General features: G+C 38.3%; 3 protein-coding genes and 1 long non-coding RNA gene across 4 annotated transcripts in view; all 4 read left to right on the top strand.

Moving 5' to 3' along the window:
* Positions 1-520, top strand: part of LOC115438942 (muscle M-line assembly protein unc-89-like) — a 1,528-nt gene extending 1,008 nt beyond the window's left edge. Inside the window, exon 2 of the mRNA XM_030162835.1 lies at positions 1-520. This exon is cut by the window's left edge and continues 222 nt beyond it. Coding sequence (XP_030018695.1) covers positions 1-520 — 520 coding nt within the window.
* Positions 521-630: 110 nt separating this feature from the next.
* Positions 631-9,645, top strand: LOC115438941 (RNA-binding protein 20-like). Its single transcript, XM_030162834.1, has 8 exons — positions 631-1,270; positions 1,373-1,422; positions 3,322-3,439; positions 3,986-4,099; positions 5,750-6,040; positions 6,669-6,797; positions 7,107-7,228; positions 8,834-9,645. The coding sequence occupies exons 1-8, from the start codon at positions 631-633 to the stop codon at positions 8,912-8,914; spliced, it is 1,545 nt and encodes a 514-aa protein (XP_030018694.1). The 3' UTR covers positions 8,915-9,645.
* A 6,245-nt stretch (positions 9,646-15,890) lies between these two features.
* LOC115438509 (circularly permutated Ras protein 1-like) lies at positions 15,891-70,045 on the top strand. Its single transcript, XM_030162162.1, has 19 exons — positions 15,891-15,983; positions 33,509-33,557; positions 34,948-35,010; positions 37,703-37,789; positions 37,878-37,964; positions 38,562-38,647; positions 40,393-40,590; positions 46,781-46,825; positions 47,809-47,898; positions 50,529-50,680; positions 50,764-50,845; positions 52,926-53,056; positions 57,305-57,389; positions 57,484-57,590; positions 57,667-57,779; positions 59,392-59,503; positions 64,258-64,398; positions 65,505-65,598; positions 69,259-70,045. The coding sequence occupies exons 1-19, from the start codon at positions 15,894-15,896 to the stop codon at positions 69,382-69,384; spliced, it is 1,938 nt and encodes a 645-aa protein (XP_030018022.1). The 5' UTR covers positions 15,891-15,893; the 3' UTR covers positions 69,385-70,045.
* On the top strand, positions 26,640-28,012 carry LOC115438526 (uncharacterized). Its single transcript, XR_003938093.1, has 3 exons — positions 26,640-26,813; positions 27,662-27,791; positions 27,891-28,012. It is a non-coding gene; the product is annotated as an uncharacterized LOC115438526 (long non-coding RNA).
* Positions 70,046-72,089: the final 2,044 nt, after the last annotated feature.

Raw genomic sequence — 72,089 nt, 5'->3', positions numbered from 1 at the left:
CTCAGTTGAAGACAAGACAGCAAGTGATGAACCGAGTATCACAACCAGGTCCGCCAGAAAACGACCGAGAGCAGCAAAGAGAGACACGACGAGTGACAGAGCCAAAATGTCTCAAATGGAGGACATGCCAACTAAAAGGATGCGCACTCCGGCCAGAGAATCACAGGAAAGGAAAATGGAAAAAGCATCAAAGACAGACGACAAAGACGGCACACCAACGGACAGTGACAAAGAGGTGACTGAGGAGGAGACGACCTATCAGATACTGGACTCTTTGGAAGACGAAGAGGTTGAGCGTGATCCGCCAGTCATTGAAGTAAAAGCAAAAAGAGGGCGGCCAAAGAAGCAGGTCAAAGCAACCAAGAAAGGCGGCAAAACTCAAAAGAGCAAACAGGTAGAAGAAGAGGCTGCATATCGGATTTTGGATTCTTTAGAGGAAGAGAAAGTTGACAGTATGTCCTCAACAAACCAAACTGAACAGAAACAGATCAAAACCCTTCCCAATGAGAAGACCAACTAGTTAAATCCGTAACACCTGTAACGGGATCACCTAAAAAAGAGGAGGAGGAGGAAGAAGATCCTGTGTATGAGATAGTAGATTCTTTGGAAGATGATCAAAGTCAGGAGGAGATGGCAATTTTAGAGGAAAAAACACACAACAAAGATGAAAGCCCTTCAAAAGGTGAAGCTTTACCTGCTCAGGGAGACTTCCCAACATGTAGCAGCACTGAGTCTGAAATGGTAGACGTCCAAGAAAAGAGCCAAACAGTTGATGTTTTAGAGGAGGTAAAGGATGGAACTGGTGTTGGAGAAGAGTCTAAAACAAAGGAGAGCTCCCCCAAAATAGACGAAGACAAAGAGGACACCCAGTCCCAGAGCGATGTCCCAACACTTGAATACAAGACGGAGCAAAAGAAAGACAACACAGCTGCACTGAGCACTCTGACGAGCACAGGTGAAGTGAGGGAGGAGCAGGAGGAGGGTGACCCTGACAACACGACCAAGGAGGAAGAGCTGAGGACAAGGCAGGTGACTGGAAAGGACAAACATCTCAGCAGAGAGCCTGTAGACAGGAGGACGAAGGAGAGGGAGGACAGGAGGAGCAGGGAAAAGGAGGAGGATACGAGCCGGAGCAGCGGAAGAGGAGCAACAAGGAGGACCAAGGAGCGAGGTAGAGACGAGGAGGAAAAGGTGAAGGTAGACGCCAAGGAACTGGTGACGGTGGATGAGGTGGGAGCAGATGAGGCTGGAGCCGAGGCAGAGCAGGAGGGTCAGGAGTGGGAGGGGGAGATGCAGACTCTGGTCACTCTGGATGAGATAGTGGAGGAAGAGGAGGAGGAAGAGGAGGGCAGGCAGAGCCCAGTGCACTGAGACACACTACCAACCCAGGACGAAGAATCAACAGACTCTTTAAACCCAGAGGTAAAAGTTAAACTGAGACAGAACTGGCCAAATGATCAGACCACAGTCCACCCTTTGAAAGGACAAAAGAGCACAGACTAACAACAGCCAGTGGACGTGTTTATCTGCATCATGAAACCAGCAACAGAACACATTACACACAACACTGTCTCCAATATCGATCAATCATATTTTATTTATACAGGGTGTATCAAAAAGAAACTATACATTTTGAAAAATTACCCCCAGTTCCGCATTTGATAATTTTTGGAAATTTCTTTTCCAGACGTCTGTAGGTAGGGGATTGGTGGGTATTTGTCCAAATTTACAGACCCAGGTTTTCATGCATGAGTGAGCAGGGGACAGTTGTGCAATCCAAGTTAAAACTGGTTTGCACGAAGTAGCAGTGGGATTTAAATCCAATCAAGGTCATGGGAGGGGCCAATGGGCATCCATCTTGTTTTCCACAAAATTGCCAGGTTCAAGCTAGGGATGTATCCATCCATCCATTATCTGCCGCTTATCCGGGGCCGGGTCGCGGGGGCAACAGTCTAAGCAGGGATGCCCAGACTTCCCTATCCCCAGACACCTCCTCCAGCTCTTCCGGGGGGACCCCAAGGCGTTCCCAGGCCAACCGAGAGACAGTCTCTCCAACGTGACCTAGGTCTTCCCTGAGGTCTCCTCCCGGTGGGACATTTCCGAAACACCTCCCCAGGGAGGCGTCCAGAAGGCATCCGAAACAGATACCCGAGCCACCTCAGCTGGCCCCTCTCGATGGAGGAGCAGCGGCTCTACTCTGAGCTCCTCCCTGGTGACTGAGCTCCTCACCCTATCCCTAAGGGTGTGCCCAGCCACCCGATGGAGGAAACTCATGTCAACCACTTGTATCCGGGATCTTGTCCTTTCGGTCATGACCCAAAGCTCACGACCATAGGGGAGGATAGGAACATAGACTGACCGGTAAATCGAGAGCTTCGCCTCTCGGCTCTGCTCCTCCTTTACCAAACCGACCGATACAGCGACTGCATCAGTGCGAGGGATGTAATGATGTGAAAATTTCATATCACAGTTATTGTGACCAAAATGATCACGGTTATCATATTATCACGGTATCGTTCAAATGTGGTCAAAATGTTCAAAAGTACTTACACACAACCTGAAATAATTTAACAAAGTTGTATTTTGAAAAAAAAAAAAAAGAAACGGAAAAAAACAAATAAAATAATAGCCACAATGTACTTTCTGGTGGCAGAAACATTAAAATATTAACATGTAAACATCAAACATCAAATGTGCATTGAAGATGGCACCCTATTGCCGTTGTTTGACCATTTTCCATATCAAGTTTAAGTTGAAAATGCTGTAATTTTACTGCGTTTTATCGTTACACCGGTAATCATTACATCCCTCGTTACAGCATTAACACTTTGGACACCATGTCAATTTTTTTATCCATGGCAGCTGTTCCTGCCTTTCAAAATGAGTTCAACTTGTTTAGGCCTGATAATGTCACTGAGGACAGGCCTTGTTAGCGTTAGGGTTAGGGTCCTGGTCCTCCTAAGGCCAGTTTTAATTTGGATTGCGCAGTTGTCCCCTGCTCACTCATGCATGAAAACCTGGGTCTGTAAATTTGGACAAATACCCACCGATCCCCTACCTACCGATGTCCAGAAAAGAAAATTCCAAAAATTATCACATGCGGAACTGGGGGTAATTTTCTCCTATCTTTTCTCAAATAGGCTCAATTTTTAGCTTAAGAACTCTGTTTTATGGAACTGTTTACAAAATTTCAGTATCAGAAGTTCCGATCCTACTGATCAATATACTTTGGGAGGCAAGGGATAAAAAAAAATAATGAAATAAAAGTATAATGTAAAAATAATGAAAATGAAAATCCCACAGTTTTCTGTTGTTTTTTAGACTTTGGTGACTTTAGATGAAGCAGGTGATGATGATGAGGAGGAGACGACGAAGGCTTCAGAGGAGCTGCAAGCAGAACAATCCTCCACACGTGTCAAACACAAATCTGAGGAAACAGGTTTGTGATCTGTCAGTTTTCCACTTCCATAGTCCGTACACGTTCATGTAAACCCTGAATGTTTCTGACATCATGCACTGACCCACATGTCCAGTCTGTAAACCAGGCCTGTTGAACTCAGTTGACCTGCAGTGGGCCCAACCATTCAAATAACACCATAAACCTGTAAATAATGACCCCCCAATTTTTTTTTCTTTGTTTATTACAATAAAAAACATTCAGTTATGAAAATATTTACATTTACAAACTATCCAAACAAAAAAGGTGTAAATAACCTGAAAAACCTAAAATGTCTTGTGCAATTTTAACAATATTGTGCCTCAGCTTATCATTGATAAATGTACATTACACACAATGTTACAAACATTTGACAACAGGTAAAATATTATTCAAAATTTTAACATATGGAATTTGGAACTGAATTATAAACAGTTTCTACAATATTTAGTGTCAGCTTATTATATCCATTAGTCGAATGTCACTGTCAGACTGATGAAAGATGATTTAACATGTGCTTTTTTTCTGAATGTGGTTTTGTTTTTTTAGAAGAGACTGTGAATTTTGTGACAGTAGATGAAGTGGGAGAGGGTGAAGATGGAAAGGAAGAAGCCACACCCAGGAGAAGAGGCCGAGGCAGGAAGAGGTCCAGACAGGCTCCTGGTGAGATGCACCAGCTCTGACTTATGCTCTTAGGGCTGCACGATTAATCAATTTTAAATCGAAATCAGATTTTTTAATTAGGATGATTTTTAAAAAAAAGGGAAATTGTCAAATTGATTTCATCTCTCTTGTGCCTCTGGACTACACGCCCACGGGCTACCCTAGGCTCTTCCTCCTGTCTGTGACAGCGGTCTTTCACAGAAGTCTGTGTAATGACCGGACTTTAAATCTGTTCATGAGCCCGCAGTAGTGTTACCAATGTAAGCCGTGGTTTCACGCACGGATCCTGCAATTGAAATATAACTGCATAGGGATCACTCATCTTACGTTGTCCTGGATCCGTACTGTACTGTCTTCTTCCGATCTGGGTCGCAGGGTCAGCAGCCTCAACAGAGGAGCCCAGACAGCCCTCTGCCCACACACATCCACCAGCTCCGGGGATAGAATCCCTCCACCGTGTCCTGGGTCGGTCTCTTCCACACACGGATCCCCCAGTTTAAATAGAACCGCATGGGAATCACTCATATTATGTGGTCCACACATGCACGAATGATGCCTGTCACTGACTTACATTGGTATCACTTCTGTGGGCCCAGATACCCCAAAAAAGGAAAAAAAAAAATCTGTAATTAATTTATTTCTCTTACTTTTCATTCACAAATATAAGTTCTGTAAAACAAAACAAATATTTATTTTTGAAAGATGTTGAACTTTATTTAAAGCTGTTAGATAAATCTGGAGACAAAAAGGCTGTAAAAAACCATCAGTATTTGCTCTGATTTGGACATTGTATTGTAGTGTATTCACCCTGGCAAACTTAAGTTATTTTCTTTTTGTATACATTGTTTGTATACTCTACTTCATTCAATAAAGACATAATGAAAAAAAATACAAAAATAAAACTTTGTGGGCCCATCACGTGATACCATCACAGATTTGAGGTAGGGAGCAGTGGCTTGCATTGCTGGCTGTTAATGAAAATGACATGCTGACTTGTGTTGTCTTCTGTAGTTTTATCCAAGAATAGAAATCGAAAATCGAATTTTTAAAGGAAAAAAAATCGGGATTTTATTTTTTGCCAAAATCATGCAGCCCTAGGCTCCGTTCACACTGCAGGCACATGTGGTCCAAACACGATTATTTATCCATAATGACCTGTATCTGATCTGTTACAGTTTGAACAGCACTAATCTGACCCAGACCACTTTCATATGTGGTCCTAAATCTGACCCAGACCACTTTCATATGTGGTCCTAAATCTGACCCAGACCACTTTCATATGTGGTCGTAAATCTGACCCAGACCACTTTCATATGTGGTCCTAAATCTGACCCAGACCACTTTCATATGTGGTCCTAAATCTGACCCAGACCACTTTCATATGTGGTCCTAAATTTGATACGTATCTTATATTTTTCAATGTGACTTCAGTCTGAACATCCGTTCAGACTCAAAACTGATAGAAGTCGCATTTAATGTGGAATATGAACCAACACACAAAAAAAATCAGATTTCACCCAAAAATCCAAATTGTGCATTCGACCTGCTGTGTGAACAAAGCCTTAGTCTCCAGCCTCATCTGTAGAAAAGTAGTGGCCGTGAATCTGTGAACTTCATTCCATTTGAACCACTGCTTCTTCTTTACTTCAGTGAGAAAATCCACCAGAGGGAAAAGAGTGTGTAAAGATGTGAAAGAAGAGGAGGAAAAGGGAGGAGCTGACACAGAAGCTCCGCCCCCAGGGTCATCCGACCCACCCCTGTCATCAGACAAAGTTGTGTCCACCTGGGTCCAGTCAGACGTCCTGAAGGCAGATGCTGAAGAACGGAGCAGAGACGACGTCCATGCAGACTCTGCTGGACAGGAACAGGAGGAGGTGCTGGACAGAGGAGTGGAGGAGGGGCCAGAGGAGGTGGAGACATGGGGCGGGGCCCACAGGAAAGGTACAGCATCTTACAATCACAACTCACACCAACCGAACCTTTTATGGGGTTGACATCTGAACGTCCTCCACATATTCACATCCCTGAGAGAAAAAACCTTTTATTGTTGAAGTGAAACTGAAGATAAGGACTTTCAGATGTTCATGTCACATGGTCTGGTTTATATGGGCCTGATTTACTAAAGGTTTGTGTAAAAACATGCACAAACTTGACTGTTCATGCTAAAACAGGTTGAAGTTTATCCACTAACAGTCACACCGAGGGTTGTGTCTCTGAAATGGACAAAATAACTCGTGTATCAGCACACACATAGACATGATGACATCAGCACACGCATTGACAGACATCAGCACATGCATAGACATGATGACATCAGCACACGCATCGACATGACATCAGCACACATAGACATGATGACATCGGCACACACACACATGATGACATCAACTGGATCGATGACAAAATAAGGTACAATACGTGCAAGGGGCGGGGCTTGTTGTGTCTGGAACCACTTACTTAGTTGTGTGTTTTGTGTAGTTTTGTTCTAGTGGGTTCTTTGGGACCTGTTGGAGAACGGTGCTTTTGTCCACAGTGGACTCATTTGACCCCTCTGTCCTGTACTTTATAGTGGACAGTAAAAGGAGGAGGGACCAGCTGGGGCCTGGACCTGGACCTGAAGTGAAGCGATCCCGGTCTCAGTCTCCTTGTGTGTCCTCTGACTTCAAACTGCCTCCATTCACACCCAACACCCCCCTGGGTGAGACACACAAGACAGACACTGAGGGACAGGTCCTTCTGTTTACTGTCTCATCTGTTTGTCCTTCTGTTTACTGTCTCATCTGTTTGTCCTTCTGTTTACTGTCTCATCTGTTTGTCCTTCTGTTTACAGTCTCATCTGTTTGTCCTTCTGTTTACTGTCTCATCTGTTTGTCCTTCTGTTTACTGTCTCATCTGTTTGTCCTTCTGTTTACTGTCTCATCTGTTTGTCCTTCTGTTTACTGTCTCATCTGTTTGTCCTTCTGTTTACAGTCTCACTCATCTGTTTGTCTTCCTTCTCTGTCTTCAGGTGCAGAGTTCGTGGTTCCTAAATCAGGCTTTTACTGTAACCTCTGCTGCCTTTTCTACCAGAGGGAGAGTACAGCCAAAGAGGAGCACTGTAGCAGCCACAGACACTACAGCAACCTACAGGTACACAATAATACACAATAAAACACAACAATACACACTAATACACACTACCCGCAACCTACAGGTACACAATAATACACAACGATACACACTAATACACACTACAGCAACCTACAGTTACACAATAATACACAATAATACACAATAATACACAACGATACACACTAATACACACTACCGCAACCTACAGGTACACAATAATACACAATAATACACAACGATACACACTAATACACACTACCGCAACCTACAGGTACACAATAATACACACTACAGCAACCTACAGGTACACAATAATACACACTACAGACTAACCTACAGGTACACAATAATACACAATAATACACACTACTGCAACCTACAGGTACACTATAACAGACACTAATACACACTACCGCAACCTACAGGTACACAATAATACACACTAATATACACTACTGCAACCTACAGTTACACAATAATACACATTGCAGCAACCTACAGGTACACAATAATACATAATAATACACAACGACACCACTAATACACACTACCGCAACCTACAGGTACACAATAATACACACTACTGCAACCTACAGGTACACAATAATACACACTACAGCAACCTACAGGTACGCAATAATACACACTACCGCAACCTACAGGTACACAATAATACACACTACAGACTAACCTACAGGTACACAATACACACTACAGCAACCTATAGGTACACAATAATACACAATACACACTACCGCAACCTACAGGTACACAATAATACACACTAATATACACTACTGCAACCTACAGTTACACAATAATACACATTGCAGCAACCTACAGGTACACCATAATACACAATAATACATACTACTGTAACCTGCAGGTACACAATAATACACACACTAATACACACTACCACAACCCACAGGTACACACTAATATACACTACTGCAACCTACAGGTACACAATAATACACACTACCGCAACCTACAGGTACACAGTAATACACACTAGTACACTCTACAGCAACCTACAGGTACACATGAATGCACACACATATACACTAAATGTGAAGACACACCAACCTGACTGCCGACCGTCTCCAGTAAAGGTAGTCCAACTGATCAGTCTGCTCTCGTCTCCCTGACACGGTCCAAAAAGTGTGAAGAACACACCAACTCGACTACCCACTCAAACATATGGTCTGTGCTTGCACAAGACGTAAACCCGGAAATGACGGAACATGCCTGTACACAAAAACCCAGAGCTCACTATAGTCGGTCATTGTTGTTTTGGTGTACCGGGTCTGTGTGGCGTCCGTCATAGTGGTCAGTTGACAGCTGCGCTCCTCTGTTCACCTGAGTGTCCAGAACATATGACCTGCAGATCTGAGGATACGACCACAAAGTCCATCATTGACTGGTGACCGAGGATGTCCTGGAGCCACGTTCACCGACGTTATGTTCGAACAGGGTGTTGGTTATGGCCAGACTGGGACTGACTGATTTAATTATTTCCTGTCATGTCCTTCTTCTTGTCTGTTTAATGCTGCTCTTGTGTCTCTGATCGGTGCTAGTAACTGTGCTGCTGCTGAATTTCCTTTTTTTTTTTTTTTCCAGAAATATTACCAGAAACTTCAACAGAAACAATTAGGAGGTTCAACAGGAACAGAAGGCGCCACTGTTTCTGACCTGGACTGAATCAGACACAGACGGTGAAAGTAAAACATGAGCTGCTGTTGGATAAAGCAAAGGCATCAGACCACGCCCTCCAGAACCTTCTGTTATGGAAACCTTGGACATAAAACAGACATAATGCAGCGTTTTCACATGTTTCACTGGATCCACTGCACAGGTGCCTTGTCCTGCTTTCATTTGCACAGACTGTCTCTAAAATGGAAAACACACAGGAGAAGCTGAGGCTGCGGTGGGAAACAGCTTCAACCATGCATACTTATACTATAGTATTACACATCTGCCTTTAGTACTGTCTGTTTAGGCATAGTACTAAAGGCTCACACAAATTAGTATAATCTAACAACAGCGTATTAAAATAAAAACACGTGAATAAAGTTGTAATATTATGAGAATAAAGTCGTAGTTTTAAAGTAAACTCATAATTTAACAAAAAACAATGTCGTACTTTTATGAAATTAAAGTCATAATAATTTCAAAATGAATTTGCAATAGTACGATAAAAGTCATAATTTAAATCGTAAGCCTTAAGTTCAGTCATTTGCTCCAAATCCATTCAGTTCTTACAACGAAACAAACCCAAACGTGTGAACTGTCTTCGAAGTCCGTGGACTAATGCTAATGTGTTGATGGTGAGCGGGGCTAATAGGCTCAGTATTTGGTGGGCGGGGCTAATAGGCTCAGTATTTGGTGGGCGGGGCTAATAGGCTCAGTATTTAGCCTTTGTGCGTAAACCCCAAATGAAAGTACAGTCTACTCTTGTTAAACCACCCGCCGTTATACCGCCATTTCCGCCTATCGCCATCCGCCAGCCCAGTTCCATGCACAAACAACACTTATACCATTGATTTCCCGACCGTTATACCGCCAGCGTGATTGCCATCGAGTACACATAAATTTTAACAATGCACTGAAACAAACCCGCCAGACGCTGATCGCGACAAGCTACGAGTAGGTCTACGGAACGGCCACCGTTCATTTATCGCAGAACACTGGATGTTGGGAAGAGGACGTGGGATTAAGCCAAAGCCTCAAGATGATGGGGTGTCATTTCCCGACACCGTATAATAATGCTTAAAATGTTTCCCCACTTTAAATGATCCCTTACAACATAACAGAATCAAGATTTATTTAGAAACGCAATTAGAACGGGTTAACGGAGGCAGCATAGACATCATATAGTAAAGACATGCACATTATGGACGCAACCCGTTGTAACGCCATTTTCACTATACCGCCAATTTGGCCGTGAACGGAAGTTGGCGGTATAACGAGAGTAGACTGTAGAACCTCACAAAATGTTCCACTTCTATATTATGAGACCAGTGGGTACAACTGAATTCTCGTAAATTAGGATATTTTTCCACCTGTTTTTAAATTACGATGTTATTCTCATAATATTATGGCTTTATTCTGGAAACATGACGATATTATTTTCATAATATTTCGACTTCATTCTCATAAAGTTGACTCTTTGTGTATTCGACTTTATTCTCATAAATTAGGATATTTTTCCATCTGTTTTTAAATTACGATGTTATTCTCATAATATTATGGCTTTATTCTGGAAACATGATGACATTATTCTCATAATATTTCAACTTTATTCTCATAAAGTTATGATATTTTTAGTCTGATGGATTATTGGTATCAGTTGTCATGTGTCGTCCATAAACTTTGACCTTGACTGACCTTGAACGGTCAAAGGGATGTCAGTTAATGTCTTTAAATTCACTGTTGGACTACTATTTTTAAATTACAATGTTATTCTCATAATATTCTGGCTTTATTCTCTAAATATGACAACATTATTGTGATAATCATTATTGTAAAATCGTAAAATGAGTGGTTCTATCTCCGTATTTTCCGACTTCATGCTGGTGTTTGTCTTTGGTACGTGGGCCTGATCCGCCGTCGTACGTGCTGATCATCTTCATCAGACCCACTTGAATCTGAAGGAACTGAGGTTTGTTTCCAGGCGAAGATATGAAGACATTTTTCTGTTGATGTTACTGTGGCAGTTTTTTTTAAATTGTACCAAACTGTGTTCCATTCTAGTGTTTATAAATGAAGCCCATGTATAAAAGTTCCAGTAAAAAGGGTGTGGTCTTCACTGTTTGATGACATCATGTCCTAACTCTGTCTGTCTGTTCTCTTTCTTTTTTTTTTATAAGGGTCCAATATGTTTTGCATGTTGTGAATAATTTTAATAGTTTTATCTTCGTCTTGTAAAGCAGCTTTTATTCATCTCATTTGTATTTAACCCTTAAACATCCAGCGTTACTTTTGTGGCAGTTTCCACATGAATTTTTCTCAATTTATCACTTCTTCAGGGATTTCACCATTTATTGTAATAATATAATTTCTATTTTGTGATTTTTTTTTTTGCGATAATTGGGCATTTTCCTGCATTTAATCCCCTGAATATATATATATATATATATTATATATATACATATATATATATGTTCATAAAAGATCAGCTCCATGGGTTTTTTTGTTTTTTTTTTCTTCAATTTCATTCAGTTTGTGGCTTATTTTGTTCTTGTTGCTTATTTTTTGTCAGTTTTCTTCATTTTAATGATAACTTTGCCCTTTTTTAAAATTTTATTTTATTAATTTCTTTCACTGTTTTTGTTCATTTTTTATTTATTATTTATTTTTTTACTTTATTTTAGTACATTTTTATCTTATTTTTTCACATTATTTATTATTTTGTATTTCAAATAAATTTTTGTTCATTTTATCCTCTGTCATTACTTTTGCAGCAGGTCCCAAATGAATTTTTTTTCTCTATTTCAGTGATTTATGGCCATTTATTCTAATATTATCCTCCGTATTTTGTTTTTCTTCAATATAAAATCAGGTTTTTTCCCCAATTTAATTTACCGTTCATGTAGATGTTCATAAAAGCACAGATTAAAGTTAATTATCAAATATCAGAAACAGCAAAATCAAGAAATAAGTAACTTTTCAGTCCAATCTGTCATTAACTGAACATAAACCCAGTGTGTCCATCCACTGTCATTGATCCAACTTCATGGGTTTGACTGGTGAGTCAATATTAGAGAAGATGATGGTGTTGTAACTACGGAGCCTCTGAATGTCCAAATATGGTCATATCTGATGACCATGAGAAGAAGAACTGTATTTTACACCAATTATTAACATGGATTGATAGGATTCATGGATCAACAGGTAGTAAACAGTGTAGATCAGTAGATGGTTTAGGTTAGAGTAAAAGAAATCCACCAGGTTTTGAAACTCAAAAAGTTTAATTCTCATATATTTCTGATAAAAGTCTGACCAATCATTTTATTTGTTCCGAATGAAATAATTGGCTGAGCCTCCTGTCAATCATCCATAACTGCTGTCCCACATCCGATACCAGTACCTCTGAATCTGAGGTTCCTCTGGTGCTGCTTCTCCTGTCACTGACCACAGTCTACGGTCCAGGATGTGACTGGATTGGACTGAAATGCATATGAAGGGAAAAAACGGATTTATTAACAGGAACAACAACCAAGGGGAACAAACAAGAACCCGACTGCAGCAGTCAGGTCAAGGTTATTATTGTTAACGAAAACTGACGAAATGATTAAAACTAGAATATAAAAAATATTTTTGTTAACTGAAATAAATAAAACTATTATTAAAAGAAAAAAATGATAACTAACTGAAACTGAATTGTGTGTTTACAAAACTAACTTAAACTTTATAAAAATTATGAATAAAATTCCCTTCGTTTTCGTCTTTGTCAACATCAGATTGATACGAAAGCGATTTATTTCGCTCTTGCAATTTTAGCCAGCGGCACCATACACTTCACGGTCCGTCACTTGTGTTCAGTTGTGGTTTCCAGTCGTCTTCTGGTCCCCACTCTACCTGGAAACATGGAGACTAAAGCTGGGAGAAAGCAGAGTCCTGTCTGGGATTTATGTGAATACGACGACAGAGAAGAAGAGAAAAGACACGAAAAAACAAAAACTAATACTAAAACTAAACTAAAATTAAGCATTTAGAAAATAACAAAAACTAATAAAAACTAGCAAATCTGCTCTAAAAACTAATTAAAACTAACTGAATTAGAGGGAAAAAAAGTCAAAACTAACTAAACTAAACTATAATGAATAATCCAAAACTATTAGAACCTTGAGTCAGAGTCTGAATGAATAAAGGATGGAGATAAAAGTCCAGTAGTCTGACGTACTGAACTCCACAGACAGGTCAAAGGTCAGCTTTTATGACCACATGCATGTACTTGGTGTTACACAGTGTAGGATGATAAATGCATGGACTATGAAACCTCAAATGTCCATGGAAAATTGGCGGAGCCCGCGCTCTCACGATACGCGTGCCCATCACCTGGGCACTTCCATCTCCCAGCTGATGAGGTGCAGTGAAGACACTGACCCAGCGCTGCACAGACCACACCCTTAAATACAGGGTCTACTGATGGAACAGGGGACCAGCAGGTGGATGATGTATCTGATCAATGAGGGAGGGGTCCGCAGACACGCTGAAGCCGACCGGACCTCCACCTCCGCTTCCACCGCGTGCATCAGGTGAGAGGAGGGGAGCACCAGAGCTCGGGCGGGGCTTTGGAGGGAGGCGGGTTGTTCATGTTCAAGTTTTCCTAAGTGCTGTGAGAAATGCCACATCGGTAGGTATAGCTTTAAGAAAAAAAAAACAACTTGAATTAAGCAATAACATCTGCCAGTGGAACAAGTGAAGATGATCTTGGTCAGATTTGTTGAAATCAGATTTTCCAGATCTACTGTCTATAAATCAGTTCTTGTATCTCACTGAAAAGTTCCTCTTTAGGTGATTCTGTCTGATTTTAAGTGTGATGAGATATTTGGACTAGAAATGAGACAAATACACTTGGTCAGATTTAGATTTTTTCCAGTGTGTTAATCATTTTCCATATTTAGACTGAAACATAAAAGGTGTCATCGGGTCGAGTGGATACAGATGTTTAGAGGAAAGCAGAGCTACGTCAGGTCCATCAAACAGAACCCCACCTGAACACACCACAACCCCTTATGTACAAACTTCATCTCATTAAGGACTGGCATGATCCACTTTACAGCTGATACAATAAATAGATATGTACATAAAATCCATTACAAATAAATAAGTGGGTTCTTCTCTGAAACTGGTCCTAAAACAGGGCTAAACATTCAAACCAGATGAAGACTAAAGTTATGAAGCAGGTTTGGAAGAACTTTGGGTCTATTTGAAAAAATAAATATTTACTGAGATAAAGAGAAACTATTTTTCAGATAAAACACAATTTTATATTATTTTACATTATATTTAATACAAAAATCCACATGTAACATGGTCAAAAGGACACAAGATTACACACTACAGTTTTTTTTTTTTTTTATGTCTTTCTATTCTGTCATAGGTGCATTTTGGGAATTGAACTAATAATTCAAGGCAGAGTGTTTGACAAAAATGACCACTGTTGAAAAATCACTGGTGATTTATGTGTGTTTAAAGGTTCAGGTTCCACATGTAACACCAGTGGACACGATGGCTTCCACACCAAACCTGGAATGAGACTGAGATTGATGTTTTCATTGAAGTATTTTACAGTCCAACATTTCAAAAACTTAACAACAAACTGCTTTGTTGAGTTGTAAAAATTTCTTTCAATGTTTTTTTTGGCGTAAAAAAAGCCTTCATGAGGTACAACTGGGTACAGTGCTGCTGTTGCATCACAGGAGGGCGTTTTAGCCTCTCATGGTATTGTACAATGGCACCACGGGTACAATGCCGCTAGTATGCAATAATCTAATGAAGCACCAAAAAACAAACAAACAAACAGCTGTTTAATGTGTAAAGAATGTGAATCTACTGCTGGTTAAAGCAGACACACACTATATTTCACAGGTGTCAAACATGTGGCCCGGGGGCCAAAACCGGCCCACCAAAGGATCCGATCCGGCCCATGGGATGAATTAGTGAAATACAAAAATTACACTGAAGATATCAACAATCAAGGATGTTCAAATCATTTTAGGTCGATTCAATTTAAAGTGGATCAGACCAGTAAAATACTGTCATAATAAACTATAAATAATGAAAACCACAAACTTTTTTCTTGGTTTTAGTGTTAAAAAAAAGTTAGATTACACAACAATTGAACAAATATAATAAAAATAAACAAATATGAACAACCTGAAATGTCTTAAGAGAAGTATATGGAATTTGAACAATATTCTGCTTGTCACTAAATATTTTGTTTATTTGTAGATCCGCTGTGATCTGTAAGTTGTGATGTATATGTATAAATGATAAACTAAGACGTAATATTGTTAAAATTGCACTTATTTTTCTTCAGTATTTTCAGGTTGTTCATATTTGTTCATGTTATGTTCAAGTACAGTTCGTTCATTACGGAATTTCACTTTTTTCACTCAAAAACAAAGAACAAACTTTAGAGTTGACACTATTTATCAGTCCTTATGCTGTTATTTATATTATTTTATTGGTCTGGCCCACTTTATGTCATATTAAACTGCATGTAGTCCCTGAAATAAAATTAGCCAGACATCCCGACTGTATTTGGACTGGTTTCTAAAGTGCTCGTCTTTGTGGAACATGTGTTGGAGTTCTGACCTCAGATGGACTTTTTGGATCAACTTGAACACAAACCAGTGACTAGATTTAGTCATTTCTCAGTGACAGTGGAATGGCTGTAATGTCTGGTATGAACATTATGTCAAACCAGTTCCAGTGTTCAGTGTGAACCTGTGCTGACGCTGGTTACAGTAACTTCCATCACTTCCTTCACACGATGAAACCGTCTGGGTTCATGTGGTTTTAGATTCTTTATTTCAGCTTCTGCTTCATTCTTATTAGCTCTCATTTGTCTGTTGTTCACATCTACCAACTTCCTGACACACAAGTCAGACACACGTTATCAGAGACTTTTAGACTTGGAACACGCCTACACACACACACACACACACACATGCACACGCACACACACACACACACTGTAAAGCCTCTGTTCCTTTCCTTTCAGTTTCAGCGTCACCTCCGAACACAGACTTCAACAAAGGTAATTCTTCACTTGTTTTATTGTGTTTCTACTGATTATCTGTTCAAAGCATGAGGCTAAAAACACACATTCAACTGACAGAGCTCAGAAAACTCCATCTAAATTCCTATTTTACAAATAGAAGTTTACAAAAAGTGTCAGATAAAATGGTTGCATATACAGATTAATGAGCACATGTGTGTAATTTTACATCTGTCATGTTTCGACAGCTGAGTTGGACTTTTATCAGGGTTCACTCAGGGTCTTAAAAAGTCTTCAAAGTCTTCAATTTACAAATGTGCTTTTAATCCCTTAAAATGTCTTTAAAAAGTCTTAAATCGGATTTGGTAGGTCTCAGTTCTGTTTCCATAAATGTGTTCTCTCTGTTGTGTTTAAATGTGTTCAACTGTAAAGACACTAACATTAGTCGACTCACTTCCACCCGTTCAAACCCGACTATTTAGACTGAAATAAGTAACCAGTTAACTCTAACTTTGCCCCTGGTGAGAATGACTCTGAACGGTGAGAATCAAGGTGATGGAGGAATTAAAAATGTCACACCTCTTTGCCAGTTTGTCTGCGAAATAGACATTAAATTCTGTTGTAAATGCTCTGAAACAGTCTGAAATGGAACTGTATGTAAACCTGTTTATCTGAACTCCTGCTGACGCTGGTTTTCACTAGAATATTCCGGAGGTTTTACTGTCAAAACCACGGCAGTTACACTGTCCAATGAAAGTCTGGTCTGCTATTGTTTTAGCCATATTTAGGGTATTTGATTAAACTGTGTTATCTTATAATTTAATCATACTTTTAGATGTAAAGCACTTGGGTCTTTGTTATGTTGTTTTAAAGTGTAAAAGAAATAAACTTTGATTGTTACCACTCCCCCCATAGCAGAATCAAAGCTCAAAAAAACTAGAAAAGCACTCAGAGATCGCAGACCTCCGCATAGACAGATCAGTATACTATATATATATAATATATATATATATTATATATATATATATATAATATATTATATATATATTATATAAAAACCAGGTGTTATATCCTATCCATGTTAAACCCCAGTGTTCAGTTGTGTATGTACAGTATGTAAAGCTGAGGAGGACTAGGCCCGGTCCGATTAGTGTCTATTGCACATATATATTCTACCTTTATTGATTGATTGATTGATTGATTGATTTAGCACACAACAACAAATCAAACATTAGGACAAGCAAAGAAACAGATTGTGCAGGTGAGATCAGAACACCCTGTGGGGTTTATAGAACTAATCTGACCTCATTACAGCATTAGCATGAAGAAAGACAATAAAAATAAAACCAGAAAAGCACTCAGAGGGCACAGACCTCCGCCAAGGCAGATCAGTGCCCCCCGATCAAATTTAATCCTTTGTTCCTTGTGCCAGTATCAACATTTCTTGAAATTTTCATCCAAATCCATCCGTAACTTTTTGAGTTATCTTGTGCACAGGCAGACAGACAGAAAACAGACAGACAGACAGACAGAAAAACAGACACAGACAGACGGACAAACAGACAGACAGACAGACAGACAGAAAAACAGACAAACAGACAGACAGACAGACAAAACAGACAGGCAGACAGACAGACAGAAAACAGACAACAGACAGACAGACAAACAGACAGACAGACAGAAAACAGACAACAGACAGACAGACAGAAAAACAGACAAACAGACAGACAGACAGACAGAAAACAGACAGGCAGACAGACGGACAAACAGAAAAACAGACAAACAGACAGACAGACAGAAAACAGACAGGCAGACAGACAGACAAACAGACAGAGACAGACAACAACAGACAGACAGACAGAAAAACAGACAAACAGACAGACAGACAGAAAAACAGACAAACAGACAGACAGACAAGACAGACAGACAGACAGAAACAGACAAACAGACAGACACAGAAAAACACAAACAGACAGACAGACAAACAGACAGACAGACAGACAGACAGACAGAAAAACAGACAGGCAGACAGACAGACAGACAGACAGACAGACAGAAAAACAGACAAACAGACAGACAGACAGACAGAAAAACAGACAAACAGACAGACAGACAGACAGAAAACAGACAGGCAGACAGACAGACAAACAGACAGAAAAACAGACAAACAGACAGACAGACAGACAGAAAAACAGACAGGCAGACAGACAGACAAACAGACAGACAGACAGACAGAAAAAAAGACAGACGGACAAACAGACAGACAGAAAAAAAGACAGATGGACAAACAGACAGGCAGACAGACAGACAGACAGACAGACGAAAAACAGACAGACAGACAGACAAACCAACACCAGCAAAAATAACCTCCTTGGCGGGGTAAAAATATACAAAGAACAAAAATTTAAACCAAGAATAAAGGAAAGACAGTAAGAGCGTGTAAGGGTTAATTCCATTCCATTTTATTTGTACAGCCCTACATCACAACAGCGTCCCCTCGCAGGTCTGTACAGAATCAGCTGAATATGAAAATAAACAACAGTCAAATAAACAGTAGATGAAGGAAATGGACAGATGTTCTGGACGTCCCCCCTCCTTAGAACCTCCTTCTGGACAAAGAAAAACTCCACAAACCCAGTGGAAAAAGAGAAACCTGAGGGACACACACTTTGGACAGATCCAGTCGCATAAAGTGTCAAAGTCATGTTAGTCACATTTTTACGTAATTTTACCTTTTTACACTAAAACAAAGAGAAAATGTGTGGTTTTCATTATTTATAAGTTTTGTTTTGTTTTATTAGTGATACAGTTAACAAGACAGTGGACCGAAAAACAACAACAAATAAATAAACAGAAGAAAATTCAAGCAAATACCAACAACAACAAAATAATGACAAACAATAACAATGAGAACATCATATTACAATGAAAAAGATAATAAACATAAAGAGCAACTAAACGATAGAGACTGATTAGAAGTGGTAGGGAAAAGAGAAGGGGGGAGAGTGAATGAGAGGGAGAAAGAGTGAGAAGAAATAATAATTATTACAATAACAATAATGATAATGACAATACACAGTAATAATACTAATAGTCTCATTAGCTTGTATTATTGTGGTGGTAGAGTCAGCCACAAAAACAGCAAAAATATTTACAATCATTTATATCAGTTACTATCAGTTTGAGTTTATATTCATTAATTTAAATTAATCTGGCTGTGGGGGTGGATTTAGAAGTTATAATGATAGTATTGGAATGGTTCTGATCCACTTCAGATCTTATGGGTCTGAATGTAAGAACCTGAACTCAAATAACTGTTCACATCTTCAGTGTAATATTTACATTTCACACATTCATCCCACGATTTGGACCCTTTGGTGGGCCAGTTTGGACCCATTGATGGGCCGGTTTGGACCCTTTGGTGGGCCAATTTGGACCCTTTGCTGGGCTAGATTTGGACCCTTTGGTGGGCCGGTTTAGACCCTTTGGCGGGCCAGTTTGGACCCGTTGATGGGCCAGTTTGGACCCTTTGGTGGGCCGATTTAGACCCTTTGGCGGGTTAGATTTGGACCCTTTGGTGGATGGGTTTGGACCCTTTGGTGGGCCAGTTTGGACCCTTTGGTGGGCTGGTTCGGACCCTTTGGCGGGGTAGATTTGGACCCTTTGGTGGGCCAGTTTGGACCCTTTGGTGGGCCAGTTTGGACCCTTTGGTTTCCTGGTTTGGACCCTTTGGTAGGCTAGATTTGGACACTTTGTTGGGCCAGTTTAGACCCTTTGGCGGACCAGTTTGGACCCTTTGTTGGGCCGGTTTGGACCCTTTGGTGGGCTAGATTTGGACCCTTTGGTGGGCTGGTTCGGACCCTTTGGCGGGTAGATTTGGACCCTTTGGTGGGCCAGTTTGGACCCTTTGGTTTCCTGGTTTGGACCCTTTGGTGGGCTGGTTTGGACCCTTTGGCTTGCCAGTTTAGACCCTTTGGTGGGCCGGATTTGGTCCCTGAGCCGTATGTTTGCCACCTGTGTGTTACAGGAAACTGTCCACAGAAAACCACTGTTTGATCTAAAATGATTAAATAAATATGTAAAACCACTCATTGAACCAGTGGTTCTGTAAATATCCGAACATACCAACATGCAGGTGTTGAACCAGTCCGTCCAAACCCTTCAGTTATACATACAGTTTCATATATACGCTGAAAGCACAGCCCCGCCCACTGAGCTGGGTTTATTTCATCCTTTTATTGCAGGTTCAAGAGTTTTTCGTCAGTTTTTCCGTTCTGTTTTCAGCTCCCACAGGTTTTTCTGTCAGTTCGACATTTACAGCTGATGTGGACCTGCTCATGTTTGTCACTGCTCTGCTTTTGTGTGAACTTTAATGTGAACTCACTGAGAACAAGAGTCAGACACAGATTAGTTTGACTCCACATGGATAAAAGCACATTTGGAGCATTACACTGTAACAATCAATCAATTCACTACAAAATTATTACAATCAGTCAAAATTGACAATTCATTTACAGTAGGGATGCACCGATACCACTTTTCTCCAGACCGAGTACAAGTACAAGTACTTCCATTTGAGTACTTGCCGATGCCAAGTACTGATACTTGTACTTAATCATCCCATTCCAGTTGTTAGTTCCTTTTGTAAATGTGCTTTATTGTCGTTGTCATTAGTCTGACTGGAACAAAGTGCTGCTACTGACATTTAATGTGTTGGAATGAGAGTTTGTCAATCAATCCACCAGAGGGCGCCACTCTGAATAGCCTACATGCACGCAAGAATGTGACGTCATTTCCGCTGAAATGTCAGGATCCAATCCAACTTTATTTGTAAAGCACTTTAAAACAACTGCAGTGGACCAAAATGCTGTACAGAAGAATAAGGGATGGTTGTATGGAGGGTATGCACATACGTCACTTCCCCCCAAGGCCACGCCCCTCTAAGTCAGACTGAGTAGCAAAAACCAACCTGTTCAACGTGATGGAGTATAGCAGTAAACACAGCGAGACTGGGAAAATGTGGAATATGAACTTAAATGAAGGACAGTTGGACTGGACATGGATCTGTACGAGCTACCAAAGAACAAGTGGTCCATGAACACTGACATGTGGACACAAACGGAGGATCCAGACCTGATCCAGGGGGGAGGGGATCAGCGCTATTTGGACCTGAAACAAATATACATGGTTTCATCAGGACTGACAACCAGGGTCCAAAACTAGGGCCCAGAACCAGCTGATCCAAAGGCTCCAAAACTAGGGCCCAGAACCAGCTGATCCAAAGGCTCCAAAACTAGGGCCCAGAACCAGCTGATCCAAAGGGTCCAGAACTAGGGCCCAGAACCAGCTGATCCAAAGGGTCCAGAACTAGGGCCCAGAACCAGCTGATCCAAAGGCTCCAAAACTAGGGCCCAGAACCAGCTGATCCAAAGGCTCCAAAACTAGGGCCCAGAACCAGCTGATCCAAAGGGTCCAGAACTAGGGCCCAGAACCAGCTGATCCAAAGGGTCCAGAACTAGGGCCCAGAACCAGCTGATCCAAAGGCTCCAAAACTAGGGCCCAGAACCAGCTGATCCAAAGGGTCCAGAACTAGGGCCCAGAACCAGCTGATCCAAAGGTCATTTCCAGTAGACCGTGGACTGACCCCAGTGAATATATGCATGATCTACTGGAACTGAGGAGATTTACTGAGTCTAGTTCAGATCCAGTACTTTATCCAACACCAATACTACTACTGTGGACCAGCAGGGCACCATTGGATTCTGGGAGATTATGATGTTTTTCCCACCTGTTTTTAAATTACGACGATTATCCTTGTAATATTATGGCTTTATTGTGGGAATATGACGACTTTAATCTCATAAACGAATGACATTTTTGTTAAATTACGAGTTTTTTTTTTTAAACTACAACTTTATTCTCATAACATTGTGATTCTTTTTGTATTTGACTTTATTATCATAAAATTACGGGTTTTACATTGATATTTTATGACTTTGTACTCGAAGTGACAAGTGTTTTTCTTTTCTTCTGTGGCCCTAATACTCCATCATACCTTTATTCTCCAGTTTCCCCATATTTGAAAAACTGGGTTAGCCTCAGTTTCAGTTAGTTTACTAATCATGTAGGAGCACAAGGTTCAGAATCACAAAATGAAGACAAAAACCATGAAAGATCTGATCATAAAACCGAGAGCTTTACTAAGAAGTAATGTTAGCCAAAACAATACGTGATTTAAGGTCTGATTTGACCCAAAAATACAGCACAAATTAATGTTAGCTGACACCAAACAGGATCCACAGATCTAGGTTTGGTTTCCTGGATTTGTGGATCCATCTGCTTCTCTTTTCTTCATCTTTCGGTGTCTGTAAAACGATAGCTCCCACTGCTTTTCAAACCTGTTCATACAATCAATCGCACAACAGCTCTTCCCCATTTTTTATTAAATATTGTTCTTAAGTTTAGACCAGGGGTCGGCAACCTGCAGCTCCAGAGCCGCATGCGTCTCTTCATCCTCCCTGTAGTGACTCCTCCTTTTACTGCGGTCAAACCAGCCGCTAGTGTTTTTCTTGTACACTACTCATTCGACCATTACGGTAGATGAGCTGCATCCAAAGACATGCACTGATAGGTTAATTGGTTAATCTAAATTGCCCGTAGATGTGAATGTGAGAGTGATTGTCTCTATATGTCAGCCCTGCGCTGAACTGGCGAAATGTTCAGGGTGCACCCCGCCTTTGCTCCTATGTAGCAGGGGTCTCCAGCGACCCCTGTGACCCTAGTGAGGATACAGCAGGTCCAGAAAATGAATGAATGAATGAATGAGCTGCATGGAGCGAATGTGCCTTCCGGACAACAAAAGAAAGGCTCATTTCTGCTCTACGTTAAAGATGCAGACAGACGGAGGGTGCTGTTCATCCTTTGTATATTACTTACATAATTCTGTCCATTTTCCGGGAGCTTGCAGATGTGAACCCGGAAGGAGAATATGGAGCAGTACAACTGGGAACTGTGGAGGAAGTGTTGAGTTTGAAAGAGAATCATTTCCATAAATAGTGATACTTTTCATAGAGCGATTGTATGAGTATGAGTACTGTGTACTTTTGGGGTAATCCTACAACAGATTCCCTTCCAAGATACAAAAAGAGTGTTTGTTCGTCTGAAATAGGCTTTAAGACTAAATTCAATGATGAATAAAATTAATTTTTCCCATAAGTACCTCGTGAATTTAGTATTTTTGGTATTAGTACTTCATATACTATTAGCACAAATACTATGATCGACTTTTACTGTGTACTTTTAGAGTAATCATACTCCAGAATCCCTTCCAAGCTTAAAGTGTGTTTTTTCATCTGAAATAGGCTTTAAGACTAAATTCAATGATGAATAAAATTATGATTTCCAAAAAGTACCTCATGAATTTGGTATATTTGGTATTAGTACTTCATATACTATCAGCACAAAAACAATGAACTACTTGTACTCTGTACTTTTGGAGTAATCATACTCAAAAATCCCTTCCAAGCTCGAAAAGTTTTTGTTTTTTCATCTGAAATAGGCTTTAAGACTAAATTCAATGATGAATAAAAAATTTTTTTCCAATAAGTACCTCATGAATTTGGTATATTTGGTATTAGTACTTCATATACTATTAGCACAAATACTATGAACTACTTTTACTGTGTACTTTTAGAGTAATCATACTCCAGAATCCATTCCACACTGCACTTCTGTTTGTTGTATTCAGTGGTTGTAACAGATAAAACGTAACAACAAAAAAAAAAAAAGATTAAACTTTTAAAAGTTTATGAGCTCTGTTATTTTTTGCTGCTCCAGACTATTTTTTTTGGCAGAGGAGGGGGAAAAATGGCTCTGACTGATAATGAAGGTTGCAGACCCCTGGTTTAGACAGTACTGAAGCCAAAGCTGTCACTCATCTCCCTCTTTCTGCCACTCAGTGGGCGGAACCGCGGTGACTTCCGCTAGCGGTGACATCATGTGCAGACCCTCTAGACATCCGGTTACCTGAGTGCAGTGCATACACTGTGCTGTGCTAGTCCATCACTGCCCGATTTTGTCAATTTCTTCATTATTTACTGTATTTTTTTTTACTCATTGTGTGTGTGTCTCTCTCTCTGCCCACCTCTGTGTGTAAACATGACATGTAAACGCACAAAATTATCCTTTCAAAAACACACGGACAGCAGCTCTAGCCACCACTGCTGTGTGCCGCTCTGCACAGCACCAGCTACATGCAATTCATACCTGAGTTTCCACACCTTCCGGAAAGATAAAGAGTTGCAGAGAAGGTGGGTAATTAACATCAGGAGAGACTGTTTTACAGTCACAAGTAGTTCACGAGTGTGTTTGCGACACTTTCTACCTGCTGATTTGATCGAGCCTCCAACTCCAGCTGGACGACGACGGCTGCGATCTGGAGCTGCACCTGTACTGTTTCATTGGAATAAGTAGAATGTTCCAACCCCACGACCTGGAGTATGGGAAAGAAAAGAGCAGCCACCCGACGTCAACCCAACCCAAATGCAGACTGATCTCCCCAATGATGACCCGCCTCAGTATCTAGAACAGGGGTAGGCAACCAGTGGCTCCGGGGCCACGCATTTTCTTTTCTTTTCTTTCTTTTCTTTTTTTCTTTTCTTTTATTTTATTTTTTTATTTTATTTTATTTATTTTTTTTTATTTATTCTTTAACCAGGAAGAAAATCCCATTGAGATTAAGAACCTCTTTTCCAAGGGAGTCTTGGCCAAGAGGCAGCACAACACATAGTTACAACATACAGTTACAACTAAGGATGTAACAATATGAAAATTTCATATCACCGTTATTGTGACCAAAATTATCATTATTATCGTGGTATTGTTGAAATTCTGCTCAAAATGTTCAAAAAGTACTAATACACACACTGAAATAATTAAACCAAATTATTATTATTAATGAGCTTTATTATTTATTATTAATAAATTATTAACAAATTATTATTTAAAAACTAAAATACAAAAATAAATAAATAAATAAATAAAATAAAATAATTGGCACAATGTACTTTCTGTTGCAGAAACATTCAAGTATTAACCCTTAGTGGTCTGAGCCTATTTGTCCGTTTTTCAGTACCTTTGATTTTGCCTTTATATACTAAATAAAGAAATGTTTACTGCACCCATGTTTGGTACCTTTTTTCAGCACAACTTCATCTATATCATCTGCCTATTATGTTTTTCACTTTAACCTATTAATCAACACAAAAGGACAAATAACACCAAAAAATATATAAAATCAGATTTGAAAAATTTATATAATTTATTGCATAAATAACATAAAGATGCTTAATGAACCTTTTCAAAGACTTTAAAAGTGAATATTCGTTCCAAATATTAGGTATATACAATTAAAATTGTAATAAATTAAAACTATACTCAAATATTTGACATAAAAGCATATCTTTGCATAGGCGTTTTTTCTCCTGAAAGTGCGGTAATCAAACACGGTTATCATGATAATTAGAATTTAAACGGTAATGCTAACCGTTGGCAATTTTACTGCGGTTTATCGTTATATTGGTAATCGTAGTGGTAATCCCTAGTTACAACATACAATAATTTACAGGACCAGTCAACCTATGTAAAACATGTGCAAGTCATTGAGTCATTCTCTAGCACTCTGAGTTTGGATTTAAAAGCATTCAGAGAGATCAGTTCAGTCAGTTTCCAGTCTCTTAGCAGCATATTCCATGAGCAAGGAGCAGAGTACACAAATGCCCTTTTACCCAGTTCTGCACGGGTGAATGGCACAAAGAGGAACAAATGCTCATTCGATCGCAGGCAATAAGAAACAATACTTCTTCTTGTTATTAAACTACAGATATAGGAAGGCAGTCACCCAATTATGGCCTTGTAAGTAAAGGTGTACCAGTGTCCCAGCCTCCTAGTGGACAAGGCAGGTCAACCCACTCTAGAACACAACTGACAATGATGTGTCATGGCTTTAGAATTAATAATAAACCTCAGAGAAGCAGGATAAACTGAGTCAACCATTTGACGACATCTGGACGATGCATTCATATAAAGTACATCTCCATAATCTAACTGATAAAAAAGTGGCAGTGACAAGGCACTTTTTTACATCAAAAAAAACACAACCTATTTCTTTTATGGCTCTTGGGCCCTTTTCCAGTGGCTCAGTGTAGCTTTGTCAAAAACCATATATAAATGAATAACACTTTTTAGGTCCACATTTTGCCATAGCAATAGTGATTGTGATGTTATGCAATTGCAAAAATGTAGACTCTACTCCAAATGAATTTAAAAAAAAAAAGTAAAATCATCAAAAGTAGACTACTTTTTAATTTTATAACACTGAAGGTATTTATCGGTATTCTCCATTGCAAACAAAAGCCTTCACTTACCAGTTGATTTTTGCATCAAACAAAAATAATGACAAATATCATTGTTTTCTTTAGTTTTTGTCATTTCTTTGTAGTTCTGTAAATGCACTGAAACTGATCTATTCTCCACATATTCTGTATAAACGAATCCTAAAGAGCTTCTTAAACAGTCACCAGTTTGAGGAAAGGTGTAAGGGTATCTTTTGGCTCCAGACAGTTTTGTTTTTTGTTTTTTTTCTGTCCTAAAATGGCTCTTTAGATTGCAAAGGTTGCCGACCCATGATCTAGAACATGACTACTGCGCCGGTACTGAGCCTGCTGCACTGGATCTGTCCCTCAGAGAAAATGAAGAGCTACATGATGAAACATCAAGGCTTTGAAAACAAATCGAGGAGATCAGCATCAGTAGCAAGTTCTGTTTGGAGTGGTTTTCTGCCTCTGATGAGGACATGCAATTCTTTACCAGGTAAATAAAAAACATCCACTGTGTCTGAGTGTTAGAGCAGTAGTGTAAGTGAAAATAACAACATTATTATCTGTTTGAATCTGTATGGTTATTTTCGTGTGGTCCAGTTGCTGACCTTAGTCCTTAAATGTCTCATAATGCTGTATAATAGTTCCCACACATCCTGGAAAACCTGGAAAATGATTAACCAATTTTCCAGTCATGGAAAACATGAAAAATGAGGAAATAAAAGGTCAAATGTCCTGGAAACGGTTAAGTTATCCTGGAAAATTATTTATCCTCCCCTTGTCTTGTGTCCTTGTGTGCCTAAACTAAGATGAAGCAAAGGAAATAGTTTTTCAGTGATTTATTGAAAATATGCAAATATGTTTAGAGGAAGCGCAGGAGAGAAAGTAAGAGAGAAGAGACAGTTGAATTGGGAGTGGTCCAGTTGAACACTGGAACTCCAGTTTGTAATGCCACATAAGTGCTCTGGTGTAATCTGTGGGTGTGTTTTCATTATTCTATGATACATTTGTCATCATTATTTTTCATAGATAAATTATAGCCATAGATTGCACATCAAATGTCTGAGTAATAAACATAGAAACAAGAGAAAGAGTGGGAACCCTGATAAAGATCAAAGAACTGTAACTCTGCAATTCAGTTCTGAGAACTGACAGTTAGGTTAAGCTTTGTGTTGGTAAATGATCTGAGTGATGCGTGGGAAACGACAGTAATGTCAACCTGGCAAGACAGAAAATATCTGAGACAATGCAAGTGATGTACACAACCTAGACAGTGATGGATGGACATTCTCTGGTGTCTGAAATAAAGATTTGAATTAATATAATTCATATTTATTACAGATTTGCTAGTCAGGCCCACCTGATGGCCTTTTGGAAGCAAATAGAGCCTTCTACCCACAAGACTGTACGGGTTACAAGAGCACGCAGTGTAGTGAAGACGGATCAGGTCCCTGACACTGCCAATGCAACGGTAAATGACTTCTTGTTGTCTTTACAAAGCATGCTTTGTCATCAGTCACAATGCATTTCATAAAATAGGGTAATAATAAAATAAATCTTTTTTTTTCAGCTTCTTCAACCAATTGATGAGTTCTTCCTGTTCATGAACTACCTGTCATTGGGATTGATGCAAAAGAATTTGGCCCCCAGATTTAGAATGCATCAGTCAGCTGTAAGCATTATTAAAGGTGCCATATGTAGGATTGTGGCCAAAACTGGTTCTGCAATCACATTCAAATACTGTAGAGCGTGGTATCCTCTCCACCTCCCCCCAGACTAGGGGTTGCCAGATCTGGCATGAGCGTCTACTACTAGTGTTTCCACTAATCCTTGCCACCACACCATAAATTTCATACAAAAAATCATCACCAGACTGATTCTACATAAGTATAATATATAATAGAACAGGACAAACGTCCTGCCCACTCAAATGAAAGTTTGCGAAGATTCAGGAGACAGAGAAAAGGGAAATGAGCCTTAAGTTTGACTTTTACTTCCACGAAATACAAGCGGCACGGACCGCTACTGTACCCCCCCCCCCCCATCCCCCATAGTATCATAAGATCCGGATAGTTTGTGCATGCAAACATTTTCAGAATTTTTTAAAACTTTTTTTTTCCACTAAAACATAGAGAAAAGTTTGGAGTTGTCATTAACCCATAAAGACCCAAACATCCACTGTCAACCCAGACCATCTACTGATCTAAACTGTTTAATTCCTGTTGATCCATTAATCCTATCAATCCATGTCAATAATTGGTGTAAAATACAGTTCTTCATTTTTTCATGGTCATCAGATATGACCATATTTGGACGTTCAGAGGCTCCATAGTGAGCCTGAGTGAGCCTCCGTAGACCACTGGGTTTATGTTCAGTTAATTATAAATTTGTTGAAAAGTCACTTTTCCTTCAGTTTTCTCTGTTTTTGATAAAACCATGAACTTTATTCTTAGCTTTTATGAACGCCAACATAATCAGTAAATTAAATATAGAAAAATGTATGATTTACACTGGAAAAACACAAAATACAGAAGATAATATTACAATAAATAGTGATAAGTTTCTTATGCAAAGTTAAATATAGAGAAAAATTATTTGGGAACTGACACAAAACTAATACTGGGTCCTTATGGGTGAAGATTATGTTACAGATTGTTATGCTATTATTTTACTGGTCACTTGAGATCAAGCTGAGCTGTACTTGGCCCCTGAATTTAAATGAGTTTGACACCCTGGCTTTAGGTCATCCACTGCACTGTAAATAAATATGTTAAGGTACGCAGTGGTTGAATTGTATGCAAAGTTTTTACTTTATCTGTTAAAATCGACATAATACAATATACAGAATGAAATGTTGTTGTTTTATTTTCATATGTAAACCTTCAAAGAATACAATAACAATACAATAAACAAAATAAAATGAAATTTTGTCAAAATGCATGAGTTCATGTCGTCATTACTGTGTTCATTTATTTGTTGATGGAGAGGTACTTGGGCATGTAAGAGTTAAAGAAAAACAAGTCACACTTCTCTTTCGACTCTTTTAATACAGCACCATCTCTGTATTGACCCTTTGCACCGACGTCAGTTATTACATGACTAGGGCTGCAGTTCCATGGTGGACGGCAAAAGCAACACAACAAACAAACGAGTGAGCGACAGATTCTGTCTACAGCACTGAAACAAAGTTTAGGAGTTGTCCTGCAAAGTGACTCATCTTACTGGACGGCACAAAGAACGCTATTTGGAGAAGCTAGCGATAGCAGGGCTAACTACTGACCCATACCTTCTGCCTCCTGATGTGTTTACAGATCTACCAAAGTCCTCCAGTCTACTGGAGTTTAACGCACACGATCTGTTCCATTCTGTTCTAAATGCAGTGTCCCCATACACAGGTGTGATCTAAAGCAGACTAAAGTCTGGATGAGCCCAGTTCTTAGTCTCAGGCTAGATTACCCAGTCGCTCACATTAGCTAGCTAGCTGTGTATGTTTTGAACATGTTTCCTCCTCATGTCATCCAAACTCAAACAGACTGGAACCAAAAGCAGCTCTAATGAACCAACACTGTGTAATAATGTGAGTGTGTGTCCTCAGTATCCTACAGTATGAGCTCTGCTGTTGAAGTGTCTGCCTTTGTACTGTCTACACACAGTCATATGTACAGTTCCACCACTAGAACAGATGGAACAGCATCAGGACAAGAACAGTATTTACAGAACATAGTGGAGCTGGTCCAAAGGCAGACACTAGAACAGAGCTGATACTGAAGGGACTGATGACACACACTGGAACACAGTGGATCATAGGAGTTAACCCAGTCTACCATCTAGCTAACATGTGGTGGAGCTAATGCTAATGCTGTGGACCCAAACACAGCCTGTTCTATCTGTAACATCAGGTCCATCAGATCCAGGCTCTGTCTGGAACCAGCTGAAACCATGGATGGAACTGTTGTGTGCCACCACTGGACGTGGAGAGCAGGGTTAAAAAACAAACAAAAACGAGAACGTTCAGATCAAAGTCGATATTAGCCGGTTTGCCTTCCAGTGTGCAGTCCGGCGCTTCCGCCGTCCGTCATGGCGCTCATGTGTGGCACAAACAGAGCGTGATGTAACGTGCAAAGGGTCAATATGCACTGCACAAAATGTCATCGGGGCACAATAACAAAATCACACCACTGCATAAAGTAATACCTGCCCCTGGACTGGCCAGTAACAGCCATGGCGTTCCTTCAATTTGTGTGGTCAACTTTGAGGTATTTGTAATGTATATAGGTTTGTGTATTTGGGCATTTAATTTCAACTAGCCCAAATGATGGATGCTCAAGTGGGTCATATACAAGGCCATCAGGTGATGCACCCAGCCAAGGTGCATCTGGGTGAATCACCAGCCCACACTTAGTCAAGTTCAGGCTTTTCAGGATCACATAGTCCTTTAAGGCCCCATTTCCATTTCCAGTCCCCTTTTCATGTGTGCTGTTTGTTGTGTCCCTCTGATTGTCCTTCGTGCCAGGCTGGCTGCAGTACTTGGACCTCTAACATGGCTCACCTCTCTGAAATATGGGGCGGTCAATCTTTCTCTCCTCAGTGAATGCCACTCAGGTGGAGCGCTTTGGCGTCTCTTTGCCTCCTCGATGAGGTGTGACAGTGACAAGGTCACAGATGGTGAGCTGAGGTGCAGTTGTTCCTGGTGTGTTGGCACAAATGAACAGTCCGTTGGGTTGAGATGGTACACTCGGGAATGGGGGTGCATCCTCATGCATGACAACACTGTCAGAAGGAGGTGGTGGGTGTTGATAGGACAGCACACTGCCAGCTTGTACCTTCCCAAAGATGGAGTCCACAAGTGGCTTGTCAGCTGAGATGTTCATTTTGCAGATGAGTGGTAGAGATTCGCATAGGCATGTCCAGGGTTGAAGGTGAGGGGCTCTGGGAGCTCACTGCTGTAGCCCTTGTGAAGTGCAGATGTCATATAACACAAGGCAGTCAGTACCATTTAGTTTTACAACACACTGTAGTCTGTTAACCAGCACAACTGGTTGTGAATCCCATGGTGACATCTGAAGTACACAGAGGCAAAATTCAACAGATTTTGACGAGAACAGCAACTGCAATAATGGAATAACATTCTCAGACAATCAATAGCAAACACAGTGTCACACTGTAGTCTGCCAGTTTAATTTGGTGCTGCATACCTAACTCCACTGGCTGTAGTAGCACCTGGTTTGGGCTTTACAACAACCACAGCATCCACGGGTCCTGGCTTCACCCCCTATGTATTGAAAAGGTGGTGTCAGGAAAGTGACTGGTAAAGAGTGATACAAGTGTTAGGTACTGAAATGATACAAACCATTGTTTATGGTTTATGCCACTTCTGTTCCGTCTGCGTGCAGGAAAGGACAGGAGGGATGACAGACATGCCACATTCGGAAAAATGAGCTGTCTAGAAAAGCAATGAAACCAAGTAGTTGCAGATTCCAGAAGCAGCCACACAAGAGCAGCGGCTGTAAATCAGCACAGCTGGCTGTGAATCATGTAATGTCATCTGAAATACACAGAGGCAAAATTAAATGGCCTTTGAAAAGAAGGTGATTGGCAGTAGGAGTAAAAGCTGTCCTGTCATGTTGTCATGGAGTGAGCCACTCGTATACTTTATCATGTAACATTTGTGCTGTTCTGCATCACTCACCTAATGTCTTAGACCACTTGGCTATACTGTCTCACTCTTGTGCAGTGTTGTGCATGAACTAGTAAGTCATACAATACTTCACTGAACAAGCTCATGTGTCTGTGAACGATGAACTGAACACTTATTCAATTTGAACTTCATTTCAGCTTCATATAAAATGCACATAAGGTGGTGCATTTGCATTAATGAAATGGCCCTACAAATAATACACTACATGCTATATTAACTTTGAACTTGTTCTTTTAAAGTAAACTGTCACAACACTGGTCTTGTGTTATTTGCCTCCTCCTCCATAGTGTGGTGGAGGAGTTGGTGAGCACCCACGGACAGTGTGGCAGGACAGCAGGTAGGTGGTGCAACACAAAAGGCTCATGCCACCAACAACACAACAGTGCAGGTTTTGCTTCTACTGCTTCTTCAAATGTGTCATTAGGTAAATCTGTTTAAATTGGTCTGATAGTTGGAACCATATCTTAGTAAAGAAATTAAGATGACAGGACAGTTTTCAGTTAGAATATGCAGTTTGAAGAATAGCTGAGTGAGTGTACTATTTTCTCCTTTTGGAGTCGTAAAGGTAGATGATAACTCCAATTGTAAAACAAACTCTCATTTGTTTACTATAAACCAAATAGCCTAAGGCATCCAACTCATCTACTTGACTGCATGTACACACACACACACACACACACACACACACACACGCATAAAAAGAATAAAAATAAAGAGGGGAGGGGGTCCTGCGTGCTTACTTAATAAGGTTAAAGTTATGTGCTTATTTTTTTAATAGATATTTCAGGGTGGACTTGATTGTTCAAGTTATTCACATTTTCATAAAGTCATTTAACTTTCCCACTCAAAGACAAAACTGTGCATTATAAGTTATAGGTGATTACCTCCACCAAGGAGGTTATGTTTTTGCCAGGGTTTGTTTGTTTGTCTGTTTGCTTGTTTGTTTGTTTGTTTGTTTGTTTGTCTGTCCGTTAGTGTGCAACATAACTCAAAAAGTTATGGACAGATTTGGATGAAATTTTCAGGGTTTGTTGGAAATGGGATAAGGAAGAAATGATTAAATTTTGGTGGTGATCGGGGGTGGGGGGGCCCACGGGGGGGGCACTGATCAGCCTTGGCGGAGGTCTGCGCTCTCCGAGTGCTTCTAGTTCTGTCTGTTATTGGACCAGTCTGGCCCACTTTAGACCACATTGGCCTGAATGTGGTCCCTGAACTAACATGAACTCATGACACCCTGCTGTAAACTGTTCTGCTCTGTTATTTTTCATGTTTTTCTTGTTTTTATCGTAGACTAGCTCAAACAGGAAGTGCGTGCCACATGTTTGTCCTCAGCCACCTGTTAACTATCAAAATAACCAAATAAAGGTCCCAGTTTCTGCTGCGACGCCGCCTTCACAGGAAGCCCATTCTCTGACGTGTTTGTCATATTTCATGCCTGTTGAAGCCTTCACTCCTCTGTCCTAAAAGTGCTTCTGTTCTTTTTCCTTCAGATGGAGTTTGCCTGCAGTCATGTGGTCTGTAACTGGAGGTCTGACAGACGTAAGGACACTCATTTACACACACATCTATTTATTTACAGAATTAGCACTAGGGATGTAACAAAATGAAAATTTCATATCATGGTGATTGTGACCAAAATTATCACGCTTATCATAATTATCTTGGTATTGTTGAAATTGTGCTCAAAATGTTCAAAAAGTACTTACACAAACACTGAAATAATTTAACCAAGTTGTATTTTGAAAAAAAAAAAAAAAATAATAATAATAATAATAATATGCACAATGTACTTTCTGTTGGCAGAAACATTCAAATATTAACATGTAAACATACAAACATACAACAACATACAAATGGGCATGACAGATGTCACCTTATGGCCATTGCTTGACCATTTTCCACATCAGGTTTGAGTTATTTTAGTTTATTTTTCATAGATAGATAGACATTGCACACTGGCATGTGTGCCTGGAGTGCTGCTGCTTCTCCAGGAAATGAGTAGTATTACCATGAGTTTTCAAAGTGCGGTAATCAAACACGGTTATCATGATAATTAGAATTTAAAGGGTAATACTAACTGTCAGGAATTTTCACCTAGAGAATGACTCAATGACCTGCACATGTTTTACATAGGTTGACTGGTCCTGTAAATTATTGTGTGTTTAAACTAGGGATGTAATGATATGAAAATTTCATATCATGGTTATTGTGACCAAAATTATCACAGTTATCATTATTATTGCAATATTATTGAAATTGTGCTCAAAATATTCAAAAAGCACTTAGACACACACTGAAATAATTTAACCAAGTTGTATTTTGAAAAATACATACATAAATAAATAAATAAATAAATAAATAAATTTAAGTAAATGATAGCCACAATGTACTTTCTGTTGGTAGAAACATCAACATCAACTATTAACATGTAAACAATCAAATATACAAATGTGCATTAAAGATGGCACGTTATGGCCTCTGTTTGACCATTTTCCATATCAAGTTTGAGTTGTTTTAGTTTCTTTTTCATAGATAGATAGACAGATAGATAGTGCCTGGAGTGATGCTGCTCCAGGAAATGAGCAGTACCATGAGTTTTCAAAGTGCGGTAATCAAACACGGCTATCATGATAATTAGAATTTAAACGGTAATACTAACTGTCGGGAATTTTACCGCGGTTTATCGTTATACCGGTAATCGTTACATCCCCAATTAACACCTGCCACTCATGTCTGTGGCTTCATTATGTTTAGTTCAACATCAGTCAGTGTTTGGCCTCTAATGTTCCACTAATGCATGAATCTACTGAAGTATGTGGAGGTATGACCTTCAGACACGTTCAAGTCTGTGGAGCGACGGAGAGCCTCAAGGTTCTGTCCTTGGACCTTCACTTTTTCTGATTCTGTTTTAATGTATTTATGTTCCCAGAATCCACCAGTCAAGTTACCCAGCGTTACTATGACAACGTATCAGCTGTTAAACAGGAAACAGGTGAGTTCAACAAAATGCATTCACTGAAACACTGACTGGAACATTCACTGGAACATTCACTGAAACATTCACTGGAACATTCACTAGAACATTCACTGAAACATTCACTGGAACATTCACTAGAACATTCACTAGAACATTCACTGGAACATTCACTGGAACATTCACTGAAATATTCAGTGGAACATTCACTGGAACATTCACTGAAATATTCACTGGAACATTCACTGGAACCTTCATTGAAACATTCACAGGAACATTCACTGGAACATTCACTGAAATATTCACTGCAACATTCACTGGAACATTCACTGAAATATTCACTGGAACATTCACCGAAACCTTCACTGGAACATTCACAGGAACATTCACTGGAACATTCACTGGAACGTTCACTGAAATATTCACTGGAACATTTACAGGAACATTCACTAGAACATTCACTGAAACATTCACTGGAACCTTCACTGAAACATTCACTGGAACATTCACTGAAATGTTCACTGGAACATTCACTGGAACCTTCATTGAAACATTCACTGGAACATTCACTGAAATATTCACTGGAATATTCACTGGAACATTCACTGGAACATTCACTGAAATATTCACTGGAACATTCACTGGAACATTCACTGGAACATTCACTGAAACCTTCACTGGAACATTCACAGGAACATTCACTGGAACATTCACAGGAACATTCACTGGAACATTCACTAGAACATTCACTGGAACCTTCACTGAAACCTTCACTGGAACCTTCACTGAAATATTCACTGGAACATTCACTAGAACATTCACTGGAACATTCACTGAAACATTCACTGGAACCTTCACCGGAACCTTCACTGAAATATTCACTGGAACATTCACTAGAACATTCACTGGAACATTCACTGAAACATTCACTGGAACCTTCACTGAAACATTCACTGGAACCTTCACTGAAATATTCACTGGAACATTCACTGAAACATTTACTGAAACATTCACTGGAACATTCACTGGAACATTCACTGAAACATTTACTGAAACATTCAGTGGAACATTGAAACCCATGTCCCGTGGTCCCAGAGGTCGGTCTGTGAAGTGAACCCAAACCCTTTGTCAGTTCCTGTATCCAGACCAAACAGTCAAGTCCTCAGTCCAATAGGAGAAGAGCTGACCTAAGGACACGCCCCCCTCATTTGCCTAATGAGGCATAAATGCATACAGAAATTTTAAAAAGGACAAGTAGAAATAAAAAGGTTTGGGGAAATAAATGGAGGAAGAAAATGCAAAAGGGGGTATATTTACCTCTTCAGTATTCCCCCTTTTGTATTTTCTTCCTGTTTATTTCTGCTGGTCCTTTTTCCATGTCAGGAGTCCCTTTTCCACTTCTGTATGCAAATCTGATCTAAAGTGGGAAAAACCAGTAAGATTCTGTCATAATAACCTATAAATAATGACAACTGCAAATGCTTCTCTTTGTTTTAGTGGAAAAAAGCCAAATTACATGAAAATATTTACATTTACAAACAATCTTTAAACAAAAAAGTGAAAAACCTGAACAAATATGAACAACCTGAAATGTCTTCAGATAAGTTAGTGTGATTTTACTGAGGTTACTAAATGTTGTGTGTGTTTGTAGATCCACTGTGATCTGAACGTTAGAATGAACATGTGGAAATGATAAAACTGAAGCAGAATATTGGTAAAATTGCACTTATTTTTCTTTAGACATTTCATATTCTTTGTGTTATTCACATTTTTAAGGAAACTTTGTACATGTAAACATTTTCATAATGTAATTAAACTTTTTCACTTTTGTTATTGTACTGGTCTGGCCCATTTTAGGTCCTTTTGGGCTGAATGTACAGGTCCTATTGGGCTGAAAGTGGACTGTGGTAAAAAAAAAAAAATACACTGTGTTTTATATTCATGTCACTTGGTGTTTTTGTGGTTTTAGAAACTGGGATTTCACTAACGCGTAAAAAACATGACACATAACCTTTCTTATTTTGGTCTTCAGATCTGCCTCCTCCACCCCTACCTCTGTATCCTGTCTTGTCTTATCCTATCTTATCTTATCTCATCCTATTTTATCTTATCTTATCTTGTTTTATCTTATCTTATCCTATTTTATCTTATCTTATTTTATCATATCTTATCTTATTTTATCTTTTCTTATCCTATCTTATCTTATCATATCTTACCTTATCTTATCTTGTCTTATCTTTCCCATTTTATCTTATCTTATCTTATCCTATTTTATCTTATCATATCTTGTCCTATTTTATCTTATCTTATCCTATTTTATCTTATAATATCTTATCTTGTCTTATCTTATCCTCTTTTATCTTACCTTATCTTATCTTTTCCTATTTTATGTTATATCTTATCTTATCCTATGTTATGTTATGTTATCTTATCTTATCTTTCCCATTTTATCTTATCTTATCTTATCCTATTTTATCTTATCATATCTTATCCTGTTTTATCTTATCTTTTCTTACCTTATCTCATTCTGTTTCATCTTATCTTATCTTATCTTATCTTATCTTATCTTATCTTATCTTATCTTATCTTATCTTATCTTATCTTATATCTCATCCTATCTTATCTTATCTTATCTTATCTTATCTTATCTTATCTTATCTTATCTTATCTTATCTTATCTTATCTTATCTTATCTTATCTTATCCTTCAGATCCGCCTCCTCCGCCTCTACCTCCTCGTCGCCTGAGGAAAGGCCGGCCCACTTCCCTGCCCCCCCCTCCGCCCCTCCCCCCCAGAGGTGAGGTTTTCTTTGTTCTCTCTTACCTTACTTAAATAAATCAGTCACACAGACTGACTGTCTGTCTGTCCATGCTGTTTTTGATCAGCTGACAAGCCTGAAGAAGACAACCCTCTGAGCGCCAACGTCAACGTGGTGTCCATCAGCGTGGGGAAGCTAGTGGACATCAGCCAAGGTGACACACACACACGTACTCTACAGATATGAGCACTTCAGGTGACTGTAGGTTTAATGCATCACAACTGACCTGAGAACAGCACAACATAAACGGTCATTTCTACACACATTTAGTAAAGGTGGGCCATACTGGGAATTCTGGAATCAATTTGATACCAAGTAAATACAGGGATAGTAACGTCAATACCAATACTTTCTACTTGAAATGTCATGATCATTGACTAATATTGTAATTTTGCCATTTGTTAGTCCATCATGATTATGATGAAACACAGGACAAAGATTTTAGACAAATGAACATGTTTTTTAATTAAAAATAATGAAATAATTCCCTTTTACCTTTTAATACGCACAGTTGTTTAACAAAAAGTCACTAGTGCAAAATAACAAAAGAGCAACAATGTAACAAAAATATAAATACAACAATGTCACCAACACAAAAAAAAAAAAAAAAAAAAAAAAAACTTCTATTGCATGTGCAGATATTTATGAAAAATAAAGTCACTAGTGCAAGCCTGGGGGGGCGGGGGGTTCCATAATTATTACATTTGAAAAACCAATTCCATGTCTTTATGTTCTTTCTTCTCCTTCCTAGCCTCCATCCTGGACAACTTTCAGTGCCCAGTGAATTGTGGGAAATGTAGTGCAGCCTTGTCATGTTTAAGCTCCATACAAAACAATGTGAGTCTTTTCTTCTTTGTCTTCTTCTCATTTAGCTTGTTTTTCTTTCTTTCTAAAAAGGCAGTGCTTTTTTCCGAAGCACAACCATCCATCCATCCATCCATCCATCCTGAAATCCTGAAATCCTGAAATCCTGAAATCCTGAGATCCTGAAACAATAACTTGACTTTTCTTGCTTGGTGTTTAACAGAAACACAACATTTCTTTTTCATTTTTTTGTCCTTTCTTTTTTTTGTTACATCCACTGGACTGAATTTTAGGCTTTAAATGACTAAATAAGGTTTGGTCAGGTCTTACGATTTTATAAAATTACTTCGATAAAGAGCCATTAACTTCAGTCTCTGAACCCAATGTGGAGCCAATGAACTCCAATGAAAACTGTAGAACACCAACACCAGGAACATGCACAGAAATATATGAAAGGAATGTTGGGACAAATCCATGAGTAATCTTAACCTGGGACTCCCAAAATATTTGTGTACATTCTTGAAAAACTTCAAATCTGAGGAAATTCCCTCAGGGCGTTTCTCACATATTGCGTTAATAGGATGGGATAGACATAGGGTCCCCGCTTGACCTTTGACCTTTGCTCAAAAACTCACTTCAGTTCATTTGTGCCATCAGTGCACAGTTATTTTCAATTTAAAGAATCCTATTAAGGAATTGATTAGTTATAATTCTCCAAATATTACATAGACATGGAGTCGCTGTCACCTTGACCTTTGACCTTTGGCTACCGAAGTTATTTAAGTTGATTTTTACATCCTACAGAACATTTGTAGACCTGACTTCACAGTCTTCGTCGTGTTTTTTTTCCACTTATGTTTTTGTTGAAATTTTATAGACACATAGTCGCCAAAAACAACAAAAAACGAACACACAAACCTTGCTTGGGTTCACTACACAACACTACATTCACATTATTCAGTCCTTTCTCCATTCCAGGTTCTGTAATCAGTCCATTTATTCCATTTTTGTCCATTTGTCGCAGTTTATGAGTTATTTTGTCTGTTGTATATGTCAAGGTTATTATCGTTAACGAAAACAAACGAAATGATGAAAACTAGAATTGTAAAAACATTTTCATTAACTGAAATAAATTAAAACTATAATTAAAAGAAAAGAACGATAACTAACTGAAACTGTATTGTGTGCTTATAAAACTAACTAAAACGTATAAAAATGATGGATGAAATTCCCTTTGTTTTTGTCTTTGTCAATGTTGGATTGATAGGAAATCGATTTATTTCCCTCGAGCAGTTTTAGCTGCTGGCATCATATGACAGTTAACGGTCCGTCACTTGTGGTTTCCAGTCGTCTTCTGGTCCCCACTCTGCCTGAAAACATGGAGACTAAAGTTTGGAGAAAGCAGCAGAGTCCTGTCTGGGATTTATTTGAATATAACGGAGAAGAAAATAAAAGATAAGAAAAAATGAAAACTAAACTAAAACTAAACATCTAGAAAATAACGAAAACTAATAAAAACTAGAAAACCTGCTCTAAAAACGAATTAAAACTAACTGGATTAAAGAAAAAAAAAGTCAAAACTAAATAAAACTAAACTATAATGAAAAATCCAAAACTATTATAACCTTGGTATATATTCCTTCGATAAGTGTGATCCATGACAGTCTTCATAGTCTTTAGTTCAACAAACCATGATTAGTCTTTTGTGTCCTTCTCATTTCATTATATGGTTTATGGTGGAACAGAAGCTAAACGTCCTGGTTGCTGTTATTGTCCAGGTGTGGGTGTGTGACTTCTGCAGATGTGAAAACAGTGTGGGCGACAGTCGGAGCAGAGTGTGCGTGGGCCGTCTCACAGGTGTGCGCAGCGATGACGTTTACCTGCTGAACCACACCGACGACGACTACCAGAACCTGGAGGACACGCTGGTGGTGTTCTGTGTGGACATCTCAGGAAGCATGAGCGTCACAACAGAGGTCTGTCAACACGTAGAAGACACTAACACACAACAGCAACACAACAGAGGTCTGTCAACACGTAGAAGACACTAACACACAACAGCAACACAACAGAGGTCTGTCAACACGTAGAAGACACTAACACACAACAGCAACACAACAGAGGTCTGTCAACACATAGAAGACACTAACACACAACAGCAACACAACAGAGGTCTGTCAACACGTAGAAGACACTAACACACAACAGCAACACAACAGAGGTCTGTCAACACGTAGAAGACACTAACACACAACAGCAACACAACAGAGGTCTGTCAACACATAGAAGACACTAACACACAACAGCAACACAACAGAGGTCTGTCAACACGTAGAAGACACTAACACACAACAGCAACACAACAGAGGTCTGTCAACACGTAGAAGACACTAACACACAACAGCAACACAACAGAGGTCTGTCAACACGTAGAAGACACTAACACACAACAGCAACACAACAGAGGTCTGTCAGCACGTAGAAGACACTAACACACAACAACAACAACACAACAGGTCTGTTACCAACAGACACTACAGCCTGCATCACACCTACTGCTAGAAAACCAAGTCGAATATCAAACCAATCGTCCACTCATTCATATTCACCAGACTTGATCACTGTAACTCACTCCTGTCCGGCATTTGCCAAAAATCATTGTCCCGCCTCCAAACAGTCCAGAACGCAGCAGCTCGGCTTCTCAGTCCTGGCTTCACTTCATTGACTTCCCGTGTGTTAGAATTGATTTTAAGATTTTACTGTTCACTTTTAAAGCCTGAATGGGCCTCTCTTTTTATTTGGATGATATTTATTTTGGGGCAACATATTTTAAAACCTAACATTGAATTACATTTTTGATGTTACTCAATTTTATTTTGAGACACCTTTTTTTTGTAGAAGTCTATTATATTTGAGGAGATTATTATTATTATTATTATTATTATTATTATTATTATTATTATTATCATTATTATTATTGTTATTATTATTATTTTAAGTTTATTTAATTTATTTATACAAAAAGGACTTTTTCATGCAAGTTTATTTTTTAAGGGGTACATTTATTTTTCAGAGACTTCTTTTTAAATAAATCACCATCTCTTTTTTTTTTCTTATAATGGATAATTTTTTGGGCTGTTGCCCCTCTGAGCCACCGTACCAGTGGACTAAACCAGTAAAATAGTAATAGCATAATAACCGATGAATAATGACAACTCTAAGTTTTCTTTGGTTTTAGTGCAAATAAAACCTTAAATTATGAAAATATTTACATTTACAAAGTATCCAAAAAAAAAAAAGACTTGAATAACTTAAAAAAAACTGACATTCCATAAGAAAAATCTGTGCAGTTTTAACAATATTCAAATTATCATTTGTACATGTGCATCACACACACAGCTACACAAACATTTGGTAACAGTCCCTAGCTAAAAAAGCTGACATGCTAGTTAATTATGAGCCAGTACGCAGCCTTAGAACGGAGGGCGGAGGGCTCCTGGCTGTTCCAAAGTCGAGGCTTAAATCTAAAGGTGACCACGCTTTTTCCATCAGGGCTCCTTGACTTTGGAACTGCCTGCCCCAGGAGATAAAGCTGCAGAATCAGTGACATCTTTTAAATCACTTCTTAAAACACATTTTTATAGACTTGCCTTCATGTGATGTTCGTTGTGTTTTAATGTTGAATATTTAATTTTATAGTGTTTGATTATTAATTTATATTCTCCTACATGATGTTGTTTTGCCCTCTTTACTTCAATTCACTCAATTTATTCGAAGTGTCATGTTTTTGTGTTTGCTGTCCATATCTCTTTTATTGTGTTTTTTTCTGTTTTAGTGTCGTTACTTGCATCTTGTGTCCTGCTGTTGTGCCCTTCTGCTTTGTCTATCAAAGCACTTTGTAAACTTTTTTTAAAGGTGCTATAGAAATAAAGTTATTATTATTATTATTATTATTATTATTATTATTATTATTATTATTACCTCTGCCAGGAGGTATTGTGATCACTTTGCTTTGTGTGTTTGCGTGCATATTTGTTTGTTTGTTTATTTGTTTGTTTGTTAGCAAGATAACTCAAAAAGTTATGGACGGATTTTCATGAAATTTTCAGGAAATGTTGATACTGGCACAAGGAAGAAATGATTACATTTTGGTGGTGATCGGGGGGGGGACAGATCTGTCTTGGCGGAGGTCTGCGCTCTCTGAGTGCTTTTCTTGTTATTATTATTATTATAAACCCCAAACTATGCCACAAGTCACATAATACATAAAGATATTTAGGATGGAGGTCTTTTTATAATAGTAATAATAATAATAATACATTACACTTACATAGTGCTTTTTTGGACACTCAAAAACGCTTCACAAACAGACAAAACAAAAAGAACAAAGGGGCAAAAAAAATGTAAGTTTGAACAGGTGAGTTTTCAGTAGTGATCTGAAGTTTTGCATTGAGTCCGAGTTCCTGTTTTTTTGTTGGAATGAGTTCCATAGGATGGGGGTGGGGGGGCGGCTGCAGCAATGGCTTTTCTGTTTTCTGTTATCTGTAAGCATTTAAGCGTTAAAACAAAAAGGGGGTTCCCAGTCTGTAATCGTTTCCTGTCTTCTGTTGTACTTTAAAACTCCCACACGTCATGAAAACACCCAGTGGAACAGTAATGGAGACAAACAGGATGTTCAAAGTACAGATAAGTAGTACAGATAAAAGTACTCGTAATTTAGAATGATGTGTTGTACGATTATATGCATTAGTAGCTAATTATCTGCAGTGGAAGAAGTATTTAGACCATAGATGCCAAACTCATTTTAGTTCAGGGGCCAAATTCAGCCCAATTTGATCTCCAGTGTACGGAGGCCCAGAGGTGCAAGAGGTGAAAAAAATTATCCACTCTAAGAAAAAAAAAAAAAAGAGATTATGATTTATTTAAAGAGAAGTATCTGTAAAGTAATGTACCCCTTAATTAAAAATAAACTTGCATTAAAAAAAAAAAAAAATCCTACACAGATTGTTTTCTTTGTAGGATTGGAATAAAAAAAAATACATTTGTACATAGAAAATAAAATAAACTTTTAAAAATGTTCAGCCTATGCTTTTATTTTTTTGTGGTGGGCTTAATTTTAAAGCAAGAGACCATTCAGGTAAACAGCGCCCCCTTTAGTGAAAAGGTGGATGATAGTTTTTGTTTTTTTGATGAACCTTATTTAAAAAGTGAAGGTGTTTTCTTTTTTAGATATATGAAGTTTTACATTTTCAAACACTTTTTTTTTTTTTTTTTAAATAAATGTATTTTTAAATGAGTAATTGTCTTTTTTATTTGGATGATATTTATTTTGGGGCAACATATTTTAAAACCTAACATTGAATTACATGTTTGATGTTGCTCAATTTTAATTTGAGACACCCTTCTTTTGTAGAAGTCTATTATATTTGAGGAGATTGTTATTTTTATTTTTTTATTCATATAAGTTTATTTTTTTTATTTATACAAAAAGGAGTTTTTTTCATGCAAGTTTATTTTTTTAAGGGGTACATTTATTTTTCAGAGACTTCTTTTTAAATAAATCACAATCTCTTTTTTTTTTTTTTCTTATAATGGATCATGTTATAGGCTTTTGCCTCTCTGGGCCACCATACCAGTGGGCTAAACCAGTAAAATAATAATAGCATAATAACCGATAAATAATGACAACTCCAAGTTTTCTTTAGTTTTAGTGCAACTAAAACCTTAAATTATGAAAATGTTTGCATTTACAAACTATCCAAACAAAAAAGACTTGAATAACCTGAAAAAACTGACATTCCATAAGAAAAATCAGAGCAGTTTTAACAATATTCAACTTTTGTGCATGTGCATCACACACACAGTTACACAAACATTTGATAACAGGAATAATACTGTTAAAATTTCCGTACCTTGGAACAAAAATAAGAACAACCTCTGCAATATGTCACTTATTAACACAACTTATAAATTACAGTGCATCTAGAAATGCACAAAACATTTATAACAAGCAGAATATTAATAAAACTTCATTTTCTTTAGGCATTTCAGGTTGTTCATGTTTGTTCAGATTATTCACATTTTATTGTAAAAGGATCGTTTCTGCATTGAAGCTTCACTTAAAGTATAGTGAGTATATGATCAGCTAAATGTAGCTGCAGTTTGAAAAGTAAATGTGGACGTGTGTTGTTTTGGGATGAATTTTACTGCTGAACTCGTGTGTTCCATTCCACTATCGAACATGTTTAAGTTTGCTCTAGGTACAGTTTCATCGATGTCAGTGCATCATATTCATCAAAGCCGTGGGATGCACATAGTGCTGACGTTCTGTGTGAACCCAGATCTCTCAAATGTTTTCATGAGCTTAGAAAAAAGGAGGAGATCGTGAAGCTCAATCTGTAAAGGACACACACCAGCCTTCCCTTTGTCCCAGTCAGTACAGACAGAAGTAACAAGTAGGATATCTGACTGGGAGGTGTAGAGGAGTAGAAATAAAACAAAAGAAACACAAAAAGGAAATGTTCACAGATCTCACATGAACTCAGGTCCAGTACCTGAGTCTAAGGACGTGTCCTGGACTCAGGTCCAGAACCTGAGTCTAAGGACGTGTCCTGGACTCAGGTCCAGAACCTGAGTCTACGGACATGTCCTGGACTCAGGTCCAGAACCTGAGTCTACGGACATGTCCTGGACTCAGGTCCAGAACCTGAGTCTACGGACATGTCCTGGACTCAGGTCCAGTACCTGAGTCTACGGACATGTCCTGTTTGGATTTAGGTTAGAAAGATTTGTGTGTGTGTGTGTGTGTGTGTGTGTGTGTGTGTGTGTGTGTGTGTGTGTGTGTGTGTCTCAGTCAAATGCATAGTACTAGTTTCAGTACTAGTATCATTACTACTATCAGTACTAGTTTCAGTGTTCGTATCAGTACTACTATCAGTGCTAGTTTCAGTACTAGTATCAGTAGTACTATCAGTACTAGTTTCAGTGTTAGCATCAGTACTAGTATCAGTACTAGTTTTAGTGTTAGTATCAGTACTACTATCAGTGCTAGTTTCAGTACTAGTATCAGTAGTACTATCAGTACTAGTTTCAGTGTTCGTATCAGTACTACTATCAGTGCTAGTTTCAGTACTAGTATCAGTACTAGTTTCAGTGTTAGCATCAGTACTAGTATCAGTACTAGTTTCAGTGTTAGTATCAGTACTACTATCAGTGCTAGTTTCAGTGTTAGTATCAGTACTAGTATCAGTACTAGTTTTAGTGTTAGTATCAGTACTAGTATCAGTACTAGTTTCAGTGTTAGTATCAGTACTAGTATCAGTACTAGTTTTAGTGTTAGTATCAGTACTAGTATCAGTACTAGTTTTAGTGTTAGTATCAGTACTAGTATCAGTACTAGTTTCAGTGTTAGTATCAGTACTAGTATCAGTACTAGTTTTAGTGTTAGTATCAGTAGTACTATCAGTACTAGTTTCAGTGTTAGCATCAGTACTAGTATCAGTACTAGTTTTAGTGTTAGTATCAGTAGTACTATCAGTACTAGTTTCAGTGTTAGTATCAGTACTAGTATCAGTACTAGTTTTAGTGTTAGTATCAGTACTAGTATCAGTACTAGTTTCAGTGTTAGTATCAGTACTAGTATCAGTACTAGTTTTAGTGTTAGTATCAGTACTAGTATCAGTACTAGTTTTAGTGTTAGTATCAGTACTAGTATCAGTACTAGTTTCAGTGTTAGTATCAGTACTAGTATCAGTACCAGTAACTGGTACATTTCTTTCATTTCTTCTGTACATATCACATTGTAAATCCACTGTAAATCTCCACCCATTGTTGTCTTCGTCTCCAGTGGACTGTTTGTCTGTATTGTGTCTTGGTCCACATGTTGTCTGGTTTCATGTTGGAACTGTCATGAGTATTGTAAAAACCGAAGCCAAATTCCTTGTATGTGTTCACATACTTGGCCAATAAAGCTGATTCTGATTCTGATTATTTCTTAGTGTCGTACTGCTTTACATGATCTTTTTCCCAATAAACAAACTGAATCTTGACACGAGCAGGTTTCAGATAAATGTTGTTAAGTGAAAAAATGAGAGTGTTGGAGTTTGAAAGAATAAAGAGCCATAACATAAACTTTTTTAAACATTTTTTCCTTTTTATTCCTTTTAGGTTACATCAAGCAGTGGATCTACAGCGTACATATCCAGACTGGAGGTACTGAACTAAACGTTCATGATGAATGAATGAAAATCTACTGGACACTGAAGCTGCGCTGTATACACCACAGGTGTCAAACATGTGGCACAGGGGCCAAATATGGCCCACCAAAGGGTCTGATCCGAACCACCAAAGGGTCTGATCCGAGCCACCAAAGGGTCCGATCTGACCCACCAAAGGGTCCGATCTGGCCCACCAAAGGGTCTGATCTGACCCACCAAAGGGTCCGATCTGGCCCACCAAAGGGTCTGATCCGGCCCACCAAAGGGTCCGATCCGACCCACCAAAGGGTCTTATTCGAACCACCAAAGGGTCCAATCTGACGAACCAAAGGGTCCTATCCGACCCACCGAAGGGTCGGATCCGGCCCACCAAAAGGTCACAATAAACGGAATCAAAATCCTTTTAGTTCAGGTTCCACATCCAGACCAATCAGATCTCAAGTGGGTCAGAACCAGTAAAATATGATCATAATTATCTATACATAATGAAAACTGCACATTTTCTCTGTTTTAGTGTAAAAAAAAGTTAAATTACATGAAAATGTTTATATTAACAAACTGTCCTTTTACAAAAAATGTGAATAATCTGAAATATCTAAAGAGAAGTAAATGCAATTGTACCAAGATTATACCTGTTACTAAATGTTTGGTGTATTTGTATTTGTATTTGTTGTAATGCACACTTGTAAATGATAAACTGAGGCAGAATATTGTTAAAATAGTATTTGTTTTTCTTAAAATGTTTCCAGTTGTTCATGTTTTTCAGATTTTTAAGGAAACTTTATTGATGTAAACATTTTCATAACTGTATTTTATTTTTTCCCTGTTATTATGGTACTGGTCCAGCCCAGCTCACATCATACTGGACTGACTGTGGAACTGAACTGATGGGACTTTGACAGCTCTGCTATAAACTGTGCTCTGCTCAGAATACACAAGCGGTGACATAATGACATATATTTAGTTGTGTGTTCATAGGGTATCCAGGACGCCCTCCAGAGGGCGCTGTCCTCCCTGCTGCAGGAATCCCCCCGCAGGAGAGTGGCTCTGGTGACGTTCAATGATGAGGTAATGTGAGGATACGACCAAATTTCTACGGTGACTGACAAGGGCCAAACACACTGCAACGGCCCAATGTGTCTGAGTTAGAGAAAACAGCTGTAAGGACAGAAACAATGCAAATTCACAAACTCAAACACAGTCTGGACGAGGGCTGTGTACTGGCAAGAATCTGACGATACAATTCAAATCACAATACTACGATCACAGCATGATATATCGCGATATATCACGATACTGTTAACAAGGTGATATTTTTGTTTTGTTTCTTTTTTTAAAAGATTATTTCCTGGAAAAACTTATAGTGCAGCATTTGGATAAATAAAGTTTTAACATGCGGCTTTACCAGTACAAAAAAACACACAAATAAATAAATAAATAAATAAATAATATTTTACAGACATTACAGTTTAAGATCCTGCTTAAATGTTCATATTCTATTGCAAAAAGAATCCATAATGTTCAGTCCCTGAATCATCCAACATCAGAACATTATTTTTGTGCATTCCCAATAAAAAACAATTACTTGCCTCTTTCAGACAGTAAAAAGTGCTTTAGGATGCTTGAATTATCCAGTATTTAACAAAACAGTGTTATCAATTTCAAAAAACTACATTTATGACCTGCAATATCACAATAGTACTTTTGCAGTAAACAAACAACTGAACAAAATACCCACATGAAAATAGAAATAAAAGAGCCTGAAAAACAAAAAAACAGAAATGAACCTCTGCTATGTCTGCATTTAAATAAACACCTAAAAATATTGACACAGTACTTTTTCATATCGATACAGTATCGTGAAGTGAAATATCGCAATATACCCCTGGTCTGGACCAGGTCCAAAAAGAGGAACGTGATGCAAATGAAACAATGCACCGCAAGAAAAAAAAACACATGAATAATCATCAAATGTTCTGCAAATAAAGAAATGATTCAAACCAAGAAAACATCTGCAAATGAAAACTGCTGCAGAACCAGTCAGTCCAACAGAAGTGCTCCAAACCTGTAGGGGGCAGCGTTTACAGACAACAGACTAGTGTACAATAGAATCTAGTAAAAGTGCTACGCTGCACTAGGCTGTAACTTCAGTTTGTTCCACTGTAGTTTAAACCCTGTCAGTCAGCTGTTCTCTGTCTCTCTCTCTCTCTCTCTCTCTCTCTCTCTCTCTCTCTCTCTCTCTCTCTCTCTCCATCCTGTGTCTGTTCTGCTGACAGCGTCCCCTACAGGTCTGGAGCCCTTCTGTTGGACTGACTGGTTCTGCTGCGTTTCTTCGTTTGCAGATGTTTTCTTGGTTTGAATCGTTTCTTTATGTGCAGAACATTTGATGATTATGTATGTGTTTTTGTTTCCTGCAGCGCATTGTTTCATTTGCACCACGTTCCTCTTTTTGTACCTGGTTCAGACTGTGTTTGATTTCGTGAATTTGCTTTGTTTCTGTACTTGCAGCTGTTTTCTTGAACTCAGGCGCATTGGGCCATTGGAATGTGTTTGGCCCTTGTTGGCCACCATATATTTCACATCTAAAGAAACCATTAAACCATTTAAACAAGTCCGATGAAGACACTGAGCCTCAAAAGGAAGTAGACTCTTGGGGTTCGATGTTCTTACATGTCAAGAACCAATTCAAACTCATTTGATCCTCATCAGGTTGTAAAATTATCTATATCTAAGCTCAGGTGTGACCAACAGATTCCACCATGTCATTATTTATTTGACAAAAAATGAAGCTGAAACGTATAGAACAGGGGTCTCAAACTCATTTTCCTACCCAGCCACTCACTCTTTAAATGTGTGTCTTAAAGAAAAAAACAAAAAAACAATATCTGACCAGTATCTTTGCAGTTTATAACATGACCACAAACAATGGGTTAAATTAAGGCTCTCAAGCTCATTTTCTTTCAGGTTCCACATTCAGCCTGATTTCACCTCCAGTGGCCGAACCAGTAAAATAATAACAGAATAACCTATAAATAATGACAACTGCAAATTTTTGTCTATGTTTTAGTGCAAAAAAACCCCATTAAACCATGAAAATACTTACTTTTATAAACTATCCAAATAAAACAGATGTGAATAACCTGAAAAAACAACAATTTCTTAAGAAAAATAAGTCCAATTTTAACAATATTATGCCTCAACTTATCATTTCTACATGTGCATTACAGATTGGATCTACAAAGACACTAAACCCTTTGTAACAGCCAGAAAATAGTTAAAATTGTGCTGAATTTTCTTTAGACATTTCAGGTTGTTCATATTTGTTCAGGTTATTCACATTTTATTGTTATAGGATAGTTTGTAAATGTAAATATTTTCATAATTTAATGTTATTTTTTGCACTAAAACAAAGACAAAAAATTGAAGTTGTCATTATTTATAGGCATAATATAATATGTTTTTTTTTTTCCACATCAAACTGAGAAAAAAATGTGGAGTCATTCTTTTTTGTAGGTTCTTCTGCTGTTATTATTTGACTGTAGATCACAGTGGTATGTATGTGGAACCTGAAGTTGTACTTTTCAAATTCATCCCAGGGGCTGGATTGGAACCTTTGGTGGGCCGCATGTTTGAGACCCCTGATATAGAATATGACAAACTAAGTACATGGCTCAAATGCATGTGTCCTCCTCCCACAGGTTGTCATTTACGGTGATGGTACTAGTACTCCTCTTACTCTCAGGGACTGGGCATTGGTTGATTACGACCATATATGGCAACAGGGCGTGGCCTACAGCATCCCGCACTGTATCGCAGAGACCTATCAGCAGCTTCTACAGAGAGTCAAAGAGTAGGTACACCAGCACAAACACCCCCCCCACATATGTCCGAGGAGCCTCAGCTAAACCAGCCTCCTTCTGTTTGTGTCCTCAGCCTCCGGGAACACGGGGCCACGTGTCTCGGTCCAGCTGCATTGGCTGCAGTTGCCATGGCATCAAGATACCCAGGGTCAAAGGTCAATTAATGTCTTTAAAACACTGTTTTTTTCCATAGTTTGTGGGTTTTGATGTTTACTAGGGATTTAAAGAATGTCACATGCAAGGTCATGATCACTGGCAGTGATGTGTTTCCTTTATTTCAGTTCTGTTTACAGCTCCAACAGTTCACCCTAGTGAACGGTACCTTTAAAGGGAGCTGTTTGAATATGATGGCCTTTTGTTGTTTGTTAGCTAGGCGCCTAATTTTATTTAAATCAAGGGTCTCAAACTCATTTTCTTTCAGGGGCCACATTCAGCCTGATTTGATCTCCAGTGGGCTGAACCAGTAAAATAATAACATAATAACCTCTGAATTTTTGTCTTTCTTTTTTTTTTCTTTGTTTCTTTAATTATGAAAATACTTTTATAAACTAGCCACCAAAAAACAAAAAAGTGAATAACCTGAAAAAACTGAAATTTCTTAAGAAAAAAAAGTGCAATTTTAACAATATTCTGCCTCAACTTATCATTTCTCCATGTGCATTATGGATCAGATCTTCAAAGACACTAAACACTGAGGAACAGTCAGAAAATTGTCAAAATTCCGCTTCATTTTCTTTAGACATTTCAGGTTGTTCATATTTGTCCAGGTTATTCACATTTTATTATTACAGGATAGTTTGTAAATGTAAATATTTTTATAATTTAATGTTATTTTTAGGACTAAAACAAAGACAAAAATTTGAAGTTGTCATTATTTATAGGCATAATATAATTTTTTTTTTTTTTTTCACATCAAACTGAGAGGAAAATCTGGAGCCATTATTTTTTGTAGGTTATTCTGCTGTTATTATTTGACTGTAGATCATATTAGTCTGTACGTGGAACCTGAACTAAAATGAGTTCCACAGCCTTGACTGTGGAATTTTTGCACTTTGTAAATTCATCCCATGGGCCAGATTGGAACGTTTGGGGGGCCGCATTTGGCCCCTGGGCCACATGTTTGAGACCCCTGGTTCAAATGGAAGGATGCGCTCCCTCCCACATATGGACAGTGGGTCAGAGAAGTTTATGCACCATATTCATCTGGAAAAGATTAGATATACCATTAGGGGTTCCACCTGAAAATTCTATGCCGTTTGGCAGCCTTTCATCAGCTTTGTAGAAAGTATGGAAGCTACCAACATATCTGTGTAACTCCAATATCTGTGTACCTTTTTTGCTTTGTTTTATTGATTTATTTTTACTTTATTTATCCAGCACTTGGGGTGGGTGGGATGGGTTGGAGGTGAGGTGGATACACAGGTGCCAAAACTGGCCCACCAAAGGGTCCAATCCGGCCCGTGGGATGAATTTATGAAATGCAAAAATTACACTGAAGATATTAACAATCAAGGATGTTAGAATCATTTTACATCAGTTCAATCTAAAGTGGATCAGACTAGTCAAATACTATCATAATAACCTATAAATAATGAAACAAGCTAATTTTTCTCTTTGTTTTAGTGTAAAAAAAAAAAAAAAAAAAAAAAAAAGCAAAATCACACAAAAATGCTGACATTTACAGACTAGTTTGTGGAATTGTACCAGTATTCTGCCTGTTACTGAATGTTTTGTGTATTTGAAGATCCACTGTGATCTGAAAGTTGTGATAAAAATGATAAGCTAAGACGTAATATTGTTAAAACTGCACCAATTTTCAGGTTGTTCATATTTGTTCATGTTATGTTCAAGTACAGTTCATAGATGTAAACATTTTCATTACAGAATTTTATTTATTTTTCACTCAGAAACATAGAGAAAACTTCGGAGTTGATATTATTTATAAGTTGTTATCCTATTATTTATATTATTTTACTGGTCCGGCCCACTTTAGATCATATTAGGCTGAATGTGGAACCTGAACTAAAATGAGTTTGACACCCCTGGGTGGATAGGAACTGGATACAACAATTTCATGTTCACGTTGAATGTTTCTTTTTGTGCATTTGAAATTGAAAATTAAAAAAGACCTTGATAAAAAAAAAAAAAAAAAAAAAAAAGTGACACTGCAGACCCAGATGGACAGGTAAAGCACATGAGTGGATAATGACCTCCTGCATGTGATGTGTTGCTCAGGTCATTTTGTGCACTGATGGTAAAGCCAACATCGGACTGGGTGAGATGACCCAAACGGCCTCCGTGTCCCTGTCCTCCCCCCTGGACTCTTACTTCTACAAACAACTGTCTGTGCAGGCTGTGCAGAGCGGGTGAGGACACACAAACACACATTCAACCGGATCACAGGTGTCAAACATGCGGCCCAGGGGCCAAATCCAGCCCGCCAAAGGGTCCAGTCCAGCCCTTGGGATGAATTTGTGAAATACAAAAATTACACTAAGATATTAACAATCAATGGTGTTAAAATCATTTTAATTCAGGTTCCATATACAGATGCATACAGACCAATTAGATTTCTAGTGGGTCAGAACCAGTAAAATATTATCATAATAACCTATAAATAATGACAACCCTAAATTTTCTCTTTGTTTTTTTGGTGTAAAAAAGTAAAATTACATGAAAATGTTAACATTACTAAAGTATATATTTTTTTCAAAAAATGTGAGTAACCTGAACAAATATGAACAAATGGAAATGTCTTAAGAAAAGTAAATGCAATTTTACCAATATTCTGTCTGTTACTAAATGTTTTGTGCGATTGTAACGCACATGTGTAAATGATAAACTGATAAACCGAGGCAGAATATTGTTAAATTGCACTTGTTTTTCTTAAGACAATTCAAGTTGTTGGTGTTATTCAGATTTTTAAGGAAACTTTGTAGATGTAAACCTGATCAGAATATAATTTAATTTTCCTTTTTTCACTGTTATTATTTTACTGGTCTGGCCCACTTGAGAGCAAATTGGGCTGAATGCGGAACTGAACAAAAATGAGTTTGACACCCCTGAACTGGATTATTCTTTCTTTTTTTTATTTAGAAGTATGTTTATTGGTTTTCATTTCTTTAACAATACAAATCTATGATTCAGCCACCAGAGGGCAGACTTTACCATCCATCTGTAAACAAACAACACCAAAAACACTGGATTGTTATGAACAAAAATGGACGTTTTCACACCACAGTTACAAACACAGTACTAAATTCTCTCTTATGAATCCCTGTAGCAGAATGTCAGAGATGCTGTGGTCTAGAACATTCCAATAAGGTTCCCAAACCTTGGTTTGACTTTGAATGTATGACACAGGTCCAGTACTCCAGTGGTACCAGCTCCAACAGCACAGCACCAACCCTTCCCAGCCAGCATGTCCACGTGGGCCCCAGAAGGGTCCCATCTGGGCCGCATAGAAGGGTCCCATGTGGGTTTGTCTGCAGTTTCCATGGTGACCCCACATGTGTTTGCCCAGATCAGAATCAGAATCACAGATCTGATTATATCATATTATTTATTCTTCACACTATTTATACCACGATGTTTATCTTTCATGTCATTTGCACTACTTAAATTCTATGTTCTACAACTATCTTAGTTTGCAATATTATTTATTTTTTAATGTAAATAATTGTGTCTATTACTGATAATTGTTGTCTGTCTGTGAATTCTTGCTCTGAACTGGAGAGCTCTACCTCAGTTTTGTTCTACTTGATACAACAACAAAAAAGTGATTCTGATTCTGATCTGGGCAAACACATGTGGGTTCACCATGGAAACTGCAGACAAACCCACATGGGACCCTTCTATGCAGCCCAAATGGAACCCTTCTGGGGCCCACATGGACATGCTGGCTGGGTTTATAGTGAACAGGTTATTTCTCCTTGCTGCATATGTAAGGATACAATAACGTCTCTGAGTTTGAAGTGTTCCATATCTAACAGAGAGGTCTAGAATAAGGGACATGGATCCATTTCTAGCTTCAGACCCAGTATCTTTTCTATTTCTGTTACAGCACAGGTGTCAAACATGCGGCCTGGGGGCCAAATCCAGCCCGCTAAAGGGTCCAATCCGGCCCCTGGGATGAATTTGTGAAATGCAAAAATTACACTAAAGATATTAACAATCAAAGATGTTAAAATCATTTTAGGTCATTTCAGTCTAAAGTGGATCAGACCAGTAAAATACTACCATAATAACCTATAAATAATGAAACTGTAAATTTGTCTCTTTGTTTTAGTGCAAAAAAATAAAATTACACAAAAATGTTTACTTTTACAGACTAGCCTTTGACAAAAAATGTGAATATCTGAAATGTCTTAAGAGAAGTATGTGGAATTTTTAATAATATTCTGCCTGTTATTTAATGTTTTGTGTATTTGTAGATCCACTGTGACCTGTAAATTGTGATTCACATGTATAAATGATAAACTAAGGCGTAATATTGTTGACATTGCACTTATTTTACCAAAGAATTTTCAGGTTGTTCATATTTGTTCATTCTATGTTCAAGTACAATTTGTAGATGTAAAATTTTCATTACGGAATTTGTTTTTTTCATTCAAAAGTTCTTGTCCTATTATTAATATTATTATACTGGTCTGGCCCACTTTATATCATATTAGGCTGTATGTGGCCCCTGAACTAAAATGAGTTTGACACCCCTGTGTTACAGGGTCCAAACACAGTAATGTCCTGTCAGAGAGCGACCTTTAATTAATTGCCATTCCAACATTTATTTCAATATAAAGTAGCTCCATGTCTTGGATAATCCCTTGTGGTCCAACTAAAGCAAAAATTAATTTAAAAGTAAAAATGTGGGTAATTTACCAACACTAATCTGTCAAATTGTCTCTAAAATGTCCCGTCAGAGAGATTTCGAATACTGTGTTTTGACCTTAATATATCTGACCAGTAATATCTATAATATCATTAATATCTGACCAGTAATATCTGTACTATCGATAATATCTGACCAGTAATATCTATAATATCAATAATATCTGACCAGTAATATCTGTACTATCGATAATATCTGACCAGTAATATCTGTACTATCAATAATATCTGACCAGTAATATCTGTAATATCATTAATATCTGACCAGTAATATCTATAATATCAATAATATCTGACCAGTAATATCTGTAATATCATTAATATCTGACCAGTAATATCTATAATATCTGACCAGTAATATCTGTAATATCATTAATATCTGACCAGTAATATCTGTAATATCATTAATATCTGACCAGTAATATCTATAATATCAATAATATCTGACCAGTAATATCTGTAATATCATTAATATCTGACCAGTAATATCTATAATATCTGACCAGTAATATCTGTAATATCAATAATATCTGACCAGAAAGACTGATAGATGATCCATGAGCCACTACTATCAATGCAATGATTTTAGTTTTTTCTGACATTTAGAAAACCTCCAGATCTTCTAAATTTCAACGCCCTTAAGTCAAAGCATTACGTACAGTTTAATTTTACTTCATCTTCGGGGTCAGTGATTTCAATAATTTCTCATTGGACAACTCATCCTCGACTGTGGTTCTTCCACAGTCTCTGGCAGTACCTCTGTCAGTGCATCATGTCCACATGCATTATTCTTATTTCTCCAACCCAGCCACTCACTCTTTAAATATGTGTCTGAAAAAAAAATAAATAAAAATTTAAAAAAAAACCTGACCGGTATCTTTGTAGTTTAAAACATGACCACAGGCAATGGGTTAAAACAGGGCTCTCAAACTCGTTTTCTTTCAGGTTCCACATTCAGTCTGATTTGATCTCCAGTGGGCCGGACCAGTAAAATAATAACATAATAACCTATAAATAATGACAACTCCAAATTTTTTTCTGTGTTTTAGTGCAAAAAACCCCTTTAATTATGAAAATACTTACTTTTATAAACTATCCAAACAAAAAAGATCTGAATAACCTGAAAAAACTGAAATTTCTTTAGAAAAAATAAGTGCAATTTTAACAATATTCTACCTCAATTTACCATTTCTCCATGTGCATTATGGATCAGATCTACAAAGACACTAAACACTGATGAACAGGCAGAAAATTGTCAAAATTGTGCTTAATTTTCTTTAGACATTTCAGGTTGTTCATATTTGTTCAGGTTATTCACATTTTATTGTTACAGGATAGTTTGTAAATGTAAATATTTTCATAATTTAATGTTATTTTTAGGACTAAAGCAAAGAAAAAAATTTGAAGCTGTCATTATTTATAGGCATAATGTAATATTATTTTTTTCACATCAAACCAAGAAGTACATATGGAGTCATTATTTTTGGTAGGTTATTATGTTATGATTTGACTGTGGATCATATTGGTCTGTATGTGGAACCTGAACTAAAATGCCTTGACTGTGGAATTTTTGCACTTGGTAAATTCCTCCCATGGGCCGGATTGGAACCGTTAGCGGGCCGCATTTGGCCCCCAGGCCGCATGTTTGAGACCCCTGGGGTAAATTGCCAGCAGACATGACTGTTCTACTGACTGCCGTGTTGCGTGTCTGTGTTCTTCTGCTCCAGCGTCATCGTATCGGTGCTGACCTTTGAGGGGACGGACTGTCGCCTGGCTGAGGTGGGCAGACTGGCCGACACCACAGGAGGACGGGTAGGCGAAACAAACGCACCCACTGGCTTTAACTAACTGAGCTCCACTGGTGCTTTATGCCTCTACTCCACTACGTCCTTCTGCTTCTGTGCAGGTGAATATTGTCACTATAGGAACCATAGCAACAGAGATCCAGTTGGCGTCTACGGACAACGTCCTGGCCACAGGAGCCGAGTTAACTCTGCTCGCTGCTGATGGAATGTGAGTGACGACTGACATTAAAAAAAAGACAAAAGTGTTTTCAGGTTGTCGATCTAATTTTGGACTCTACTTGTAGATGTTTTCCCTTTGAGGAGGAGAACGGCCACAAACTAGTGAGAGACATCGGAAATGTGACAGAGGGGCTGGAGATCACCTTCCAGTTCGATGTCAAACCCCAGTATCTAGAGGGTACAACCACTGTTATATGATGAATGAATGAATGAATGAATGAATGAATGAAATCTTTACTTCGAACATGTAGACCAGGGGTCTCAAACATGCGGCCCGGGGGCCAAATGCATCCCGCCAAAGGTTCCAATCCGGCCCACGGGTTGAATTTGTGAAATGCAAAAATTACACTGAAGATATTAACAATCAATGGTGTTAAAATCATTTTAATTCAGGTTCCATATACAGATTCATACAGATCAATTAGATTTCAAGTGGGTCAGAACTAGTATAATATTATCATAATAACCTATAAATAATGATGAATGAATTTACCAAGTGCAAAAATTCCACAGTCGAGGCCTTTTAGTTCAGGTTCCACATACAGACCAATATGATCTACAGTCAAATAATAACATTCAGATTCAGAAAACTTTATTTATCCCATACAGACAATTCATTTGCAGCTTACCACAGACATCAGCCCAGACATCAGCCCACATCCAAAGTGCAATTTGACAAACATAAATAAATCAGTGCACAAATACAGGACTATTGAAAGCAACTATGAATAAATGCAACTATGAACATTATATTATAACCGACAAAAAATAATGACTTCATATTTTCTTCTCGGTTTGATGTGAGAAAAATAATATTACATTTTGCCTATAAATAATGACAACTTAAATTTTTTTGTCTTTGTTTTAGTGCAAAAAATAACATTAAATTATGAAAATATTTACATTTACAAATTATCCTGTTACAATAAAACATGAATAACCTGAACAAATATGAACAACCTGAAATGTCTAAAGAAAATTAAGTACAATTTTAACTATTTTCTGCCTGTTCCTCAGTGTTTAGTGTCTTTGTAGATCTGATCCATAATGCATATGTAGAAATGATAAGTTGAGGCAGAATATTGTTAAAATTGCACTTATTTTTTCTTTTTTTTTTCTTTCTTTATGGAAATCTTTTTTGCACTTATTTTTTCTAAAGAAATTTCAGTTTTTTCAGCTGATTCACATCTTTGTTGTTTGGCTAGTTTATAAACGTAAATATTTTCATAATTAAAGGGTTTTTTTTTTTTGCACTAAAACAAAGACAAAAATTTGGAGTTGTCACTATGTATAGGTTATTATGTTATTGTTTTACCGATCCGGCCCACTGGAGATCAAATTGGGCTGAATGTGGAACCTGAAAGAACATGAGTTTGAGAGCCCTGATGTAGACAGTGAAATCCAAACCAGTATCAACCAACAAAATATAAGTACTGGTACATAAATGATTGATAAGCAAACAAACAAACAAACAAACAAACAAACAAACAAAAATAAATAAATAAATAAATAAATAATAAAACAAATGAACATGCTTGAAAAGAAGTAGGAAGAAGTAAAAACTTACATACCCCTACCCCCAATTTCTATTCCTTATGATCACTATATAGCAGTTATTATTTTGTATAATAATAATAATAATAATAATAATAATAATAATAATAATAATAATAATAATACTGACTGACTGATGACTTTGGGTTGAGCACAGATTCAGTGTAGGATACTGACTACATGGAATCAGACACAATATTAAGAACAAACTGTTGATCGAATGTTTGATGTGACAGATTTTGTCCAGAGGAGCACACTTCCATTTCAACTCCAGCTGACTTTTAAGACCAGAGACCAGCAGAGGGTCACTCGGATCATCACGGAGCAGCGACCGGTCACCACCAGCAGGTACGCATTTATATATCAGAGCACTGTTGGAGAATCACATTTTATCTTCCTTTCCTTCTATGTGTCTGTATTCTCCTGCATGTTCGTTTATAAAGAATAACAGTGAGTTCAGGCGGTCTCAGTTAAATATTTATTTATTTAAAGTAGCAATTGATAAATTGCACACAGCTCTTGGTCTCTTTATTTCCCTGACAACAATATCTTTTGCCAGTTTGTAAAGTCTGATTCACTGTTCTTTTCCAGACCCAGTGGTTATCTAGACATGTAGGTTGATCTCATCTTCTGATTGGTTCCTTGGATAAGTGTCAGTGGGTTGGGTTTTCTCCAGCGGCTTCACGTTGCTCCTTAAGACTCCACCATGTCACCTGTTTTGACGACAGTTAAAATATACACATCCTAGTTCCCCCTTATCTACGCAACATATTTCATGTCTTTGGAAAGCTGCTCTCGTACTAGGTGGGTTGTGTCCCAAAAAATGGACTGGTGTTACCTGACTCTGAGGCACAGGTGTCAAACTCCGGTCATCGAGGGCCGGTATCCTGCAGGTTTTAGATGTTTCCCTCTTCCAGCACACCTGACGGTCGTTATCAGGCTTCTGCAGAGTTGGATGATAGGCTTATCATTTGAATCAGGTGTGTTGGAAGAGGGAACCATCTAAAACATGCAGGATACCGGCCCTTGAGGATCTGAGTTTGACACCCCTGCTCTAAGGTCAAGCAGATGTATACTGACCATGTTTACATCTGGGCCCGTATTCCTAAAGATTCTTAGTGCAAAGAGTTGCTCCTAGTGGCCAAATTCTAAGAAAATTCTTAGAATCATGATGTTTTCTTAGAATTTCCCCTAAAAATGAAGAATAGATCCTAGTAAAGATAACAGCTATTCCTGAAGAATTCTTGCCCTTTAGAGAGCTCCTAAGGTGAGATCTGTTCAGAGCAGGAAGAGGACTTTTAAGGGGAAGAGGAGTTCCCTAAGCAGAGGACAAAATGGCCGACAGAAGAGGCAGGAGGAAGATTCTCCAAACACTGGATGACAGTGAATTAATTAAATGCTACAGATTGCACTGTATAAAAAAAAAAAAAAAAAAAAAGTAAAAAAATGTGTATTATTCTGGCTGCAGGGGTGCCGAAAAAATAACGGAAAATAACCATCACATAAAAATACAGTAATTTTCCATAATTAAAATACAGTTTTTTGCCCTAACTTTACATGAGATTTTGCATATTTTTTTTGACTTTTTAATGTTTAATAAAGAATATTTACATGTATTAAAACAAATTACCTATAAATATATATATAAATAATTTTCAATGAGACTCAGTTGTCCAATCCACTGATAAAAACTGTATTTGGACAGTTTATCAGTGCTTATACATGTTATACATTCACAAAAATACATTTATTCAACATTTTTGTTGTGAAACCTCCCGTTGTTACACAAGATATTTGTCAATTAACAAACAAGTCTGGTTAAACTTACAGAACAAATACTTCTTTCACAGTTAATTATCAGTAATTTTATCTCATTTTATTTATTTATTTATTTTACAGTATTAAACTTTAAATTAACAGTTTAATCTCATGAATAGAAAATAAATATTTGTGAAATTATAATACATTTGCAAATGTATTTTAACTGTATTTTTCTGTAAAAAAAAAAAAAAAACTTTTAAAAACTGGAAATTTTATGGTTATTCACAGTTACAGTTTTTTTGTGTTGTTTTACATTTGACATGTAAAATCACAGTCTATTTTTGTCACTTCATAGATATTTTCCTGTTAACCTAAAAATACAGGAAAAATCTGTAAAATAAACAGTAAAAATTCTGTTAAATTACAGATTTTTTTTTTTTTTTTTACAGTGTGCCAATTAATATGAGCAAATAAATAAAACTATCACGATGTGAATCCTGTGCCAGTGGGCCTGAGTTTTTTCACATATTTTGTCGGATAATTTTAAAGTATAGCTTACTATTCATTTAACAGATATTTTCTTTTATGTGAAATATTATTTACAATTACACAGTCTTCATAAGATTAGATTCTATGATTAAGTTTATCCATTTGAGGGTCCATCCCTTGCCCATTATCACCAAAGTATAGTTTTTTTTCTAGCTTTTAGGATCAACCAATCACAGCTTTTGAAATGATGACTCATACCTAGCAACAGGGTCGACCACACCTCCTCACTAAGATAGGAATTTCTGTCCATTCCTTGCTCAGAGTTCTCTGAGAGTGTTCTGGAATCACTCCTGAGCTAAGACTCCTTGCTTGGAATGTTTAGATTAAGTTAGGAGCTGTGAGAGGATTCTCAGAATCTTTAGGAACACGGGCCCTGATCTCCTAAAATTTACGATCCTATGTGGGCATGTGTATCAAGGTTATCATCGTTAACGAAAACTAACGAAATGATGAAAACTAGCATTGTAAAAACATTTTCGTTAACTGAAATAAATAAAAAGTATAATTGAAAGAAAAAAAAAAACAATAACTAACTGAAACTGTATTGTGTGTTTACAAAACAAACTAAAACGTGTAAAAATTATGGATAAAATTCCCTTCGTTTTCGTCTTTGTCAATGTCAGATTGAAATGAAATCGATTTATTTCCCTCAAGCAATTTTAGCTGCTGGCACCATATGACAGTTAACAGTCCGTCACTTCTCGTCACTTGTCATTTCCAGTCGTCTTCTGGTCACCACTCTACCTGGAAACATGGAGACTAAAGTTGGGAGAAAGCAGCAGAGTCCTGTCTGGGATTTATTTGAATATGACAGAGAAGAAGAGAAAAGATACAACAAAACTAAAATTAAACTAAAACTAAGCATTTAGAAAATCACAAAAACTAATAAAAACTATCAAACCTGCTCTAAAAACAAATTAAAACTAACTGAATTAAAGGGGAAAAAAGTCAAAACTAAATAAAACTAAACTATAATAAAAAATCCAAAACTATTCGAACCTTGATGTGTATTCAAAAGTGTAGCTAAGCTAAAACCTAAGTCCTGTGTTCACAAATCTGCCAGTTTAGAATGTGGACCAAGATGTGCATTCACAAGAACTGTACGACTCACTAGTAAAACAAAGAAATCCAGTGAAACAAAGAAATTATCTTAAAACAATAACTACTACTAACTAATATGTGATTAAACTTAAGACTTAAACTATCTAAAGTAAAATAATATGAAGTATCTTTTAAGATGATTACATTTTGATTAAATGCTAATTAAACGTTAATTCAATATTGATTCATTCTAACAGCACCTGAGCAGAGGAAACAGAAAAAACTCTCTGTTGTTGAGAGAAAAGATCCTGTATTATCAGTAACCCACCATTTTCTCTGATTGGAGTATAAGCACTTCAAATGAGGTGCATCCATTATTCATAAAACTGAAGATGAGCAGGTGTTTTCGTTGGATTTGGACATTTTCTACAACTGTAACCCATCGACATGTGCACTGGTCATTATTTTCCCACTGAATCAACAAGTTATTTAGTAAAACCTGTTGTTTCCAAAGCTGAAGATGATGTCCTCATGATTCTAGTATAATAATATAATAATACTACTGTCATGGAGGAGAAACAGAAGCAGGAAGAACTTCTGAACACATCCTTCAAAAAAAAAAAAAAAAAAATCTAACACCAATTAATGACTTAAGAAAATAGTCTGCAGTGAGTAGTCTTCTTGTACTAGTACTAGTGTCGATTTGTTGTAGTACTATATATTCAACATTATAACACATTATTATTATTATTATTATTATTATTATTATTATTATTATCATCATATTATGACAATTACTGTTATCACTTTATTATAACTTTTATCCTGTGATTATTCAACATATAGTGCATAGTATAATATTGTATTATAATATTATGACATAAAAAGCTACTTCTTCTTCTTCTTCTTCTTCTTATTATTATTATTATTATTGTTATTATTATTATTATCATCGTTATTACTACTTTGCTGCTTGTTCTCTTAGTTCTTTCCATTGTATAATTGTGGTTTTCCCCTCCTGTTTGTTATAGTTATGGTTTTGTTGTTTTCTTGTGTGTGTATTCGTTGTTTGTTCTACTTGTGGAACCTCCACGTCCTGACGACTCTGATCATAGGATCAGTACAGTTCATCTAGTCCAGGGGTGTCCAGTCCTGGTCCTCCAGGGCCACTATCCTGCAGGTTTTAGATGTTTCCTCTTCCAGTCCACCTGACGGTCGTTATCAGAGCTTCATCATAGGCTGATCATTTCAATCAGGTGTGTTGGAAGAGGGAAACATCTGAGACATGGAGGATAGTAGATCCGGAGGACCAGGACTGGACACCCCTGATCTGATCTGATCTGATCTAATCTAATCTAATCTAACCTAATCTAATTTAACTAATCTAATCTAATCTAATCTAACTAATCTAATCTAATCTAATTTAATCTAATCATAAAAAGCATGCAGAGCTTTTGTCCACCTCTTAACATCTACAGTAATAATAATAATAATAATAATAATACTACTACTAATAATAATAATAATAATAATAATGATAATAATAATAATGGATTAGGTTTCTATAGCTCTTTTGGAGGCACCCAAAGCACTTTACATCAAAGTCGTCTAAAACCGAAGGGAAACTGCCTTCAGTAAATAATGATGGAGTTCATCTGAATAATGATGTTTAATGAAGACTGTGTGTGTGTGTGTGTGTGTGTGTGTGTGTGTGTGTGTGTGTGTGTGTGTGTGTGTGTGTGTGTGTGCAGTCAGATCTGGGCTGGCAGCCTCAGCATGGCGGTGCTGGGTGTTCACTGTGCTCAGCTGTGTGCCAGGTTAACCATGGAGGGACGAGTACAGGACGCACAGAGGGAGCTGAGAGCACAGCAGGACCTGCTGCAGCGAATCAGGTACCAGCTGACACAGGGGGGCGGAGCCAGAGCCACAACTATGGCTCAAGTACTGCTACAGTATACTCCTATAGTACTAATACTGCTACAGTATATTCCCATAGTACTAATACTACTACAGTATACTCCTATAGTACTAGTACTGCTACAACATGGTCCTGTGGTACTAATACTGCTACAATATACTGCTACAATATACTCCTATAGTACTAGTACTGCTACGGCATACTCCTATAGTACCAGTACTGCTGCAGTATACTCCTATAGTACTAATACTGCTACAGTATACTCCTATAGTACTAGTACTGCTACAGTATTCTCCTATAGTACCAGTGCTGTCAGTACTCCTATAGTACTAGTACTATTAGTACTATTATAGTACTAGTACTGTGAGTACTCCTATAGTACTAGTATTGTCAGTACTCCTATAGTACTAGTACTGTGAGTACTCCTATAGTAGTACATAAACACAGGTTCGTCCAGGTGAACTCTCGGATCATGGTGCTGATGAGGGTCTGGACTTGGTCCCTGAGGGTCTTCAGTGGCAGCTCACTGCGCCTAATGGGCTAATGCTAATGCTAATGCTAATGCCAGGTACAGGGCATTAGAATGGGTAAAATACAGACTGCATTTCCCTACAGGGATCAGTTGACCTTTAACCTTTTACAGTATCCAGTAGGACAACATGCTGGTAATATAAACGATGTCAGTGTCAGTAAGTTCAGCCATGATGGAGGACATGTTTTATGCAGAATGTTCAGGTGGAATTAATAATATTACTTCTGTCATTATGGGATGCAGTGAAGATCTGCTTGAGCAGAGGATCCAGAACTGAAACCCCCTTTTCATTTCTAAACCCACCGTACATGATGTCAGTTTGTGTCTTTTCTTTTGAGCAGTGTAACTTTAACGGTGACTGTGCTCAGACTCCTTCTGATGACAGACCTGACAGCGTCCACACCAACACTCATGTCCACACACAAACAGGAACTCTGTCATTTTAAGGATCAAGGAAGTGATTCCTAATGTGTGGCTGTTTGTTTGAGTGGATTCACCTTTGATTTTGTAAAACCAACCTGTGTGACTGTTCCTCTCATTGTCCATAGTCAGCAGAAACCAATCCAACAGGAGGAAAATATCTATGGCAACTGGATGGATACCATGACGACCATCTGTGATGACATCGCCACAGAGTCCCAGGTTATTAACTATCGTCTGTGTGACTCTTCAAAGTCTTAATCTGGTGGTTCAGAGGTTACTTCTTAGTCATGGGAGAGTTTATGAGTTTGGTTATTTCTTACTTTGACTTTGGTGACGTAAAGAACAGAGGCCTATAAAAATGTCTGCGTTCAGTCCATGGTCCAACTGCTGGAAATAGGCCTGACAAACTGTCACTGACTCACAAAATGATCATTAGTTTAGTTTTAATTGACTTCAGTTTAGTTGGTGGGTCTTAAACCTGTTTTCAGTGGGTCTTTAACCTGTTTTTGGTGGGTCTTAAACCTGTTTTCTGTGGGTCTTTAACCTGTTTCTGGTGGGTCTTTAACCTGTTTTCGGTGGGTCTTAAACCTGTTTTTGGTGGGTCTTTAACCTGTTTCTGGTGGGTCTTAAACCTGTTTTCGGTGGGTCTTTAACCTGTTTCTGGTGGGTCTTAAACCTGTTTCTGGTGGGTCTTAAACCTGTTTTTGGTGGGTCTTAAACCTGTTTTCGGTGGGTCTTTAACCTGTTTCTGGTGGGTCTTTAACCTGTTTCTGGTGGGTCTTAAACCTGTTTTTGGTGGGTCTTAAACCTGTTTCTGGTGGGTCTTAAACCTGTTTTTGGTGGGTCTTAAACCTGTTTCTGGTGGGTCTTAAACCTGTTTTCGGTGGGTCTTAAACCTGTTTTTGGTGGGTCTTTAACCTGTTTTTGGTGGGTCTTAAACCTGTTTTCTGTGGGTCTTTAACCTGTTTCTGGTGGGTCTTTAACCTGTTTTCGGTGGGTCTTAAACCTGTTTTTGGTGGGTCTTAAACCTGTTTCTGGTGGGTCTTAAACCTGTTTTTGGTGGGTCTTAAACCTGTTTCTGGTGGGTCTTAAACCTGTTTCTGGTGGGTCTTACACCTGTTTTCTGTGGGTCTTTAACCTGTTTTCGGTGGGTCTTAAACCTGTTTTTGGTGGGTCTTAAACCTGTTTCTGGTGGGTCTTAAACCTGTTTCTGGTGGGTCTTAAACCTGTTTTCTGTGGGTCTTTAACCTGTTTCTGGTGGGTCTTAAACCTGTTTTTGGTGGGTCTTAAACCTGTTTCTGGTGGGTCTTAAACCTGTTTTTGGTGGGTCTTAAACCTGTTTTCTGTGGGTCTTTAACCTGTTTCTGGTGGGTCTTAAACCTGTTTTTGGTGGGTCTTAAACCTGTTTTTGGTGGGTCTTTAACCTGTTTTTGGTGGGTCTTAAACCTGTTTCTGGTGGGTCTTTAACCTGTTTCTGGTGGGTCTTAAACCTGTTTCTGGTGGGTCTTAAACCTGTTTCTGATGGGTCTTAAACCTGTTTTTGGTGGGTCTTTAACCTGTTTCTGGTGGGTCTTAAACCTGTTTCTGGTGGGTCTTAAACCTGTTTTTGGTGGGTCTTAAACCTGTTTCTGGTGGGTCTTAAACCTGTTTCTGGTGGGTCTTAAACCTGTTTTCTGTGGGTCTTTAACCTGTTTCTGGTGGGTCTTAAACCTGTTTTTGGTGGGTCTTAAACCTGTTTCTGGTGGGTCTTAAACCTGTTTTTGGTGGGTCTTAAACCTGTTTTCTGTGGGTCTTTAACCTGTTTCTGGTGGGTCTTAAACCTGTTTTCGGTGGGTCCTAAACCTGTTTTTGGTGGGTCTTAAACCTGTTTTCGGTGGGTCTTTAACCTGTTTCTGGTGGGTCTTAAACCTGTTTCTGGTGGGTCTTTAACCTGTTTCTGGTGGGTCTTAAACCTGTTTCTGGTGGGTCTTAAACCTGTTTCTGGTGGGTCTTAAACCTGTTTTTGGTGGGTCTTTAACCTGTTTCTGGTGGGTCTTAAACCTGTTTCTGGTGGGTCTTAAACCTGTTTTTGGTGGGTCTTAAACCTGTTTCTGGTGGGTCTTAAACCTGTTTCTGGTGGGTCTTAAACCTGTTTTCTGTGGGTCTTTAACCTGTTTCTGGTGGGTCTTAAACCTGTTTTTGGTGGGTCTTAAACCTGTTTCTGGTGGGTCTTAAACCTGTTTTTGGTGGGTCTTAAACCTGTTTTCTGTGGGTCTTTAACCTGTTTCTGGTGGGTCTTAAACCTGTTTTCGGTGGGTCTTAAACCTGTTTTCGGTGGGTCTTAAACCTGTTTTCGGTGGGTCTTAAACCTGTTTTCTGTGGGTCTTAAACCTGTTTTTGGTGGGTCTTTAACCTGTTTCTGGTGGGTCTTAAACCTGTTTCTGGTGGGTCTTTAACCTGTTTCTGGTGGGTCTTAAACCTGTTTTCGGTGGGTCTTAAACCTATTTTTGGTGGGTCTTAAACCTGTTTCTGGTGGGTCTTAAACCTGTTTTCTGTGGGTCTTTAACCTGTTTCTGGTGGGTCTTAAACCTGTTTTCGGTGGGTCTTTAACCTGTTTCTGGTGGGTCTTAAACCTGTTTTTGGTGGGTCTTAAACCTGTTTCTGGTGGGTCCTAAACCTGTTTTCTGTGGGTCTTTAACCTGTTTCTGGTGGGTCTTAAACCTGTTTTTGGTGGGTCTTAAACCTGTTTCTGGTGGGTCTTAAACCTGTTTTCGGTGGGTCTTTAACCTGTTTCTGGTGGGTCTTAAACCTGTTTTTGGTGGGTCTTAAACCTGTTTCTGGTGGGTCTTAAACCTGTTTCTGGTGGGTCCTAAACCTGTTTTCTGTGGGTCTTTAACCTGTTTCTGGTGGGTCTTAAACCTGTTTTCTGTGGGTCTTAAACCTGTTTCTGGTGGGTCTTAAACCTGTTTTTGGTGGGTCTTAAACCTGTTTTCTGTGGGTCTTTAACCTGTTTCTGGTGGGTCTTAAACCTGTTTTCGGTGGGTCTTAAACCTGTTTTTGGTGGGTCTTAAACCTGTTTCTGGTGGGTCTTAAACCTGTTTTCTGTGGGTCTTAAACCTGTTTTCGGTGGGTCTTAAACCTGTTTTTGGTGGGTCTTAAACCTGTTTCTGGTGGGTCTTAAACCTGTTTGTGGTGGGTCTTAAACCTGTTTTCAGTGGGTCTTAAACCTGTTTTTGGTGGGTCTTAAACCTGTTTTCTGTGGGTCTTAAAACCTGTTTCTGGTGGGTCTTAAGCCTGTTTTCAGTGGGTCTTAAACCTGTTTGCGGTGGGTCTTAAACCTGTTTGTGGTGGGTCTTAAACCTGTTTTCAGTGGGTCTTAAACCTGTTTTCTGTGGGTCTTAAAACCTGTTTCTGGTGGGTCTTAAGCCTGTTTTCAGTGGGTCTTAAACCTGTTTGCGGTGGGTCTTAAACCTGTTTTCTGTGGGTCTTAAACCTGTTTGCGGTGGGTCTGAAACCTGTTTTCAGTGGATCCAGTGGATCCAGACTGACCATGAGTTCAGGTTCCAGGCCTTTTTGTCTTTGGTCAGAAGTAGGAGGTTAATGGTTAAATGAATACAATATTAATATTCAATCTTAATGTGATGGTAGAAGAATTTTGTTATTCTTTCAATACATTAAGAAATACACTCATAATGTACAGTAGTTTATGAGACAAAACCATTGATTTTAGTCCTTTTTATGGCTCTTGCTTCATATATACATCCCATATTTACCCTTTGATTTGGTTTCTCAGCTTGTCTTTGACTTATAAAATATGTCATGTTATTGGAAAACAAACAAACATGTTTTCTGTATTCACGACCTAATGCTCACAGTCCAAACGGACGTGTCTTTGTGCAGACCCTTTCTGATGAAGCAGCGAAGGTGGTGTACCAGATGAAGAGAGCCAGCAGCGCCACTAACAGAACCACTGAGGGTCCGAGGCCGGCGGACAGGAGGAAGAAGGCACTTATGGAAGCCATCTGAGCTGTGATAGGACATCATCTGCTCTGGAAGGACTTTACCAACTGGCCCTTTACTGTGGAGCACGGCTTCAGTTTTAGGATCATTAATGTGTGAACGAGAGGGAAATAAAGGTTTGGAGAAATCCATCCTTTATCTGTTAATGTGCTGTGACTCATCTGATGTAGGATGGTCATTCGGTTTGTCCACTTTAAGGACATTCTGTACGTTTGAACACATATCAGCCTGCAGACGCCTCAACGCCACCACAACAGGCTAGACCATCATTTATCTATTGGACTTATAGAGGTTTTAATTTGGACTGAAAGCCACACAAAAACTGTTTTATTTCATAAATAATCAGAAGAATGCTTCATGTACCCAGTCTGTCTGAGACTGGTGTAAACCTCTGATAATCTGTTCTAGTTAAATATCAGCGCCTACAACAGTGCACATGCAGCATCTGATGAACTAGCTGTTTGGTCTAAATCTCCTGTTTCTGTGTATGTTTGTCCCATGTGGGGGTGACATCCGATGGTGTGATGGGACAGATACAGAGGTGTGTGGAGAACATGTCAATGTCAAATCAAAACACACGCCTTATGTATTTGCTTCAGCCTTTAATTTTGCATAAAGACAGAGTTGTACAATCTGTCGAATAAAGCGTAAATCTTGCCATTCTTTATACGTCCAGTTTGATCTTTTATATATGCAACACTTTACCTAACTTTGTTTTACAGCAGGGGTGTCCAACATGCGGCCTGTGGGCCAAAACCGGCCCATGGGATGAATTTACAAAGTGCAAAAATTACACTGAAGATATGAACAACCAATTATGTTGAACTCATGTTAGTTCAGGGGCCACATACAGACCAATGGGATCTCAAATAAAACTAGAGCGCAGACCTCCGCCAAGGCAGATCTGTCTCCCCCCACCCCCCACCCTCCAATCACCACCAAAGTTTAATCATTTGTTCCTTGTGCCAGTATCAACATTTCCTGAAAAATCCATAACTTTTTGACTTATCTTGCTAACAAACAAACAAACAAAACCTGGCAAAAACATAACCTCCTTGGCAGAGGTAATAATAGGAAAATAACCTACAATGACTCCAAATATCCTTCTGTTGTTCAAAACTCACCTAACTCAGACTTATAAGTTTAAATAATTTATCTAGCTTTAAGATCTGTGAGAGGACAAACTTAGATTACAAGAGAGGTTGTTAATTTTGTACATTTTTTCTGATCTGTGTTGAACAAATGCCATTTCCACCACACCTCAATATACAACTGCTATATAATTATAAATAATTATAAATAACTTAGACCACTCCAGAATTGTCTGAGACTCAGATCAAAGTGGCCGAATGTGGCCCCTGAACTAATATGAGTTTGACACCCCTGTTTTACAGCATTTTACTGCAATAGAAAAGAAGCAGACATGAGGCTGTTTCAGCTGAAATCCCAGTCAGTGCTTCAGTCACTGAGGGTTCTTAGTGCAGACAGATGGAAGTTTATGGCTGCACTGCACATCATCCCAGCACTTGTTGGCTGCAAGTAACATTGGAGGAAAAAAGGAGTCATTAAACAAAACACAAAGCAAAACTTTTATATTTTCAACTAATCATCTTATGTTTTTAGGGTAAATTCACTCCTACTTCGTTTGGTCCGTTTAAAATGGACCAGAGGTCATTTCCCTGAAATGTCTGGACTTTTTTTAGGTGTGTGTACAAACATGTGAACTCTAATTGGAATCAAACACCTCTTCTAGGTAGTCTGGGTCCACTTCCAAATGGACTCTGGCAGGGCTGTTTCAAGATATCTGGGGGCCCTAGGCAAGAAAGTAAAGTGAGGCCCCTAATACGCTGTGAGGGAGCTGTAGTGACCCCCCCTCACTAACCAGGTGTATCCCATCTACCTCACACCCATTTAGTTTAATCATATAGTATTTGTATTTATCCTTGCACCTATTTAGTTTAATTATTCAGTATTGGTATTTAATCCTTTAATTTACTGATGACCACTTTTTGTGTTGACATCTAATATGGTACCTATTTAGTTTGTCTTCACTTAATGTTTGCTCATTTGGTTTTCTCTCTCTCCTTTGAGGTCAGTGGGTGGGGCACTCACTTGGAAGCACGCCCATGTGAGCACCTGTGCAAGCAGGTGTAAAAGATCTGCCTGATCAGTCCAGATCATTCAGCCACCAGAGTCTCACCAGGTGCAGACGATCGGCCTGATCAGGCCAGACCATGGAGCCCAAAGGGAGGGGAGGTGGAGCAGGAAAGAACAGGATTAAAGTTATCACAAGGGGTGCATTTTTTTTTTTTTTTTTGAGATAATGCATTAATTTAAATACAAAAGTTGATATTTAGGTTTGTTTGTAGATGTGGTTAAGTGAGGTGGATGTTTGTTTCAAGCTTGTAAACTAGTCCGTACTGGATTCACCTGTGGATGACAGGGTGGTGGAGTGGGCCAGGCCTATTTAAAGGGGGTCTACAGACTTGTAAATGTTCTTCATTTTTTCCTTAAGTGTCTGAAGGAGGGAGATGTTGCCTGTTTGCTGTGGGGTTTTTTTGTTGGTGTGTAAAAAAAAAAAAAAAAAAAGGAAGGTTAAGTATTTTTTCAACTCCTAATGGCTTTTGTTTGACTCAGGCGCTGTGGCTTCCTGGTTAAAGTAAGAAGACCAAATCTTACATACGCAAAGATGTGGTGGTCGAATAAAATCC

This window comes from Sphaeramia orbicularis, chromosome 18 (genome assembly GCF_902148855.1).
Source record: "Sphaeramia orbicularis chromosome 18, fSphaOr1.1, whole genome shotgun sequence".
Lineage (NCBI taxonomy): Eukaryota > Metazoa > Chordata > Actinopteri > Kurtiformes > Apogonidae > Sphaeramia > Sphaeramia orbicularis.
The sequence above is the reverse complement of the archived record's forward strand: the minus strand, read 5'-3'. Positions and strand labels throughout refer to the sequence as shown.

Bases quoted from the DNA above. Each gene is read 5' to 3' on its own strand.
- LOC115438509 (XM_030162162.1), top strand. From the start codon at position 15,894: ATGCACACGCACACACACACACACACTGTAAAGCCTCTGTTCCTTTCC. The intron at 46,826-47,808 runs GTACTGAACTAA...GTGTGTTCATAG, and splicing joins CGTACATATCCAGACTGGAG to GGTATCCAGGACGCCCTCCA. The intron at 53,057-57,304 runs GTGAGGACACAC...CTTCTGCTCCAG, and splicing joins GTGCAGGCTGTGCAGAGCGG to CGTCATCGTATCGGTGCTGA.
- LOC115438941 (XM_030162834.1), top strand. From the start codon at position 631: ATGGCAATTTTAGAGGAAAAAACACACAACAAAGATGAAAGCCCTTCA. The intron at 6,798-7,106 runs GTGAGACACACA...CTCTGTCTTCAG, and splicing joins CACACCCAACACCCCCCTGG to GTGCAGAGTTCGTGGTTCCT. The intron at 7,229-8,833 runs GTACACAATAAT...TTTTTTTTCCAG, and splicing joins GACACTACAGCAACCTACAG to AAATATTACCAGAAACTTCA.